The 72,089-nt window shown below is 41.4% G+C and overlaps 1 protein-coding gene, 1 long non-coding RNA gene and 4 pseudogenes across 6 annotated transcripts; 4 read left to right on the top strand and 2 right to left on the bottom strand.

Annotated features, from left to right (window-relative positions):
- The first annotated feature begins 14,564 nt into the window (after positions 1–14,564).
- On the top strand, positions 14,565–69,211 carry LOC144370419 (short coiled-coil protein-like). 5 transcript variants are annotated; one of them, XR_013430388.1, is made up of 5 exons: positions 14,571–14,920; positions 55,318–55,422; positions 61,037–61,143; positions 66,166–66,249; positions 68,539–69,211. XR_013430388.1 is itself a non-coding variant. In XM_078031150.1 (4 exons), exon 4 carries the CDS (start codon positions 64,429–64,431, stop codon positions 64,663–64,665), a length of 237 nt encoding a protein of 78 aa, XP_077887276.1. In that variant the 5' UTR covers positions 14,565–14,920; positions 55,318–55,422; positions 61,037–61,143; positions 64,388–64,428; the 3' UTR covers positions 64,666–66,011. The 5 variants fall into 5 exon arrangements, 2 of the variants coding, with proteins under 2 accessions (XP_077887276.1, XP_077887275.1); XM_078031150.1 differs by lacking the exons at positions 66,166–66,249; positions 68,539–69,211 and adding an exon at positions 64,388–66,011 and having other exon boundaries at positions 14,565–14,920; XR_013430387.1 differs by having other exon boundaries at positions 66,166–69,211.
- Positions 30,758–34,403, bottom strand: LOC144370421 (uncharacterized). Its single transcript, XR_013430390.1, has 2 exons — positions 34,144–34,403; positions 30,758–31,316 (listed from the first exon to the last, which is right to left on the bottom strand). It is a non-coding gene; the product is annotated as an uncharacterized LOC144370421 (long non-coding RNA).
- On the bottom strand, positions 36,507–39,907 carry LOC144370420 (E3 ubiquitin-protein ligase SH3RF1-like; annotated as a pseudogene).
- Positions 40,397–44,460, top strand: LOC144370648 (melanoma inhibitory activity protein 2-like; annotated as a pseudogene).
- Positions 44,457–47,622, top strand: LOC144370647 (cTAGE family member 15-like; annotated as a pseudogene).
- On the top strand, positions 47,622–50,630 carry LOC144370418 (protein lin-54 homolog pseudogene; annotated as a pseudogene).
- Positions 69,212–72,089: the final 2,878 nt, after the last annotated feature.

Raw genomic sequence — 72,089 nt, 5'->3', positions numbered from 1 at the left:
ATATTTTGGTCACAACAACAAAGATTTGACTAAAACAGGAATGTTTCATGGGGTTGTCCAACAGCATTTATTTTATTAACTATCAGAACAAAAGAACTAGCAACAAGGTCATGATCAGGTTAACTAGAGAGGAGGCCTAAGGCTGAGAATGTAGGTGATGTGCCCTGGGAGGAAGCAGCACCACACACTGTGGGAAGAGGTGGATTCCCATGTGTGGGAAATACTGGCCTAAGTGACCTTCATGGAGCCTTCTGCTCTGTGGCTTTAAAGCACAAGGATCCTAGTCATCAGGCTGTGGACAAGTTATCTCAAGGGGGGCCTTTAGGAGTTCTCTGCACCCCTCACCCTCCCTGCTTTTGGAAGAGGAAGCAGATGTTACAAGGTCACCTCATGCTGTCCTCCAACTTCTGGAAGCCAAGAAGCATCCTGAGAGGTTGGGAACCATCCTGAAGGCCTTAGATTCTGCATAAGGTGTAATCTGAACCTTTGCCCTGATTGTTCCCTCCTGGGCCACTCTTCCCTGTGCTGTAATTTGGTCATCCTTGTCTTCAGCTCCCCACGCCTTTATCTTTGCTCTCTGCATGCTCTAATGGCACATACCCTTTCGAATTTTGAACTCAGTGTACAGGCTTGTCTCCCAGGCTGGAAGCATATTGTTTACTTGATAACATGCTGAGGGCCCAGTGAATGCCGTGAGAGGAGAGGCAGTGTGGGAAGTTCACTGCTGATTCATAGCAAGGCTCTGGGTTTTCCTGGATAAACAAACAAGTTCCCACAGCCTAGTCTCCTGCCTCTGCCTCACTAACATGCTATCTGATTCTTGCCCAAGCCACCCAGGACTATTTCCTTTCTTCAGGGCAAATATGGTGCCTTCATAGTAGAACCCTAGCTGGTGTTCGCCTATTTTAAAAACAGCAGCGGGAGCTGAGCCTCAGTCAGCCAAATCCTGTGCCTAATGTTCCCAGAGATTTCATCAAGGGCTCCAAAAGGGTGTTCTGGCCCATTAGGCTCCATGGGGCCAGGAGGGCAGCTTCTTTCCCTCAGGACACCTGCAGATTTACTTATAGTGTTTGCATTCAAGAAGTGACTTGTCAAAGACAAAATCTTAGCTGGTTGTTGTTGCATACACCTATAATTCCAGTGGCTCAGGAGGCTGAGGCAGGAGGATAGCAAGTGCAAATACACCCTAGGCAAAGGCAAGGTGCTGAGAAACTCAATGAGAAGCTGTCTCTAAATAAAATATGAAACAGGGCTAGGCATGTGGTTCAATGGTTGAGTTTCCCTGATTTCAGTCCCTACTACAAAAGGGGAAAAAAGGCTTTACTGCCCAGGTACCCAGGAGGTTGCCCTGCTCACAATTCTCCATGGAGACCACAGATGCAAATATGTTCCCTTGCATTTCCTAGGCAGAGCATCTGCTCTGAATCCACAATGCAGGACCTAGAGCCTGTGTAATGGTCGTGGGTTGTGGGGAGCACCTCCCATGGGATTCCCTCTACCTATGGGAGAGTGCTGGAGAAAGGGATTTCTGTTCTATCCAGCAAGGGAATCCCTGACAGCCTTGGAGATGAGGCCAAAGATGGGATGGGCAGACGGGACCCTTGGAAGACATAGGCCTGTGGTATCCAATGTACACAAAACTCTCAGTCCTGTGAGTCAGGGGTTGGGAACCCAGGAAAAAGGTCCATGAGTTCCTGGGAGATGGAAGCACCTTCTTGTCTTGGAGTATCGGTCCCAATAGCATAATTTCACCCAGCTCTCTGAAGCTCTTTAACTCTGTCCCATGCCAACCTCCATCTCTCTCCCCCTGCTCTTTGGTGTTCTCTTCCCTCCCACCCTCAGTCTCTTTTTCTGTCCCTTTCAGCCTGTCTTCCTTTGCGCACTTCTCTCTGTCTCTGTCACTCTCTTTTCATGTGTCTTGTTTCTGTACTTTTCTGGGCCTCACATACTGCCACAAACAGGGATCAGTTGTGTTAGGAGCTGGAGCAGAAGCTGCTTGGAATTGTTGAAGTTGGGTAAAGTTGGCTTCGACCTTCGTTGCTCTTGGTTGTCTTTGACCATGATCTTTCCCTGTGAGTCCCTTGCTCCTTTCCACTGGGCCCCTTTTGCAAAACCAAATAGTCTTCCACCTGGGCTCTGACTCTTGTCTCTCTGCACAGGTGGGAGGAGCCTGCAATTGCAGGAAACTTAAGTACATGCTTAGGACCCCTGCAGATGGAGAGTGACCTGTTTGACCTTGGGGATGTTTCTACCTCTCTAACCTCATAGCTCCCATCAGAAAACTATATCTACTCACTATGCCCAGATCAAAAGAGTAAAGGAAAATTAATTTGAAAAACATTCTTTGTACACCAAAATAGGAACATAAGCCCAGTCACCTTCAGGGCCAGACCAGGAACATGAATGAGCAGAGGGATGAGATGGCACACAGGGCAGCAGGCAGGTGGGGACTGTGGCAAACTGGAGAGCAGCTGATTGCCACCATGCACAGGTATGTGGACTAAACATGGTCAAACTTCAGAATTTCTAAAATTGGATCAAAGATCTGTGTTAAAATTTGTTCATGATGATAGATTCACTTTGTGGACTGGTATGGCCTGGTTTCCACCAGCCTTCCACTTCTGCCTGTGAAGATGTGGCACAATGGCTTCTCTGATCACCCACCTCTCCATGAAAAGGTCACAGGCTGAAGACTAACCTTCACAGAGGATCCCTTTGGGTTAGTAACCTCTTTCACATTGAAAAGATTAACTTCACATTGGGATAGATTTATGTGGTGAAGGACATAATCAGGAGTTGTGGTAGATGGTAACAGGGTGGCAGGTGAATGAGGGGTGCTTTCAGATGGGAAAGGTGATTGGCCTCCACTGGTGAAGTTACTGAGACCAGTCTGCATGTTGAGCTGAGTTAAGGAGGCCTCACTCTCCCGTCTAGGAACTGAAGAGTGAGAGCTTGGCATCCAAGTTGTGACTTTGAGGATGCAGGCAAGAGATGAAGACAAGAGCAGAATGCTGAAAGACCCTGAATCTACAGTGATATCACACTGATGCCACCCCATCCCTAGTAACTCAGGGCTTCAGGAGTCTTGTTCATATAGGACAAAATGATATCTTGTAAATCCTAACACCGTTTGTTGGATGTTCTATAACTGCAGCCAAGCACATCCCAATGTTACAATATTTTCTCTTCAGAATGAGCTTTGATGAAGTCTTTCTCAGGAAGAAATCAACAAAAATGCTATTTATCCACACTTACAGGCTGGTCATTTTCTATGCTCTTAGATTTTGAGATGAATTGAACTCAATCCCTGCTTTCACAAAAGCAGCAAACAGGGAGAAAACAACATGCAAAATGGTAAAGGCGTGCACATCTGCCATTGTTCATGGTGGCTCCACATGGGAGACATTGTGCTTGAGGATCTGCTGGATTCTGGGTGACCAACAATGATGACACATCCTATGCCTTGATGGGTGGGGTGGATCTGGCCATAACCAATCCCAGGTCCATGTTGGTTCTGACTGAAAAAAATTAAGAAAATTCTAGAAACCTCTGCATATGGACACTTGAGCCAATCAGGCCAAATTGGATTCCTATGTGTCCCATGCCTTGGTTCCCCTGGCTGGGAACATAATGGCCTCAATGGTGTGTGTGGCAGGAAGGTCACAAACAAATCTTTGCCCTCCCTGTAGCCCTTGCACTCTGAATACTCAGACTTGGGTATCTTCTCATTGTTGAAAGCTTTGCCCAGCCTGATGTGTGTCCCAGTTAAAATTATGCACAGTATGACTTTTGTAAAAACAATCTTTTATAACCAAACATCTTTGTTAAATTTTGGGAAAATACGTAGACACCAATGGATACACGAAGGAACTTAATTTCTGAAGTAGATAGTGGGTTCTTTTTAGAAAATATTCCAAGGCCTCTGTGGAAGTGAATGTACTTCAATCTATTTATTTATTGTTAGAATTTGGTAAGAATATTGAAGAGGGAAGCAGCCTCCTTCACTAACTTCCAGGTCACAACAGTGCGGCCTGGATATCTATAAGCCCAGCTCTCTAGATTTGCATCCTCTGCATCCCTGAAATTTTATCTCTGGTGATTAACATGTCCTTATGCCCCACCTTTGGCAACTTCCCTTCTACTCTCTGTGTATATGAGTTGGACCATCTTACAGACATCATGTGTGTGGAGTCCCGCAGTGTTTGTTGTGGAACTGGCCCACTTCTTTTGGTCATCTGTGACTCCCTTGTGTTGTCCTGGACTGAAGGTATTATTTCTTTATTTGAAGCTTCATGTGTGATCAGCCATAATCTGTAAACCTATACATCTTTTGATAGACATCTAGAATTGTTTCCACATCCCAACTCCTGTGACTAATGCTAGAATGAAGGTGGAAGTGCTAATACCTTTTTCAAAACTCAATTTCAGTTTTTTTTTAGTAAATACACAGAAATGGTGTGGCCAGTTCCTGAGAGTTCTAGTTCAATTTTTTTTGAGGAACTGCCATACTAGTTTCCATAGCAGCCACACCATGTTTCACTCCCACCAATAGAGGGGTTCCAATCCCCCTAGTCTCCACTAGCACTTGATGTCTTTTGTGGGTTTTTGATAAGAAAACACAGAGCTGTAGCATGTGGTGTGATGTCTAATTGAGGTTCTGATTTTCATTTCCCTGAGCACCTCATAACAGTCATCTGTCACACACCAAATCAACTGAAACAAGGATGAAGATCACATGGTTATCAAATTCAACACCTTCATAACAAATATACACAATAAACTAGAAAGAGCCAGAAGTTAACTCAACCCCATAAAGGCCATATATGAAAACCTCATAATATAATCCTCAGTGGCAGTGGGAGCTGTTTATGTATGATCAGGAACAAGGCAAGAATGCCCAAGCTCACCACTTCTGTTCAGCAGAGTACTAGAAGCCCTAACCAGAGTAGTTAGGAATGAAAAAGAAAGAAAATACACCCCAATCAGAAAAGAAGTAAAGAATGTCTCTATTTGCATATGGTGATCTTATGGATATAAAACCATAACAACTCCATAAAAAAATTTAGTGAGAAACAATATGCCCGCATGCCAAAAGATGAAACAAGATGCTTATCCTAGGCCACATGCAAATCACTTTAAAGTGAGTGGAAGACTTAAATGTGAGATCTATGGCTGTAAACTTCCTAGAAAAAAAAAAAAACAGGAGAAAACAACCCTTCATTGTCTAGTCATTCTCATTAGTCTCAGCAATGATTTCTTTCTTGTTTCTTTTTGTTTTGTTTTTTTGTTACAACATTTATAGCACAGACAACAAAACAAGAATAGATATTGGGCTGGGGATGTGGCTCAAGTGGTAGCGCGCTCGCCTGGCATGCGTGCGGCCCGGGTTCGATCCTCAGCACCACATACCAACAAAGATGTTGTGTTTTTTGGTTGAGAACCAAAAAATAAATATTAAAAATTCTCTCTCTCTCTCTCCTCTCTCACTCTCTCACTCTCTCTTTAAAAAAAAAAGAATAGATATTGGACAACATCTTCCCATACTGCAGAAGGGGACAATCAAAGTCAGGGCAGAAAACAAACTGCAGTAGGGAGGAAATGCTTTCACATTGTGGATTTCCAAAATATATAAGAATGTCCTAGGGTTTAATAGCCAAAAAAGTTACCAATCCAATGAAATCATGGCTAAGGACTGGAAGAGACATTTCTGCAAAGAGACCTGTCTTTATTAACCTAAGCAACCTTCCTGGGAAAGGTATGCGTGTGAGCAGAGAAATGGTGTCCAGTGACTTTCCCCAGGAACCCGAGGTCTGATTCCCAGCTGGTTCGGACCTTGGTTACAATGATCAATTTAAGAATTGCCACAATGACAATAAATAGGTTACTTAAATTGAAATTCTTGGCCAAAAGGTAAGCATGCACTTCAAATTTTGGTAAATGTTCTAAAACTTCTCTGACAATTTTGCATTGCAATTATCAGAGCATGAAAATTCCATTTTCCAACCCTGTCAATATTAGATTTTTCTCATTCTCTTTATTCTTTTATTAGATAGGAACATACACATTATATATTTTTTGGATAGCTATATTAACATGAAATGCCATCTCAAGTTTATAGTATGTCATATTTTATAAATGACCTACATTTGTCTTTTCCCATTTTTAATAGGCTGTTTGTTACTTTTTCTTGAATTATAGGAGCTCAGTGTATGACTAACCTCTGGTGAGTGAGCTGTGCAGGCACCCACATGAACATCACCAAAATTCTGTTTTCAAGCAACTGTCAACAGTTTTGCCTCATGTATAGAGCTCTTTGCCAGCTTGGAAATTCTGGTTCTTCTTATAAGTTTCCAGAGTGAAATCAAGTTTTTCAGATGAGATATTCTGGTGAATATGGTTGATATTGTTGACAAGTCAGAGAAGATAATTTCAATATTTCTCAATCATGATTTATTTTTACATGGACAACATTTGGCCCACCCAATTCAGGATTAGGTTCTATAAATCTCTTGAATTAATGAATAGAGTCAATCCATGAAGTCCTACTGAAAGGAAATGCAAAAAAAAAAATCAGGAATATGCATAATCTAGATTCATCTATCTATCTATCTATCTAGGCTATTTGTTTCTTGTTGAGCTCCTGGGGACTTTCCTGGCGGAGAGATTGACTTGCACTTTATCTGAGCCCTGGCAGTCATGCAGGTTGGCAAAGAAGATCTGGGCCAGTCCTGAGCTCCTGCAGGGGATCTCCTGGTGGCGGGATAGATCCAGGGCTATCCTATGCAATGGGCTCCCATGCATGTCAGCAAGGCAGATCTTGGAGGAGCAAGAGCTCCTGTGGGGTTCTGCAGGTGGTGGGATAACCCTGGGCCTACCCTGAACTCTTGCTGCTGCACAGGTCGTTGAGGAGGACCTGGGCTGTGTATGAGCTCCAGAACATGTCTTCCTGTTGGCAGAGGCAATCCTGGGTGCATGCTAAGCTCCAGGCAGTGTATCATGTTGGCAGGATGAACTTGGGCCTAACCTGTGCTGAGGCTCCCTTGCAAATCTGCATGGTCAATCTGGGCAGAGACTGAGCTCCTGCTGGGGTCTGCAAGTAGTGTGAAAGACCAGGGCTTACTCTGTGTTCCTGCTCCCATTCAGGTCATAGAAGCTGATGTGGGCCAGTACTGAGCCCCAGCTGCTATCTGTCTGTGGCCAGAGGAGATCCTGGGCCATGCCTGAGTTCTGGAGAGAGTTCCAGTGGGCAAAGGCATTCCTGAGCTCCAGCATGGTTGGCTGGTGGGTGCAGGTTGTCCAGACCAAACCTGAACTCTGGTGGAGGTCTCACAGAGGTTTTATGGACCCTGGCTACCCTGTCCCCTGGCTCTTGGGCATGTTGGTAATGTAGATCTAGGCAGAACCTTAGATCCAGCAGGGGTCAGTTGGTGGAGGAATGGACCCTGTGTTACCCTGGGCACCATCTCCTGTGCAGGTCGGCAAGGCAGACCTGTGTGAGACCTATGGCTACAAATTTCCTAGAAAAAAACAGGAGAAAAAAACCCTTCATTGTCCAGTCATTCTCATTAGTCTTGGCAATGATTTCTTTCTTTTTTCTTTTTTTCTTCCTTCCTTATTTCCATCCTTTCTCTCTCTCTCTCTCTCTCTCTCTCTCTCTCTCTCTCTCTCTCTCTCTCTTTCTTTTTTTTTTCTATCTTTCTTGATACAACATCTATAGCACAGACAACAAAAGCAAGAATAGATAATGGACAACATCTGCCCATACTACAGAAGGGGACAAAAATCAGCACAGGAGACAACCTGTAGATGTGAGGAAACACTTGAATCTGAATTTCCAAAATATATAAGAATGTCCTAGTGTTTAATGGGAAAAATGTTACCAATCCAGTGAAACTATGGCCCAAGAGCTGAGAGAGACATCTCTGGAAGGAGGGCTGTTTATGATTGTAAGCAACCCCCAGGAAAGGCATGGGTGTGAGCAATGCAATGGTACCCAATGATTTTCCCCAGGGACCTGAGGTCTGATCCCTAGCCAATGGGGACCTTGATTACAATGATCAATTTCATGGTAAAATTTAAAAATTTGCCATAATAACTATACATAAGTTATTTGAGTTGGAATTCTTGGGTTAAAGGAAAGTGTGCACTTCAAATTTTGGTATATATTTTAAACTTCTCTGCAGAAGGGTTATGACAATTTTTCATTGCAATTATCAGAGCATGACAATTCCATTTTCAAACACTGTCAACATTAGGTTTTCTCATTCTCTTTATTCTTTTTATGTGATATGCACACACACAAATGTACTTTATATATTCTTTGGATTACTATATTGACATGAAATGCCATCTCAAGTGTATGGTATGTGATATTTTATAAACAGCCTACATTTGTCTTTTCCCATTTTTATTAAGGTGTTTGTTTATTTTTCTTGAATTTTACGAGCTTCGTATATGATTAACCTCTAGTGAGTTGTTCGGAAACCCAAAGGAACATCATCAAAATACTGTTTTCTACCAACTGGGAACAATTTTGCCTCATGTAGAGAGCCCTTTGCCAGCTTGGGAATTCTGGTTCTATTTCCAAATTTCAGATGTGAAATCAAATTTTTCAGATGGGGTATTCTGGTGAATATGATTGATATTTGTGAAAGTCAGGGAAGAAATCTTCAATATTTTACAATTATGTTTAATTTTTGCATGGATAACATTTGGGTCACCCAAATCAGGCTTAGGTAATATAAGTAAGTCTCTTGCATTGAAGAATAGAGTCAATCCATGATGTCCTACTGAAAGTAAATGTGAATAAAATCAAAAATATGAATGAACTAGTTTTCTTTCTTTTTCCTTCCTTCCTTTATTTATTTATTGTTTTGGCTATTTATTTATTCATCAGCTCCTGGGGGCTTTCCCCTGGTGGGATTGATCCATACCTAATTAGGGTTCTGGCAGCCATGCAGATCCATGAGGAGGATCTGGCCTTCCTGAGCTCCATTGGGAGTCTGCTGATGGGTGCATACAGTCCTGGGCCCTGCCTTAGTTCTGGAAGTGTCTGCCAGTGGACTGAGATAGTCCTGGGATGAGCCTCAAATCTGGTGAGGGTCTTCTGGCCTCAGGCCTACCCTAGGTAAGGACACCCATGCGGTTGCAATAGGCTGATCTGGACAGAGCCTGAGCTCCAGAAGAGGTCATCCAGTGGCGGGATGTTCCTAGGCTTACCCTGAGCATGAGCTCAGGAGAGTTTGGCCAGGCAGATCAGATCTAGGCATAAGCTCCTGCAGTGGTTGGCTGGTGGGGGAATGGACCTGTGGCCATTCTGTGCCCAGGCTTCCACTGCAGGTCATCCTCACAGATCTGGGGTGATCCTGAGCTCCCAAAGATGTCTGGCAATGAGTGGAGGAAGTCCTGGGCTGAGCCTAAGAACCACCGATGTCAGGTGGTGGCAGGTAGAACCAGGGCTTTCCCTGGGGCCTGGCTCCTGGGCAGAGCTTGAGGTCCAGGTGAGGTGTGCAGGTGGTGGGATGGAACCACTCCTACACTTGCCAAGGTTCCCGTGCAGGTTGGAGAGGCCATCCTGAGCCAAGCCTAAGCTCCACCTGCTATCTGGCAGTGGAGAAATGAACTCAGGCCTACTACTGGACTCCCACAGGTGTACTAGGATAATGTGGGCTGAGCTCAAGCTCCAGCAGGAGTCAGCAAATGAGCAGAGGCAGTCCTGGCCCGGGCCTGAGTCTGGTGTGCATCTGACCATAGATAGAGGTGGTATTGGGCTGAGTCTAAGCTCCAGCAGGGATCACACACTGGTGGGATGGCACTGTGTCTATCCATGTGTAGGCTCCCAAGTAGGTGGACTAGGCTGATCAGAGAAGAACCAGAGTCCAGAATGTGTCTGCCTGTGGGGTGAGGCTGTAGAACTTGTGGACTGAGCTCTACCAGGGGCCTACTTGTGGCAGTTGATCCCAGGCCTAGCTTGGACCAGGCTCCCACACCTGTCAGCACTGCTGATCTGGGTGGGGTTGAACTTGGGTGACTGATTGTCAGTGGGTAGAGTCATTCATGAGCAGAGCCTGAGCTTTGGTGCCAGTCTCATGATGACTGAATCGACTTGGGCTACCCTGGGCTCTGGCTTTGTCTCCTGCCAGGACACTGAGTTAGATCTGGTTAGAGCTGGAGCTCTGGTGGGATTCTGCAGGTTGCAGGGTGGAACTGGGCCTCCCCTTGCACAGGATCCTGCGCAGGTCAACAAGGCCAATCTTGGGCATGTTTGAGCTCTGCCTGTGGGCAGAGACGGTCCTGTGTCTGGCCTTAGGGCTGCTTGGGCCCTGCTTGTGGCATTGGTCCAAGGCCTAACTTGGGGCAGGCTTGCTTGCCTGTCAGAGGGAGATCTGTACTGGGGCTGAACTTTGGTGACTGTCTGACAGTGGACAGTCATTTCTGGGAGGAGCCTGAGCTCAGGTACCAGTCTGAAGGTGACTTGATAGACTTGGGCTACCCTACGCTCTGCCTCTGTCTCCTACCATGTTGTCGAGTTGGATCTGGGCAGAGCTGGAGCTCTGGTGGTGGTCTGCAGCTGTCAGGATGGAGCTCAGCCTCCCCTTGCCTGGGCCCTTGTGCAGGTCAGCAAGGAAAATATGGGCTATTTATGAGCAGCAGGGGACTGCATGAGGGTGGTGGTGGTCCTGGGCCAAGCCTGAGCTCCAGCAGGGCTCAGACAGTAGAGGAATGGAACATTCCTAACCTTTCCCTGGCTCTGCTGCAGATGCTCCAGCTAGACCTGGGCTGGGAATGAGCTCTGGAGAGTGTCTTGCCTGTGGGCAGAGTCGGTCCTGGGCCAAGCCTGAGCAGAGGTGGAGGTCTGGTGGTGGCCATATGTTCCCAGTGTTACCCTGTGCCAGGGCTCCTGTGCACATCTGCAAGGGTTAACTGGTTGGATGCTGAGATACAGCAGGGTGTCAGCTGTTGGCAGGAGGGAACAGGATCTACCCTGTCAGGACTTCTCAGTGGATCAGCAAGGTGGATTGGGGCACAGATGAGCTCTGGCAGAGGTGGGTCTTTGGGCAGAGACTGTCTTGTTTCTGGCCTGAGCTCTGCTCACAGCCTGCTTGTGGCAGTTGGGTCCAGGCCTACCTTGGGCCAGGTTCCTGCACCTGTCAGCAAGGCTGATCTGGGTGGCTGCCAAAATGACTTTTGGTAAGGTAGGCCTTTGGGCAGAGACTGCTAGTCTCATGGTTACTGGATTGCCTTGGTCTACCCTGGGCTAGGACTTCATCTCCTGCCATATCATGGAGTTGTATTTGGGTAGAGCTGGATGTCTGGTGGGGTTTTGCATGTGGCGAGAAGACATTGGGCCTATCTTTGCCTCTGCCTTCAAGTAGGTCAGCGGGGCCAATCTTGGCCGAATTTGAGCTCCACTTGTTGATCGGAAGTGGTCCTGTGTCTGGCCTGAGCTCTTCTTGGGGCCTGCGTATTTCAGCTGGTACCAGGTCTACCTTGGACTAGGCTCCCGTGCCTGTCAGTGAGGCTGATCTTGGTTGGGGCTGAAGTTCTGCAGCTGTCTGTCAGTGGGCAGAGTAGGTCCTGGGCAGAGCCTGAATTCCAATGCAAGCCTCTTGATGACTGGAAGGACAGGCCAACCCTGGACTCGGCTTTTGTTCTGACAGGTCTTTGAGTTGGATCTGGGCAGAGCTGGAGCTCTGGTGGGGTTCTGCAGGTGGTGGGTTGCAACAGGGCCTCCCCTTGCCTGGGCTCCTGTGCAGGGTAGTGAGGCTGATCTGGGACTTGTATATGCTCTGGCAGGATTCTGCCTGTGGCAGAGTCAGTCCCGTGCCGAGTCTGAGCTCTGGTGGTGGTGTGGCGTTGGACATATGCTCCCAGGGCTACCCTATTCCTGGGCTCCTGTGCCCATCTACAAGGCCAATCTGGTGGGTGCCTGAGATACAGCAGGGGTCTGCTGGTGGTGGGATGGACCAGGGCCTATTCTGGGCTTCAGCTACCACTCAGGTCGTCAAGGCTGAAATGGGCCAGGCTTGGTCACCAGCGAGTGTTTGTTGGTGGGCAGTCTGTCCTGGTCCAAACCTGAGCTCTGGAGGTAGCTGCTGGAGGGTGGAGGCAGTCCTGAGCAGAACCTGAACTTTGGTGCCAGTCTCAAGATGAGTGGATGGACTAGGGCTACCCTGGGCCCTGTCTCCTGCACAGGTCCTCATGGTGACTCTGGACTGGATCTGAGCTCCTGCAGTGGTCTGCTGGTGGGTGGAGGCAGTCATGGCCCGAGGCTCAGCTCTGGGGAGGGTCAGCCAGTGTTAGGATGGACCTGGACCTACCCTTTCCTGGGCTCCATGCAGGTTTGTGAGGCTGATCTGGGCAGAGCCTGAGTTCCAACAGGTGTCTGCCAGTGTGGGGACGTGGTCCTGGGCCAGACTTAAGCTCGGTGCAGGTCTCCCAGTTGAGGGATGGACACTGGCTTACCCTGTGTCTGGCCTCCTGCCCAGGTCAGCGGGGGCAGATCTTGACTGTACATGAGCTCTGGTTGGTGTCTGCAGGTGAGTAGAAGCATTCTGGGCTGGGCCTGAGCATCCCACTGCAGCTCCAGTGCATCTGGGAAGGGCCTGAGCTCCGGTGAGTATCTCTGGACCTTTATTTTATTCATTTGTTCATAGAAGGTACTGAGAGTCAAACCCAGTGCCTCACACGTGGGAGACAAAGGTTCTATCACTGAGTCACAACCTCAGCCCTATTTGCTTCTTGTTGACCTTTAATCATACCATCTTTTTGTTCTATATCACTTTTTTCATGCATGAATTTGAATTTTAATAAATAACTATTATTTGATATCACCAGTAATGCTTCCCAAGCTGGCCCCAAATCAGACCTTGATCCTCAGCAGGATTACATCCCACACATCCACATCGCCTCTGGCATAGGTGCGAAAGAGACATAACTAAGACATGGTCCATGACTCTCAAGTTTTGGGAAAAATTGCTTTGAAGAGGTAAAGGGTAAGGCTACACTTGACAGAGATCTGCAGAATTCAGAGCAGGTATGTTTTTGAATAAGATTTATGTATTGATAGTTTGTTTATTTCCTTTTTGCTGATGTAAATTTATCTGTAATTTTTTTCATTTTTCTTTTTGGAACAGGGATCAAACCCATGGCTTTGGGAATGAGAGGCAAGCTCTTTGCGGTTTTGCCATTGATCGCTTCCCAGGCCATTCATTCATTGTCAGCGTGGGAATTTGGGGCTGATTCTATGAATGAATGTACTATGAATATTAAAAAGAGACTGACCAATGGCATTAGTATGTGTCCAACCCAATTAGCATAACTTTGGACCAATAGCATTGGTACTTTTTTCAAGTCCTAATTAGCATAAGTTTGGACCAATAGCATTGGTACTTCCTTCAAGTCCTAATTAGCATAAGTTTGGACCAATAGCATTGGACCAAGTGCTATATAAACCTCTTGGAGGTTGCTCTGGGAAGAGAAGCTGTGAGGCCGTCCAGACTGCTGCCCTTTCGCCTCGCCGGAGCCTCGCCTCGCCTCGCCTCGTCTCGTCTCGTCTCGCCGGAGCCGGAGCCGGAGCCTCGCCGGAGCCGGAGCCTCGTCTCGCCTCGCCTCACCGGAGCCTCGCCTCACCGGAGCCTCGCCTCGCCGGAGCCTCGCCTCGCCGGAGCCGGAGCCTCGTTTCGCCTTGCCGGGGCCTCGCCGGAGCCTCGCTTCGCCTCGCCGGTGCCTCGCCGGTGCCTCGCCGGAGCCTCGCCGGAGCCTCGCCTCGTCTCGCCGGAGCCTCGCCTCGCCGGAGCCGGAGCCGGAGCCTCGCCTCGCCTCGCCGGGGCCTCGTCGGAGCCTCGCCTCGCCGGAGCCGGAGCCGGAGCCTCGCCTCGCCTCGCCTCGCCGGAGCCGGAGCCGGAGCCTCGCCTCGCCTCGCCGGGGCCTCGCCGGAGCCGGAGCCTTGCCGGGGCCTCGCCGGAGCCGGAGCCTCGCCGGGGCCTCGTCGGAGCCTCGCTTCGCCTCGCCGGGGCCTCGCCGGAGCCTCGCTTCGCCTCGCCGGGGCCTCGTCGGAGCCTCGCCTCGCCTCGCCTCGCCGGGGCCTCGTCGGAGCCTCGCCTCGCCGGAGCCGGAGCCGGAGCCTCGCCTCGCCTCGCCGGAGCCGGAGCCTCGCCTCGCCGGAGCCGGAGCCTCGTCTCGCCGGAGCCGGAGCCTCGTCTCGCCGGAGCCGGGGCCTCGCCTCGCCGGGGCCTCGCCTCGCCTCGCCGGGGCCTCGCCGGAGCCGGAGCCTTGCCGGGGCCTCGCCGGAGCCGGAGCCTCGCCGGGGCCTCGTCGGAGCCTCGCTTCGCCTTGCCGGGGCCTCGCCGGAGCCTCGCCTCGCCTCGCCGGGGCCTCGTCGGAGCCTCGCCTCGCCTCGCCGGGGCCTCGTCGGAGCCTCGCCTCGCCTCGCCTCGCCGGGGCCTCGTCGGAGCCTCGCCTCGCCTCGCCGGAGCCGGAGCCGGAGCCTCGCCTCGCCGGAGCCGGAGCCGGAGCCTCGCCTCGCCTCGCCTCGCCGGAGCCGGAGCCTCGCCGGAGCCGGAGCCGGAGCCTCGTCTCGCCGGAGCCGGAGCCTCGCCTCGCCGGGGCCTCGCCTCGCCTCGCCGGGGCCTCGCCTCGCCGGAGCCTCCCCAGAGCCTCCCCGGAGCCTCGCCTCACCGGAGTCCCGAGGAAGTTCCAGCCTGTTTTGTTTCCCGGAGATGGTTCTTCGACTTCGTAGAGGCTGCCGAAAGAAGAAATGGTTGAGGATCTGCTGGGGTCTGCTGCAGCCCTGGATGGAATGGCCCGCCATCAAGAGCTAGGACTCCTCTCTGCTGCAGAGGCCTCCCTGCCCCTCGCGGGCAGCACCTACCTGCCAGCAGAAGCCATGGAGCTTCGTCTTCGAACTCCGGTTTCAAAGGTATTGTTATATTTTAGATAATTAGTCTAATATTGAAATTTGTTAATTTTAATTTCTAATAGTGAAAATTATGAGATTTATAAAGAATAGAAAATTACTTCCCACAGTTCTGGAGGTAAGAAGCTAGAAAAAGTCTGTCCCAATAGTTGAGTCATTATTTGGCAGAAAAGTGGGAGAGAGTGTATACCCACTCTTTAAAGCCCTTTTTTCTTTCCATTCATTTGATGTTGATTTGAGTGTTATTAAAATGTTTAAAGGAACCGAGGAAATGTTTCATTTTATTAATTTTCACTTATTGGTTGTTTTAGTTATAAAATCCGTTTTAAAATTTTTTTTTTTTAGTTGTTAATGGACTGTTTATTTTGTTTATATGCGGTACTGAGAATTAAACCCGGTTCCTCACACATACTAGGCAAGTGCTCTACCACTGAGCCACAAAAAACTCATTTTGATATAGTCCCTATTTATATAATTATACTTTACCTTTTTAGAGTTGCATTCTTAGGATGTACATGGTGGTGGGATTCACTGTGTTGTTTCCATGTATATACATGGGAAAGCTGTGTCAGAGTCTTTCCACTGTCTTTCCTTTGCTTATGTCCTTTCCTTTCCCTCCATTCCCCATCGTCTAATGTACTGTACTTCTGTTCCTATCACTGCTCCTGTTGTGAGTTAGCTTCCACATATCAGAAAAAAACCTTTGTCCATTGTTTTTTGTAAACTGGTTTATCTTCATTAGCATGATTGTCTCCAGGTGAATCAATTTATGGGCAGATACTATAGTCATGTATTTTTCTGCAAAGTGGTATGTTTAATCAACTTTTTAAAAAATGTGTTCCACTTTGACATATCATACATAAATATAGTATGATTTCTCATGTTTCTGGTTGTGCGGGATGTAGCATCATACTAGTCATGTATTTGTGTATGTACTTTGGATGATGATTCATTCTACTATCCATTCTACCCACCCAATATACTCCTTCCCCTCTCTTTACTCCTCTATGCAATCTAAAGCAACTGTATACTTTCCTACTCCCCCACCTTCTCATACACTGATTAGCATAAGCATATCAGGGAAAACTGTCAACCTTTTGTTTTTTGGGATGGGCTTATCATTTAGCATGATAAGCTGCATGCATTTACCAGCAAATGTCATAATTTCATTCTTTAAGGCTGAGTTGTATTCCATCATATATATGTGTGTAAAATTGTTTTTTTGTGTGTGTATATATATACACACACACACAGAAACACACACACATGTATATCTATACTCATACACACCACATTTTCTTTATTCATTTATCTGTTGAAAGGCACCTAAGTTAGTTCCATAGTTTAGCTGTTATGAGTTGAGCTGCTGTAAACATAAGGTGGCTGTGTCATTGTAATATGTTGATTTTAAGTCGTTTGTGTATAAAATGAGGAAAGGGATAGCTGTGTCAGATATTGGTTCCATTCCATGTTTTCTGAGGTACCTCCATGCTACTTTCCATAATAGTTGCACCAATTTGCAGTCCCAGAAGCAATGTGTGCATGCACCCTTTTCCCCACATTGTCGCCAACATTTATTGTTACTTGATGATTGCATTCTGGATAATCATGTTTGTGACTGGGGTGAGATGAAATCTTTGAGTAGTTTTGATTTGCTTTCCTCTGATGGCTAAACGTTGAACATTTTTTTCATGTATTTGTTGCTTCTTCTGTGAAGTGTCTGTTCAGTTCCTTAGCCCATTTATTGATTTGGTTATTTGTTTTTTTGGTGTTAAGTTTTGTGAGTTCTGCATATATCCTAGGGATTAATGCTCTGAGGTGCATGTGGGGAAGATTTTCTCCCATTCTGTAGGCTCTCTTTTCACATTATTGATTGTGTCCTTTGCTGAGAATATACTTTTTAGTTTGAATCTATCCTGTTTATTAATTCTTGAATTTACTTCTTGGAATGTAGGAGTCTCCTTAAGGAGGTCTTAGGCTGTCATAATCAAGATGTGAGCCTACTTTTTCTTCTATTAGGCACAGGTTCTCTGTTCTAGTGCCTAAGTTTTGATCCATTTTCAATTGACTTTTGTAAAGAGTGAGAGAGGGCTTTACTTTCTTTTTGTTTTATGTGGCTTTACAATTTTCCCTGCACCACTTGTTGAATAGACTTTTTAAATTTAATGTATGTTTTTGGTTCCTTTGTCTAGTATGATATAATGGTATTTTTTGTGTTTGTCTCTGTGTCTTCTATTCTGTACCGTTCATTGTTCTCTGTTGTTTTGGTGCCAATGCAATGCTGTTTTTGTTACCGTGGCTCTGTAGTACAGTTTAAGCTATACTATTATGATGTGTCTTACTTCACTCTTCTTGCTAAGTATTGCTTTGGCTATTCTGAATCTCTTATTTTTCCACATGAATTTCATGGTTGCTTTTTCTAGTTCTGTGAAGAATTGTCTTTGGGATTTTAATATGAATTCCATTAAAATTTATGCCCAAGCACAAATTAGTTAAAACTGTGAAAAAGAATCCCTGCTCACCATGGACATGACAGCTGTCTGGTCACTGGTATCTGTTGAGCCAGGTACTATCTCCTGCACACTGGGTGGTGGCTAAGCTGAGGTTACTTGTTGCATTTCGGTGTTAATGGTATCTTACAGTTGAGTCTACTCTGCATGTTGGTGCTGAGGTCTAGATTCAGGCACACTTTTGCCACCACACAACCTGGGATACTTTTCTGGGTTTTTTAAACTTTTAATTGTGTCTGAAAATTTCTTTGGGTCCTTTAACCACTTTGCTTGATAATTTTGTTCCTTCCACTCATTCATTTAACAAAAATTCACTGGGAACGTAGCACATTTTATCACCCAGTTCAGGGGTCTCACATTCCTAGGAGGGAGGCAGACCACAGAAGGACACACTAGGTTCTTTGCAAGGCCCTTTGGTGGTGAGAGCATGTTGGGATACCTGTTTATCAAAGCCATGGTCCAAGAGGGGAATTGATCTTTCAGGAGAAAAACACAAAATGTGGCTGGCAGCAAAAAGAAATTGAGGTACTGAATCCAGGTAAACTGCACACGTGGATTGAAAGCTTGGCCAGCAGACAGGATCAGAGCTGTGTGCTCTCTGACCACAGTATTGAGGGCCACACGGAGGAGGGCCAGGCCTTGTGACCACTAGGTTGAGGGCCTGGCTGGAGGCTGCCCGGCTCACCCTCCACTCTCCTGCAGTGGCAGGGCCTCCCTTTCCCAGTGGGGATACTCAGATGGTCTCCACAGGTGAAAAGGGCAGTAGTCAGAGGTAGAGCCACTGTATTCTGCAGCTCCACCATTAGGGGATGGGCTCTGTAGAAGTAGCAAGGTTTTTTGAAGAGACGGATTAACCTGAGCCTGTAAGCTGAGGAAAGTTTCGGGTGCTGTCAGTCTCCCTGACTGGTCAAGCCATTGATGGTAGAAACCTGTTGTAGAGTGTCCACTGGCCTCCTCCATCTGCTAAACAGCGTCCTTTTGGAAAAGAGGACACAGCTGCAAGGGAATGCTGCTTGTTCTGGTATACATGAGGTTGTCGGAGGGCTGGGGCAAATGTAGCTCCCTTATTCTTGCTGTCTCCTGGAGGATCCAGAGGGGAGTTTCACTTTAAGAAATGGAAACCTTTTTTTTCTTTAATTGATTTTATTTTTTAAATACATGATAGCAGAATGCATTATAATTCATATTACACATAGCACAATTCTTCATATCTTTTTATATAGAGTATGTTCACGCCATTTCATGTCTTTTATAAATGTACTTTCTTCATTAAAACTCTTATTACACATATATACCTCAGTTTTTCATAACTCTGGTTGTATATAAAGTAGTCTGACACCCAGTTCGTGTCTTCATACTTGTGCTTTGGATAATCATGTCCATCACATTCCACCATTCTTGCTAATTCCCTGCCTCCGCCCTTTTACTCCAAACCTTCTTCACTATATAGAATTTATCTATTTTTTCCCATGCTCCCCCTCCCTATCCCAGCCAGTATGAGTCAGCCTCCTTATATCAGAGAAAACATTCGGCATTTGTTTTTTGGGGGGATTGGCTAACTTCACTTAGCATTATCTTCTCTAATGCTATCCATTTACCTGCAAATGCTGTAATTTTTTCTCTGAGTAAAATTCCTTTTTGTATGTATGCCACAATTTTTTATCCATTCATCTCCTGAAGGGCATCTAGGTTGGCTCCACAGTTTAGCTATTGTGAATTGTGCTAGTATCAACATTAATGTGACTGTGGTCTATAGTATGCTGTTTATAAGTCCTTTGGGTATAGTATGAGGAGAGGGATAGCTGGGTCAAATGGTGGTTCTATTCCCAGATTTCCAAGGAATCTCCATACTGCTTTCCATATTGGCTGCACCAATTTGCAGTCCCACCAGCAAGTATGTGTGCCTTTTCCCCCACATTCTCGCCAACACTTTTTATTGTTTGTCTTCATAATAGCTGCCATTGTGACTAGAGTGAGATGATATTTAGAGTAGTTTTGCTTTGCATTTCTCTGATTGCTAGAGATGATGAGCAATGAGCATGTTTTCATATATTTGTTGATTGATTATATATCCTCTTCTGAGAAGTGTCTGTTCAGGTCCTTGGCCCAATTGTTGATTGGGTTATTTGTTTTTTTGTGCTTAGCTTTTTGAGTTCTTTGTATGCCCTAGATATTTGTGCTCTATCTGATGTGTGAGGGGTAAAAATTTTCTCCCAGGATGTAGAAAACTTTTTAGTTTGATTCCACCCTATTTATTGATTCTTGATTTAATTCTTGTGTTATAGAAGTCTTATCAAGGAAGTTGGGGCCTAATCCCATATGATGAAGATTAGGGCCTAGTTTTTCTTCTATTAGATGCAGAGTCTTTGATCTAACTCTTAGGTCCTTGATCCATTAAGAGACCCAGAATAGCTAAAGGAATAGTTAGTAAGAAGAGCGAAGCAAGTGGCATCACTATACCAGACCTAAACTATAGAGAAATAGTAACAAAAACAGGACAGTATTTGCACCACAACAGACTTGTAGACCAATGGTACAGAACAGAGGACACAGAGATTAATCAAAAAAAAATTATAATTATCTTATTAGACAAAGATGCCAAAAACATAGACTGGAGATAGGATAGCATCTTCAACAAATGGTTCTGGGAAAACTGGAAATCCATATGTAACAAAATAAAATTATACCCCTATCTCTCACAAGAAATGGAAATCTGCAGGGAGGAACACAGACACGCAAGAGACTCTACAGAGCAGAGGCCACTGGTAAAGACAGGAAGTGGAATACTTCTTGAAGCTGCAAGAAGTGACATGAACAGGAGTGTGTCTTCCTGCAGCTATGTGTGCCAAGATGTGAAAGGGCCATTCCCTCCAGGTCACCTTCATTCCTGGGAAGTGGGAAGATGTATGCCCAGAGAGGTGTGCAGGCTGGAGTTGGGATGTGGAAGCACAGAGAGGAAGTGTCTGGAAATCAGTGCAGACAGTGCGTCGTCGGGAGCTAAAGACCCAATTGGACCTGTGACAACTCAGGCGTTAGACTTCAATTGTAATAACGGAGGCATCTACTTTATAATAAATTCTTTTTGAAAATTGGCTTATAAATGACATTTTGACAAATTCTTTCTCTTTATCCAGGAAGACAAATAAGAAAGTCATGTGCTCATTATGCCTGGAGCTGGAATATAACAACAAATAAGGCAGAGGATCCAGCCTCATGAAAGAGCTCTGTAGGGAAAACAGGCCATGCACAGGCACAGGCCTGCTGCAAGGAGGCACTGTGGAGGCTAAGCTATAAGAGCAAAGAGGAGGGCGTGCATGACTGCTTCAGAGTCTCTAGAAAGTTGATAATTGTGTTAGTCCACTTTCATTCACTGTAACAAATATGTGAGCTAATCAGCTTATGAAGAGAAAGGGTTTTTTTGGGTCCACAGTTCTAGAGATGCCAGTCTACAATGGTTTGGTGCTGTGGCTTTGGGCCTGTGGCGGAGTGGCCCATCATGGTGGGAGGGTGTGTCAGAGCAGAACTACTCCTGTCATCAGCCAGGAAGTCAAAGGGGAGGAGGGAACAGCTAGGGTCCCACACTCCTCCTCAAGGACACACCTCAGGGGCCTCAGGCCTACCACTAGGCCCACCTCTCAAAGGTTCCTCTTCATCCCAATTATACCACCCTGTGGACAAAGCCTCAGTAAATGGGCTTTGGAAGATCTGTCAATACCCAAACTATAGCAAGGAAAGACGCTTAAAGGATCCATGAAATGGAGAAGCATGGCTGTTCCTCACTCCCCAGTTAAGAATCCAGTGACTCTGGTCTCTCCACCCATGCTGACCCAAGGATTCATGCTGATTCAAGCTGGCAATGAAGCCACCTGTGGTTCATGGCTATCTGTTCTGCACAGTATAGAGAAACTGGAGGAATTTGCTCGAGGCCTGAAAATGAGGTAGATATCCATCCAGTCTACTATGAGGGCTCAGTCACATGCACCCAGCTCAACTTCAAAGGGAGCTGCCAGGAAGAGATGGCAGGCCTTGAAAGCACCCAACCAGCTGTCCACTTTGATCCTGTCCAGCATCCCTCAATATCTATCTATCCACTCTCCCATCTCCACATGTACACACTCACAGACATACACATGACTTCAAAGAGAATAGTACACCTACAGCATATTTTATAATTATACCTACAAATATTATACTAGTGTCTTGTCCATTATATAACAAAGTTTCTGTTTGCCAATTGGATGATGAATGAGATCATTTTCTGTTGAACTTGGTTTTGGTGAAGACTCAGTTTCTGTTACAAGTGAATATACCTGGAACAGTGAAAAAGCATGAAGGTGTTCAGTACTTATATTGGTGAGTACATCTTTAGATTTACGGGTGGTTGATATGCAGATCACATCAGAATTGATTCGGTTGTTTTGGAAAAGTTAAACAGCTTGTGGGGGGGCAGTGTTGCTTTAGAGTTCTATCAAGTGAGCCTAGGTTTAACCCATGTACTTCTTCATTTGAAGCAAGAATTATATTTGGAGCATGTGCCTTTAGTAATTCATTTTGCTTGGTCTTTATAGTGTGTTGGATGATGTACTCCCCAATTCATGTTCACCTTGAACTTTAGAATGTGAGGTTCATGGTCTTTGCAGATGTAGTTTATTTAGGATTATTAAGGGTGTACCCAAATTCAAAGATTAGTAACTTTCTAAATAAAGAAGAGGACCAGGTCAAGACAGAGGAGGCCCTGGGTTTAACAGCACCAGCTGAGGACAACTAGCCAAAGAAGAGACAGGAGAGATGAAGAGTACACCTATGATCATAGTCTCTAAGGATCAGAAGGTTGGCAGCCACCAGGCATCCATGTGTGAATAACCGGGAGAGATAGAACCATGTGGTAGCCAGTCTTTCCCAGGAGAAAAGAAAAATTATCTGTCTTTTTTGATCTATTGCTAATTTTAAAAATAATTTTATGCTATACATGAAAGTATACAGCCACATAACAGAATAGATGAAAAATGAAGGGGAAGAAAAAGCCCCCATTGTCCCACATCCTAACACATGGTGCAGTTCCTCCTCCTTCCAGACTTTCTCCTCATCTCTAAGTTCTGCATGGTGATTTTCTCTTCACTTGATCTGTTTGAATATTCTAATTTGTTGAGATGCAGAGGGAGGTGTATCTAATATCAAGAGGAATGGAACCACAGGGCCTCCTCTTCCAGGCTTGCTTGCCCACGTTGGTTTCACACTGCACCAGAAACTTAGCCACGTTTGTTGATAGGATTTCTGGTAATTGCTTCCATAACTCTAAATGACATGTTCATGACAATTTATTTTTTTTATTGTTTTTTTATTAGTTGTTCAAGACAATGCAATGATCTTAACATATCATACATTTGATTCAAATGGGGTATGAATTCTCATTTTTCCACGTGTACAGATTCCAGGATCACATTGGTTATACAGCCACGTATATACATATAGCAATACTAGTGCCTGTTGTATTCTGCTGCCCTCCCTATCCCCCGACAATTTATTTTTATTATGAATTATTTAAAAAAACATTAGAAGTATGGTATAACAACCACCCAGCTCCACAGAATGCCAAAATTCTGTACCTGGATTTAGTTTTAAAGAAAAAAGTTTGCAGAATCCATGTGAGCCCTGCCCTCCACTCACAGACCCTGACCCCAGTGACCTTACTGTGTTTATCTTTCCCACGAACACTCCTGTTTCAGCTGTTCCCAGTCCTGCAGAATCCCTTCACATTCTTAAAGATTATAAGGACCCACAAACTATTTCCTGGAGTGGATAATAATTATCAATATTTGCAGTGAAACAAAGATGGGAAATTTTAGAAATATTTATTAATTTGTTTTAAGTTACTTTAAACTCATTGCACATTAGAATAGATATTTTATGAAAAATCGATGTATTTTCCAGAGTAAATGAAGAAGGATTTCTTTTTTTAGTTTTTTTAATGTCTGGCTTTCTGCAAGACAGCTGGCCTCATAGGTCAGCAATGATACCCAAGTGCTGTGACGTTCAGCTCCATGGCATTTGGAAAACAGTCCCACGCTCATAGTAGAAGGAGAGTGGAAGAAAGATGCCTTAGTCTCATGATGTTTTCATCATTGTTGTCTTTAGAGTAAAATTTCTATATCATAATGCCTGACTGGCATTATGATATAGCTATGATATAGCTATGGAATGGCTGCCCACAGGGCCTGGAGTTTGGGTGGCAAGCTGCAGCCAGATGGAGCCCATCACATTGACGTGGGCCTGAGACACCAAGACCAGGCTTAGACCAGGGTGGATGCTAACTGCACACAGCACTGCCTCCATAACTCCAGCCTCTACAATCCCAAGACCTCAACTTCCTGCTGGCCAACCAATAGTGAGAAAATACCACTGGGGTGAACTAGAATGGAAATTCAGGCTTCAGTGTGGTGACAATCACGTTAGTACTTTTCCAAACTCTGATTATCATGAGTCTGAACCAATATCATTGATCCAAGTGCTAGATAATCCCCTAGACTAGCTCACTTGGACTAAAAACCTGCTGTTGGATTCCTTCTTGCCATTGCAAGAGTTCTGTTTCTATTTTTCATACTTAAATAAATTCTACTGCTTTCACACATATCTTCTGGGACATTCTTTGGATTTGTGTGAGAACAACCTGGAAATAAGTTGGTAGTGAATTGCTAGAGTCTGTTGCAATACTGGAGACCTCCCCAGGCAGGGAGCTCTAGCACAAAACTGAAACACACTGCTCAGTGGCAGTGGAGAAAATGGCCTGGCCTGTTCTGACCCTCAGAGCTGACAAGGGCAGGCATCCCCTGCTGTGATTCACAGTAAACACTGAAATAGGCTTTCTTGGCTAAAGAGGCCTGCAGTGTACACAGACTCATCCTACCAACAGAAGTGGTAGAGTTTCATCTCAAACTGATCTTATGACTGTGCTAGAAAGGAGGCCATGTCCCCCTGTGATGCAAATGCAGTGACTGTAGTCCTGTTCTGGAGGTGATTCTGAATTCCAGCTTGATTCCTCCCAACACAGCCTTCACAGAGCAAGATGCTTTTCTATATGATGAATTCATTCCTGTAGATCAATGGACTTCAGCATAATAAAATACAGTGAAATAACAATAAAACGATGAAGTAAATGACTACACATGCTGTCCATAAATTGCAGTTACACCACCAGGTTGGTGGTTCAGGTGATGTTCAGCTTACTGGCACTAAGCACTATTCTGCTCTGATTTGGGTATCAGTGGGGAGGATCTAGGGCTTCACAAAGTGTTTTCTGTAGTAATCCCAAGGGGCTGGAGCCACCATGGTCATTTTTGCAAGGGTTTTAAGTACCCAGTGTAGAAAAGTCAACACAGCAAAAGCTAGCAGAGATCTTTAGGTCCCTGCATTCTGGTGCAGAGCTCCCTCTTGAAACTTGTCTTAAATCTCAACATCACATGCAGATAAGGTAGCCACTCATTAGAGTTGTTATCTGTACCCAAGCAACAATGATAGAAGTACACAGCTAGAGTTTAAGAAGCTGAGTTCACCAGTTCTGCTGGTGAGCAGTCTGTGAAGATGCAGATAACTGCAGTCAAGCTGGCTCATTTTAAGTGTTAGCAGCTAATCAAAGAGGGGATGCCTAGGAAACCACAGTTTTGAGGTGAAACTTAATTTACTTCTGCTGCTGCCAGGTGGGGTCTGCACAAGCTGCAAGCATCTGAACTCAGGAAGTACTTACAGCTCCTAATGGCAGGCCCTGACCACCAGTGTTGCAGTATAACCCAGCAGCTCACCTTCCATTTTTATTTTGTTTATTATGAATTCAAAGAATGAAATTCTCAAACCAGGATGAGTGAGTGTAATAGTAGGATTCATTGAGTTACAGGAACACAACTCATGCCACACAAGAGAGGAATAGACAGCTGGGTTTCTCTGCCAAGTGTGCTAGTTTAGGAATTTATAGAGTCCTTGGTTCACTGCTATTGGTCCAAACTTACGCTAACCAGGGCTTGGAAAATTAATTATGAAATTGGTTAGTCCTGAATTTCATCCACATTTAGCTTTACTTTGCTCCCTGCTTTGGGAAGCAGAAGACTGAAGTCATTGATTGCACATGCTCAGTGGGTATCTGAAGCCATGGTACTGCTATAGAGTGTGCTTTTGTGGTAGGTGTGCCACTATGCATAATCCAGGCTTCAGCAGAGTGACAGAACAGCTTGCCCTAATCTACCTCAGCACTGGCCTGCCCTGCCTCAGGACATCCTTGGCTACATAGCAGTCTCCTCAGGGCCACAGGCCACATGAGCTCTATATCGGCATCTTGACAAGAACCAGTAGGATGGCTGATTTGGCTCAGCAGCCAGGAATCCACATCATCTACAAGTGTCAGCTTTGAAGGTTGCAACCAGGAAAGTCTGAATCTTTTCAACTACCATTAAGTGGCATATCATAGCTCTCAGTGTTATAGCTCTGAATGTCTGCTATGCTCTCCAGTGCTGCAATAAGGTCTAGCAGTTTACCTCTAATGTCTTTCCAGGTTTGCCTCACACATCCAAAGAATTAAATTAATGAGATAGGGAAGGCAAGAGTAAATGGAATAGAATTTAATTGGAGTGAAAATAAAAGCAGAACTCCTATAGAGACAAAAACAGACCCAATATCATGTTATCATCTAAGTGTCCTAGGTGAGGGGTTTATATAGCATGTGAGTCAACGCTGTTGGTTCAAACTTATGCTAATCAAGGTTTGGAAAAGTACTGATGCTATTGTAACAATGCTTGAGCCTCAATTTCCATTCATGTTCACCCCACTCCCATTTTCTCACTTTTGTCAAGCAGGAGGTTGAAGTCCTGGGATCATGGAGCCTGGAGGTTCTGGCTGCAGTGCTGTATAGAGCAGGTATCCACACTGGGCCCAGCAGGGCTGCCTCAGTTCAGTGGATCTATGTTCCCTAGTTTTCCTTGGTGCTGGCTCTGCTCACCTCGGGCCCATTGCAGCATGGTGGACTCCGGGTTGTAGCTCATGCTCACTGCCCATGCTGCAGCCCTGGGGGCAGCTATTCTGCAGATCTAGGATAAGGATTGACTTTAACAGTGGCTCTCCCCTGAGAGGCAGGACAGGGAGGAGGTTGGATGGGAGCAGGAGCAAAGCACTGTGAAAACACAGAAGTCCCAGTAGGCTGCTTCCCCATGAGGGTTCACAAAGGCCCTCAGTGTCCTTGGGTCCTCAGAATGGGCCTGAAGCCTCTAAGGTCTCACACTTGGCTCCCCCTGGCACTCAAACAACCTTGCCTCTACCAGCAATTGATGCCTGTGGTCTTCCACAGCTGGGACTTTCCTGGTCCCTGACAGGATCATGCTATTTGTTGATAAGCCTCAGACAGCCAGGTGGGGCCATGTATGGCTACCGTGTTCTGTGCTGTTGCAGGAAGGCTTCGTTCTCCCTACAGCTGGCCTTGGTCACACAGGCCTCAAGGTAGCTCTACCTTGGGCTCTTTACTCCACTGCCTCCCACAGACATTGGCCCCAGTGGCCAAGGCAAAATGAGGAGCCAGAGCGGAGTCTGTGTAGCACATTGCCTTGCAGGACTCAAGCCGACTCCTTTGTCCTGCCAACATTGACCTTACCTGCTTGGAACTGTGCATGAAGGTCAGCTTCCTCTTGTATGGAATGAATCCTGGTGTGCCTCCAGAAGGCTCTTCATCATGGGGGCCTCTGGAGGGCCCACCTTCACCTGCCACCCAGGCAGCTGCCCATTACCCTGCCAACAGGAAAGCACAGCACACCAGGGAACCTACAAGGCCTTTGTTTTCCAGTGGCCTTTGACTGTGCACTGAGGAGAGTATCCAGGTGTATGCCCACCATGCAGGCCAGATTGTAAAAAGTCCAGTCTTATTTCTTGTTTTAGGGTCTCATTGGCTGGTTCTTGAACATTCAGTATGAGGCCAAACCCATGTGGTCTGGACTCATTTTAGTCCTCTCTGCCATGGACAAATATAACAGAATGTTGGGTGTGTCCACAATTTTTTAAAAAATTAATTTTTAGATAGGTTTCCATGTGTGTTTTTATACCTGGCCTACAACGTGTAATAATCCTAGAACCTGAGGAACCATCCATATAATTGTTGTGAAGATCTTCATTTGTTAGCACCTTTTTCCATTATTTATATATAAAGAAAGTGTCTATTTTCTGCATTTTTCTCAGAATGTCATAGCTGACATCTTTCTCATGTTACTCCTTGACAAGTCAGTCTATCTTGTTAATTTCGTGGCTAATAATAACCATTAATGCTCCTCTTCACTGTCTGGATTTGCATGGTTCCTATTGGAGGTGATTGGAGCTAGAAGGACCTGATGCTTCCCACTCCACTTTCCAATTGAGATCTGAGGAAGTAGGTTCAGAGTGGCTACCTGTATTCAGGTGACTTCTAGAGAGTGTCTTTTGCTGAATACACAGGGCATGGATTGGACACCAACAGCATCCTTTCAAAGGTGTAGACACTCCCTTTCCTGTTGTGAAGGGATCAGAGAGCAGGCACAGAAGGCTCCAGGCACCTGGATAACCACTCTTCATTAATGTATCAGCAGCAGGCAAGCCTCTGCCAGGTGCTGGCACTTGAGGAATACTTCCTGAGAAGCTGTCAGCCAGGCATAATGTGCCTGGGACTCTGGAGAACAGAACAGTCAAAAGTCTCCAGTACACAGTGCACATGGATCTTAGAATATTTTCAGAAGGCATGTTCCCTTCATGGATCCAGGAAGGTCATGGCCCCTTCTTCTCACCCTGCTATGTCCTCCACAGCTGGCCTGGAACCTGTAAGGATTATAGGACCCAAGGAACTCTCTTCAGACTGCCAAATTCACATGGTTTCCATCTTTATATTCTGCCTACCTCAAGTGGGACCTTCATGGGACAGATGGTAATGTCCAGTTTAACAGACTCTTCTTGTTAGAGTCACAATATATAACATGTTTAGTGATAATTGTAACATTCCTGGTTACACAGTTTTGTGAGAGTGCAGAGTTTCATTGAGTAGGCGAGACCTTGAGAGGGGAAAAGAAGATGCTTTAAAACATTAACATCTGCAACAGTTCCTCCCAACTCTGTACCTCCTCACTGGCATGTAATTAATGGCTTTGGACCACATCCAGAATCATTGGCTATGGTCTAATTTATGGGAATTGAAATACTCTATCTCCAATCAACAAAATTACATTATATTCCACAGGGCAGTATTTATGTCCCACACAGAAAAGGGAATCAGAGCCTGGTGAGAGCGCAGCTGCTTGACGTGTACATGGAGTTTCTTACCACAGTAGGTCTGAGTGGAAGAAACTGTCCTTAGAGTCAGGTTCAGGCCTGTGGGGACTGATGCTAACTCAGCCACAGGGGACATATGACAGCCTGAAGCTCTCATTACCCCAGGATGTCTAGACTACCAAGGCAGTCTTAATGGTGGCTATTTATTTTGTACTTTCTCCTGTCTTATCAAACTGTGTTGTGAGTTTGCATTTCTTTATTAATTGTGACCTTAAGAGATAATAAGGAACTTGCTGTGGCCTTTATGCTTCCTGTGTTTTTGATTCTTTCTTTTCTCTTTTTCACATTCAGAGTGACAATGTCTATATCAGTCATAGAGGGACTTAAATCATCAACAAGTATTTTCTGAACATCTACCAGACACTGATGGACATATGCAGTAACAAACGAAGTCCTTGCTCTCATTTCTGGGGAGAGAGGCCTAAGCAAGCATGCAGGTAACAGGGTAGTGTCTTCTGCATTGCTTAGTACTGTGAAGCCAGGTTAAATGTGTCTTAGTCTATTTTGTGCTGCTGTAACAACATGTAAACAGATTGAAAAATTTATAATGAAAATTAGTTGGCTCACAGTTTGGGCCTGGGAAGGCCAAGGCTAAGGGAGAGAAAGAAGGGTGGAGCCTGCACAGACCAGTCAGCTCTTAACGATTTCTCCTCCTAGAACTGTTGCCCAGAATGAGGTTTCCAGCACATGAACTTGGAAGGAAATAGTCAGACCTAGGAAGGGGTCAGAGAGGGCATTGAGAGAGGAACTCAACACTTTCTAGGGATCCCTGATATGATGATAGATGGTAACAGCAGAAACCTGAAGAAAGGTGTAGGAGGACTGTGGGTCCTGCGGATTCAGTGCTGAAGGCAGGGAGTCTGTGGAGCACAATGCAAGAGACAGGTGTCCTGGGGGACACAGTGCTAGTGGCAGAGTGTTCTGTGGGACACAGTTGTAAAGGCAGGGGTTCTGGGGATCACAGGGCTAATCAAGGGACCCTCGGACCCTGTGCAGCTCCTGAGTGAGGTTGGCCATGAAGTACTAGAGGAGCAAGGAGAGCCAGGGTGAGAGGCAGGTGAGTCAGAGACAGTCCAGTATGAGTGTGAGGCAGAGAGGGCCAGATCATGCTGTGCTCCAGAGGTCTTGTGAGGACTGTGGCGTGGTGTGGAGACAGTTCCTGGGAGGCTCTGACTAGAGAGTGACATAACAGGTTTTAAAGGAATCACTTTGTTTGTTAAATGGAGCAGATAGTGGGAGGACCAGAGTGGGTGCTGGGACAGCTGGGGCCTTTGCAGCAGTCCTAAGAGAGGCACTGTGATGGTGGGAGCAGAGGCAGAGTGATTGTAGTGACAGTGGTCTCTGGTGTGCCTTGGCCTTTCCCACCATGGGGCATTCTTTCCCTTTACAATGGAGTGTCAAGGCACAGTGCTTGTTTGGCTGCTTACTCAGTACACCCTGTTGGCCTTACCTGACTATGGGATCATGAGGAGCCTTTGGAGGACCAGGCTAGGTTCCAGGGTGGCCAGCATGTAATCGGAGGGTGGAACTTTGAGCTAACCCCTGGATTTTCAGGAAGAGAGGGAGCCAGGGATTGACATTCACTTCTCTCAGTGAGTCCCCATCCACACCACACAATGGAACCTCCAGTTGTCCCTAAAAGCTACAGTTCTGAGAGCCTCCAGAGTGGTAGACACAAGGGGCTGTAGGACACCAAGGGAAACAGTGATGCCCCACCTCCATAAGTCCTGTTTTTATTATGTCATATCAGAGGAGACTATTCAAGGAGTGGAACTTGGGAGTTGCCATGTAACCCAACAAGTCCACACAATGAGATAATAATGTGTGTGTGAAGTCTACAACTACATTACCAAACCTTGGCTTTGAGACAAAACCAAGCTCACTATGGTTGCTGGCAGGTGGAGCCAAGACGTGCAGCAGCAGACCCCAGCAGCTCACCAACACTTTTTTTCTATTTGGGCTTATCATCTTGTGCATTTGATGAATGGAATCCACAAACCAGGATGAATCAATGTAACCATAGCATTTATTGAAGAACAGAAACCAGAAACTTGTCATAAAACAGAAGATGCTGGTGACAGAAACAGCAGATTTGACCTGTCAGGGAAGGATGTTTCAGGTTGTATATAGCTCTTGGGTTACTGTTATTGGTCCAAACTTATGCTAATGAGAGCTTGGAAAGGCAATAATGCTATTGGTCAGCTCTGGAGTCCTGACTTCCATTCAGATCTGCCAACTTCCATTTCTTCAGGGCAGGTCATAAGGGGAAGGTTTAGGTGCTGGAATGGGAATGCAGCACTGCAGGAAGCGGGCTGCTGCCACAGGCCTCAGTACTGGGGCCAGGTCTGGCTGACCAAGGGTGACAGGTGGACATGGCTTGACTGACCTGGGCTATGGTTAACAGTGCCTGAATGGCGGGTTCACATGGCTGTAGGTCCTGCTCACCACCTGGACCCCACTGGGGCCACCACTCCTTGCTCCACTGCTCTGTTGCCACTTTGCTTCATTACAGGGACCAGTAGGCTGGCTATGCAGCTGCAGGGAGCCACGTCAGTTGTCCACAAAGCCTAAAACCAGAAACAACCCAAATAAAAATGGAGAGAACAATGGAGAGGATGAGGGAGGTGGAATATTTAATATTCCAGTTGAAGAGGAAGACAGTTGTGATATGTGTCCCACAGGGTTCCTCCACAACTTGAGCTAAATAAAGACACCTGCATCAAAGAATAGGTGTGATCCCACTATTGGAAATGTCAATAACTGGTAAAATCATGCAGAGAGAAAGTAGGAAAGCTATTGGGATATGAGGGTGGGGGTTCTTGGAGTGACTGCAGAAGCTGTACGTCTTCTTTCGAAGGTGATGGAAGTATTTCAAATATGATATGGTGATGGGTATCCAGAGGCCAGGAGTATACTACAAACTGCTTTCTCATTTGTGTACTTTAGGATGATGAACTTTATCCCAGTAAAAAATTTCAAAAAAGGAAAACACCTTCAGAGTCATACCTCTCTGGTCTTCTCTCCCCAACAATTATTCAATCTTGCAGTTCCTGTCTTACTTGGGAACCTCCTGAGAATTCCATTTCCTTCCAATTTCTGTGCCACATATTCAGTAATTGCCTTCTTGCTGCATGGCCTCCCTCCATCTCTTGTTTTCCACCAAATAATCCAGCACCTTGCCACCAAATTTCCCCCCAAAGCTCTTAAACCCAGCAGGAACTCATGCCTCCAACCAAATAATACAGTGTGTAAGCAGTTTGCAAATGGCATGACATGGGCTAGATATCCGTTTATACAACATGGCTGGTTGGGATGCCACGCCTCCATTGCCATAAATGTGATACCCTGTTGCAATTGGTTTTTAAGTGAATTAGGCAGATACATCTGTGGAAGCCAAATGTTTGGTAGATACCTTGGTAGGAAACCTAATGATTTTACATAGCCTCTCCAGTGCCAGCAGGCCAGATACTGCTTTGAGGTTGACTTAGAGTCTTTTCTCTGCCTAAGGTTGCATGTTTGTCAAGATGAAGAGAAGCGTAACCAGTTTCTGTTTTGAAAAGAAGAGGCATATAAACATGCTGCTAGGTGAAAGTTTTTGCTTTTGCCAAAGTCCACATATCTGGATGAAACTGATGTCTCCATAAAGCAAGCATGAACCACTTGTCTACTTACTTGGGGCACTCTTCTGGGAAGCTGGGCCAGACATGTACACAGCCAGAATCACTGTGACTGAGAGTGAATGCTTTGCACTCTCTGATAGGCAAGTGGCTATCTGTACTCAGCCACAGTGACAAGCTGGATGTTCTGCTGTGATCTGCACATTCAGAAGAGCCCATTGTGAGGATTAAGATTTTTTTCATGACTTGGGAGCACCGTCACAGGGAGGGCAAGCAAAGTTCTTCCAAAGTGAAGTTCTAGAGATGAACTTTCTAAGTAATGAGACTGGAGGAAAAATTTAAAACTAAAGTTCATATTGTGCATATGCTTGTGGGTTGTAGCTTCCATTATGGATGTCCACAAATGTTAGGCCTTCTGTGCTGTGCAGGTGCTGGGAGTTATTTGGGTTTGAGTCATTTAGTTGGTTTTGGTTAATGAACAGGATGCTTTATTTTCCAGTGACCATTCTGATTTTTAGGAAGCAGAAAAAGGCTCAGCATCAGTGCTATAGTGAATATTACTGTAAACATGTCAAGGTTATTTGGAGGAGTATAGATTTGATCTGAGGAATACATTCCATAGTTGACTTTAAATGGAATGAAGTTGTGGAAATAATTCTGATGTTCTTGAGAGAAAGTAGACAGTGTCACAAAGCTCTGACTTGTATGGCTTCAAATTTTCCTGGACAGAGTAAATCTTTTACTGACAGCTCTTCTATTACATTTGTGTGAGAAGAAGGTTGTGGCCCAGAGAGAGGAGTCAGAAGCCAAGTTTCAGAGCATTGCTTTTGAGGGTCACTGGCAGGTTGTTTCCCACTGACTCACATGTTCTGAGAGTCCCTGTAGTAGGCCTGTGGAAACATGAAGTTGGCTTGACAGGATGAAGTGTTCCAAACCTGTGTGGGGTTTGAGGATCTTTAAGAGATCATAAGCTGTTCAGGCAGTCCATGCTTGAACATTTTGATTCGAGTTAAAGTCATGAAAGAGTTCACAAATCCCCAGTGTATGAATGTTTATCTAGAAATTGACATGAAAATGCTAGAACATTCTAGATGATATGAGCAGGTGTATAATCATAGATTTGTCTTCTTTTATGAGTTGTCAAAAGGGAATACAGATAAGAACAATTGCTAAGAAATGAGTCGTGCTTCACGTGCCTCAACTGGAGAGAATTCATCATATATGAGACCAATGATGCTCCCTTGCTTATTTTAAATTCTCTCTGTGTTCTTGAAATCATTATAAGCTCTTCATGTATGCTGTCTACTTATTTTTAAAAACAGCCTTATGAAGGTGGTATAATTATTATGGTGTCTTTTTAAGGGAAGGAAATAAAAAAATAGAAAGGTAAGAACTGGTAAGTAGTTAGGCCAGGATTATTTTTTAGAGGGTTCGTTTATAAAACATGCACTTAGCTGTCTTACTATCCTGACTTTAAAGAAATAAATGAATGTCAGTCTGAAATCATTCCAAGGACATGTTAGAAACAGCTTATCCAGAGTCTTGGAGTTGGTTGATTGGTATCTAAATCGGTTTATCAGATTTACCCTTAGAATATCCCTTTTGTGGAGAAGACAGTCTTGGTTTTATTTTGTGTTTAATGTATTTATAATGTCCTTTTGTTATGAAAATATCTTTTGAGCACCAGCCCATATCCAGTTGGACTATGTGCATCCTGCATCCGGGTTATATCAAGCAGAAGCTTGAATGATTACTAAGGCTCAATTCTCTAACTCACCCATCAGTTCTTATCCTGGTTCCTTCTTCTCTTTGGCAGTCACATTTGAGACTTCCAGAATGTATGGTTTTGATTAGATTTGAAGGCTAACAAAAAAAAGAAGGGAAAATGATTAATGAGAAGATAAAGCAGCACACGTGTGCAGAATGGGGAGCCCAATTACTATGCCCCAGATTAAAGGCAAAATGTGACACCCAGTGAAAGTGTTTATCTTTGTGCCTAAGCAGAAGCAGTGTGTAAATAAATATTGCATACCAGGGCAATTTTATATTTTCTTAACTGCATTATCATTTTGAGGCAAGTATTTTTTCCCTGTCCCTTAAAATGTTATTTATTTTTTAATGTGGAATATCAAATTTTAATTTTGAAACATTTCATTTAGTTCTCAAATTATTAAATAAAAGGAATGATGAATTATGATTTTAGTAACGAGCCCTTCTTACAAAATTCATCTCCTGTCTCAAAAAAACAATAGAAAATCCATATATGATATTAGCTAATGATCTATTTACAGATGAAATTTTATACAAATTTATAGTAGTAAACTATTAAAAGAAATACTTCAATCATATAGCTTAAAATATGAAGACAGGTGAAAATTAACTCAACGTGTAGTAGTCTTTATACATTTTAAAATTTGTATAAAATACAATAATTTCTTAAAATAAAGAATATTATGACATATTGGTGTCAACTTACACAGATGTAAGCTGGCATCAGCTTTTTTGCCTAACTTGTTAATTTCACCAAACTTCATATATTACATGGATATGCCAGTATTTTTTTTTTACTTGAACACACAGGAACATAATGTACAGTGTTTTATAAAACCAGTGGTTAACTTAGGAATGATTTCATTTTCAACCACATCCTATATTTTTTTTAGTTGTTGATATATTTTTGTTTTATTTTTCATATATGGTGCTGAGAAACAAACCCAAGGAAGGGCCTCATACATGCCAGTCAAGTTTGCTACCACTGAGCTGCAGCCCCAGCCCCACATTCTACATCTTTTTAAGATGATGAACCCTCTTGCTATTGGATGAAGTCTTTTCAGTCCATGTTTCTATTTCTAAGCATTAATTCTTATTTTTTTTTTAAACTTGTTGTTTCAGTACTTAGTTCCCATGGGAAAACTGTGGTAACTACCTCACTACCAGGCTTCTTTCCCTACTTTTGTTCTCAGGACTCTGAAAACCCATAACTATATGACACCATAATGAAATTGGTAGAAGAGGCCAATGACAAAGAATGGATATAAATATTAAAAGGTAGGCTAAGCTGGATCCTGCCACAATTGTAAGGTGTGGGCACACTGGCTCCCTCCAAGCCTTCCAGAGATTCCACAGAACAGCTCCTGGTTAAACTTTTCCTTTCCTTCTGTCTGCTGAGAACACAAAGAGCATTTTTATTCATGACTCCTCTGATGGCTGATGGACACCTTAGCCAGGGAGGGAGCGAGTGTGCTCAGCAGACCTTGGTCAGGAGTGGCTTTGGGGTAGAGAATGCTGGTTATTTTACATCTCTTGTATTGCTCAGTTCTGAATGCAAACTAACCTCAGCAGAAAACTGCAAATGAAATGTATACATCAAGCATGTTCATGTTACTGTGGGACATCCAGGTTGGTTGAGAAAGAGCCACAATGGATGAATGTAAATTTTTCACATTGTTTCTTTAGCATTTGACTTGAACACAAGTGCATCACTTAACCACCACATCTCACAAATGTTCTGGACATGCAGTTCGTGGGGTAAAATGGAAATTACATTTCATAGCCATTGTCTCCCTGACAGCAAGTATAAGATTAATGTTGCCTACTTTCCAACCAATGAATTGAGCTGCTTCTGTTATAAAATTAAATATTATTTCTGAATACATTTCTAGTCAATTCTTTTGCTTTTTTCTCATTACTTTATTGGTTTCATTATAGGAAAATTAAAAACCTATAAAGTTGAGGATCAAGTCTTTAGGTTAACTCATGATCAAACTAGAAAGAATGAATCATTAACATTTTTTTTCTTGAGTTTTTCCTCCCTACCATAGGCCCTTACTGATACTGAGTTGTATGTTTAGTTTCCCAAAGAGGAAAACCCAAGTTAGAGTACCAACATTTCTATCTTAAGGAAGCAAAATGTAATGATGGGGAACAGGGGTGAGGGAAGGAAGATGCATTCTACAGCACAATGAATCTCTTGGCTTAAGTAGGAGATAATACAGCTTCTCCTTGGCTCTTATTTCATAAATTAATTTCTTAAAATCATAATCCAAAGAGTTTATCTATTACAAGAAAATTTCAGTTTTAAAGAAGCAAATACATTAGCTGAGCCTTGTAAACAAGTGTCCATTTTAGTTATACATTGTAAAGACAAAACAAAATAAACAAATACAAAAATGGTTACTTAGCAAAGGTACACCTTACAATCCCAACTGAGTGGTGAAACCCAGACACCTGCTTCACTCTGATGGCTGGTTTGGTTGTGCTAAGACTCAGGAGCCACACAACAACTCTCTGCACAGCTCCTGACCTTCTGGAAGTCCACACATGTGCTCTTTCCATCAGACTGCTTTGTGATCTTCATTTTTGTGATGTGATTTCAAGTCTTCCCAGTGTTTATTTCCTCTGATATTTTCCACAAAGCCTCCTGGGAAAAGCCCAGTTCTCCCATAGTGTTGTAATGTGCCTTTGGACCAACCATCCTCTCACATTTTATGAACAAACATAATATCTCCTTTAAGTCCCCAAATTCTGCCTCACTCAGTGGAGGATAGGAAACCTCCACCTAGTGCCTTTCACAAACAATAGGTTAGATTCATTCATGACAGGACCCAGTGAGGAACATGCCAGACCAGGAGGTAGAGCAATAGGACTGCAAAGTCCAGGGAGCTTGTCTTCAGATGGAAAGCTTCTTGGTTCAAGGCTGTTCCTGCTGGTGCCACAGTGACTGGGCCATTCCCATCCATGGGGCAGTAGTCGGCCCTGCCATGGCCTCCCTCCAAATGGTAACTCAGGACCCATGGCTCCCTGTAGGGATGACTCATCACCATTTATCCCTGATTCCAGCTCCACTTCAACTTCAGCAATGCTGGAGGTGCTACTCAGGGCTTCAATTTTGTGGCAGAACCAGAAGGCAACTTCAGTAACCCCTTTTTTCTATTTTACTGTCCTTGTCAAGTTTCCTTGCTGAACTGCTTCCACGAGATGATGAAGAATCGTGGAGTTGTGGGAGGCCCAGGGAGAATGGTCACTGTCTGGCCACTGGGCTTGGTTTCATGAGAGGCAGCGATGATACTTGGGGAGGTCTATGAAGTGACTGAAACACAGGCCAGTGAGGTACCGGCTTAACTGAAACTGACAGCAGCAGCATGGGCAGCAGAACCTGCCACTGGTGGCAGAGGCTGTGGGGAGGCCAGCAAATGACGGGGCAGGCCCATAAATGCAGGTAGCATTCTACACCTGGATGGGCATCAGTGCTGCTGTGGGGTATTCTTGATTATGTGCTGCAACTGCCCTCACTTCATTGGAGGCATGGTTGACTGTAATCTGCCCAGGCATATGCAACAGAACCTTAGTTTGACCACTTATTTGGTTGTGAGCTGCTGACACTACAGCTGGAGAGACAACCATGGGTGTCCCAGCCACACCATTTCTATGGAGCTTCTGGGAAGGCCCTCCTGCAGTGGAGGGCCTGACCTTTGTCATCCCCTAACTTTTCTGACCCACAGTAGACACAGGAACTTTAGCTTGGGTAGCATTTATCACTTCCCTTCTGACAGATGCCACATAATTGCCCCAATCTCAGTGGTATGCATTGACATCCCTTTGAACCAGCCATCTGGCAATGCTCAAACACTAAAATCATCTCCCCTATTCCCAGTTCTAGCTCATCGTCTTTCTGGGAGTCTATGGGTGGATAGCCACATACACACTGGGGTGAGTCTGAGTCTGAAAATGTGCAATCTGTACAGTGGATCCTTCCATGGGTCTGGGTCCCATTTCAGCAGCAGGAACACCAACAGTAGTGTGGAGGTGAGGACAATGACAGCCAGGAGATGTGGTGGTAGAGGGGAGGATTCATAGTTCCAAGGGCAGCTGGAGTGGGGACATCTAACAGGAAAACGAATGAGGAGCCAGTTATCACTAAGCTGCTTAGGAATGAGGTCACAGTTAACTCAGTGGTATTCATATGAATTTGAGAAGGGACACTGCAGGAATTCCAGACAGTTTGCTGATTCTCAGCAGCTGTGGGGTTGCTGGAGCTGATGAGGACAGGAGGGCTAATCTCCATGGAGTGGCAGTTCTGGGATGTATGGGAAGACTTCTTTGCCATGGTGAGGGAAGTGAAAAAGTGCTACTTTTTGGTGTTGTTCTTGGTGTCAGAGAGCTTTGGGGCAGTGCTGCTCTGGACTATTGCTGAGGGACATTCTCCAGCATCAACTTCTGGCAGGGGATGCTTATCTCATTCCATCAGCTGTTTAGCAGCTGAGTTAAACTCAAATGTGGGAAATCATAAATATGCCTACTTTCTCTGCCAACATTCCTTCAGCCCAGTTTTCATCCACTCTGGGTATCACAGTCAGAAAAATATCCTTCGCAAACAGAAGGCAGCCTTTGTCCGCTTCTTTGTCTTGTACTTCAAAGTCATGAAGTTCTTTGCCCTGAGGTGGGGGTTTAGGTAATGGTTGAATAATCTGCTAAAAGTTGGTGGGGCCAGGCTAGGGATGTGGCTCAAGTGGTTGCGCGCTCACCTGGCATGCGTGCGGCCCGGGTTCGATCCTCAGCACCACATACAAAACAAAGATGTTGTGTCCGCCAATAACTAAAAAATAAATATTAAAATTCTCTCTCTCTCTCTCTCTCTCTCTCTCTCTCTCTCTCTCTCTCCCCCCACTCTTCCTCTCCCTCTCTCTTTAAAAAAAAAGTTGGTGAGGGAAGAGCCATGGGTCTCACTGACTTGCCCAAGTTACCAGTTTTCATCAACTTGTCCCAAAACGATGATGTCATTTTGGTGAATTTAAAGTCACCAGGTTCCTTTCCCTCATAGTTATATAATGCTTTGGTAACTGAGGTGTACCTCTCACTGGGGGACTCCAGGCTTACACCCAAGGCTGCTGTCCATACTGGGAACTCTGTAGATCATTTGTGCTACAATTAGCTATAGTGCTGCCCTGAGCCGTGAATGCATTTGTGCAGTTGGTCCCACTGCCCCCACTAGGGCTCAGTTTCCAAGGCCTCTGTCCAAGGCCTCTGCTCAATGCTCTCCAGAAGCCTATCCATCAGAATGTCACTGGGAATCTCCTCAACACCAGAGCCAACAAGGGTCCTCCACTCAGAACAACTGAGGGAACCTAGAATCCCCAGCAAACATCACTTGCAAAACCTGTGCTGGCAAGACAAGACTTTTGCAGAAGCATCTAGGTATTCTAGACACACAGGACGCTCCAGGAAGGCAGATTCATCCATCTTGATCTACTGTGCTGAGAAAGAGTCTTCAGAAATGTCCATAGTTGTGTGTAGCTCATAAAATGATTGGTGTAACATGCATTTCAGACTTTGCTCTTGTGCCTTGAGTGCTGCTCTTTGTTTTTAGTCCCTTGTGAAGCCCAGTCTTACCCACTGTTAGCTGTGTCTCTGATGCCATGATGCCCCCAAGACTTTTCCATGCTGCCACACTTCATGCACACACACAGTATGCCACTGCCTCCCACTTGCCCAGCCTTAAATATTATTTTTTAAATCAACAGAATGGGGCTGGGGATGTGGCTCAAGCGGTAGTGCGCTCGCCTGGCATGCATTCGGCCTGAGTTCGATCCTCAGCACCACATACAAACAAAGATGTTGTGTCCACTGAAAACTAAAAAATAAATATTAAAAATTTCTCTCTCTCTCTCTCTCAAAAAAAAAATCAACAGAATGCTTGGTAGGTTTGAAACCAATTTGTAAGTTTGGAAAATCCAACTTTCAAGCCTGGCTTGATTATTTTGTGACTTTAGAAAAGTGACCTAACTTTTTTGTTTTCTTATTCTCTGGTGGCAGAAAGAGTCCCTGTTGTAGAGAACAACAGGGACTACAGACAAAGGTCCAGTACAGTGTGGCATGTCAGGATATACACTCCAGACATGGCATGCTCTTAAACAAGAGCAGTAATGACAGTGTCTTGTGGTGATGGGCAGCTGACAGTGCAGAAATAGCAAGCACCCCCATCACTCTTTCTGTGACAGCAGCTGGAAGACACCAAGGTAGATGGGGCCTGGATGCTTGACACTGGTGACATATTTATGGCTCTCCCACTTTCCTTGCAGAATGTCTCCCAGGACTTGCCCATCTGTACCTTTTTGCTAGAGCAGTTCCTCCTGGTGCAGAACCTGCAGGAGATGCTGGCTAACATGGTGGAGAAGCTGGAAGGGGCAAGTACACTTTAGACTTGAGTATTTTAGTGTTCTCAGCTGCTATGGGATGGTGGCTCTTACAGGTATTGGAAATAATGTTTGTGGAGATAAGTCAATGACTTTCACTGACTCCCTTGGGGTTGACCTTCTGCTTTATGTAGCACCCCATTATATCTTGAACTTGAAAATATAAATCCAAGTGCAATGTTATCTGTGTGGCTGCTTGTTGTGCTCATGTTTAACAGCCTTTTTTGGGCATCTGTGTATCTCCCTGCATCTTCAGAGCTCTGACTGTTCCTGTTTGGACTAGTTGTTTTGTGCATGGCTCTTTGTTGTATACCATTATTTATTGTCAAATACTGTTAACTGTGTAGCTATGTTCTAAGCTGTTGTTTGAGGAAAAAAATTTCATGGCATTGTTACATACTTTAGGTATTGAAATCACAGTGATATGCTTTTAGTGAATTGTAATTTGCAAATAGCTAATCATTTTCTTTTGAAAATTAAGACTCTTATTTCTGTCTTCAAATGCAGATATTTTCCTTCAAAAATCTATCTGGTTATTTTAATTACTTTCCATGTGACAAACTCTTACTGACTGGGTAGTACCCATTGGTAACAAATTCATAGTTCAGAGTTAAGGAGAAGTGTAAATGGTCACATTTTTGGGTCTTCTCTGTAATTTTTAAGGGCATTCTAAGTGCTGCACTGTTGTGTAGTTTAATAAACTAGAGTATTTCCAGGAGTAGAACCAAAATTTTTCTTTTGTCATTAGTGATCTCTGTATTGCTATCATTGTTGTATTATTATTATAGTTGAGATCAGAATAGAAATTAATAATACATGGTTCCAAAAAAATGAATGATTAATTGGGATGTAACATATAGTTTTACACATGTACAAATCTTATAGCTCTGCATTTTAAAATATATTAGCATCACAGCTTAGGACTTTTAATTAGGCTGTGAATGAATTCTAAATTAAATTTTAACATGCATAATTTGATGAAAACTTAATATAGGAAAGAGATGCATTTTATGGAGCTGGATCTTTCTTTCAGATGCTAGAATTTCTTAGGAAGAAAACACTGTCAGATAGCTCAAGGGAAAAATGTATGAGTTTTTAGGGGTAAGAAAGATTCTTATTTAAACAGTTTTGATGGTACCCAGTAGATATTCAAAATATTTTACAATTGCTTTGGCATAAATACCAGTGAATCAGAGTGGCTGGCAGCCAGAGTGCTGGAGGTTGGGTGGTCTGAGTGATTTGTGTGGGGTTCTTGGAGGACCCTTGGGGAGGTCCAGAGATGTACACCAAGAAGGATAGTTATTTTACACTGTAACAATCATGAGAGCTTTTACCGGTTATATTTGATTGATGGATGCTGCTGGAACTTACAAGAATCATCTTTCAGATTCCCTAGATGCCAATATAATCTCTCCTTAAGTCTTCTTATGTCTCCTTCAAACTCCTTATGGTACTTTGATGGTGGGAATCCTTTTATCAAGCAAATTGACATTTCTCAGTTAACAAATTATTCACAGTACCTTCTCTGGATTGAAGATCCCCCGTTTCCTAGGGTAACGTGTCAAAAAGGAAACACTAATCTTTTTTTGGGAAGCAGAATACCAGGGATTGAACTCAAGGGCACTCAACCACTGAGCCACATCCCCAGCCCTAGTTTGTATTTTATTTAGAGACACGGTCTCACTGAGTTGCTTAGCATCTCGCTTTTTGGTGAAGCTGGCTTTGAATCACAATATTTCTGTCTTAGCTCCTGAGCTGCTGGGATTAGATGCATGCACCACCACACTCAGCTTACCATTTTCTAAATATAGGGTGCTACTGATTTCCTACAAGACAATGTTTGCATTTTATAAAGCAAAATTTTAAGTATTAGAATTTTGGTAGGAAATGAAATTACAAGTTGTAGAAAAGTGCACAAACAGTTGTTTCTGAACTCTGGAAATGTTCAAGAATTGCATGGGGTACTGCATCTGTCATCATCATCTCTGGTGATCTGGAGAATGATTATATGAATAATGTAAAACTTTCTTAAATTTAAATAAGTGGAAAGACCAGGTGCCCATGTCACAGAGTGGAAAATCTCAAATGTAATTGCCCCAGACTTCAATTTTTAGCTGGGTGTGGTTCAGTATCTTATTACTATTTGTTATGCTATCAAAGTTTCTTTTCCATTTCAAAATTCTATAATCCTTCAAAGGGAAATGATTTTTAAGAATTCTCACTTTTTTGCCTCTAGTTAATAACGGGTAAAGGAGAGTGGGAATAAGTGGAACAACATTTGATGTCTGTTCTGTCTGTCCATTTAATGATGAGAATAACTCTATTAGTGAATATTATTATTAGCATTACTAAAGTGTGAATGAGCTGCATGTTCAGATGAGGAAAAGGCTCAAGAATTTGATTTGAAAGTAGGTAGATTGATACAGGTGCAGTAGATGCAAAGAAGCTACTCTCATTTAGTGGCTTTTACATCCAAACAGAAACAGCTCTGGAAAGTAAAGAGGAATCTGCAGCCTGATTTTTGTGTATTTTACTTGATGGCTAACTGCTTCCATTGGGGTATGGAACTAAAGACAATTGTCTGAGTCCCAGAACTGTTGCTTTTTAGTGGTATGCCTTGACCAGTAATCTCTCTGAAACTTAGTATGATTTGTGTTGCTATAATTGAATATCACCCTTAGTAAGTTATAGAAAAAAGACATTTATTTAGCTCTTGGTTCTGGAAGTTCAAGAGCACGCTTCTGGCATCTGCTGAGTCCTACTGGGTCATAAGGTGGTAGAAGATAGCACATGTTGTGGTTTCAGAGGGAATAGCCAAAGTAGCCTTAGTGTGCTGGTGGGGCAACTGCTTCCCCTCACCCCTACATGGGGGTGGTCCTGGAAGAAGTAAGCAGGGTTGTGGTGTGCATTGTTGGAAGACATGGAAATACACCCTAGTCCTTATGGCTGTCTGTAGGAGTTGGTGATATTTACAGCTATTGGGTTTTTTGTTGATGTTTTGTTTTTGTGGAGAAGTTATCAGTCTGTGAGGAGCAAGTGTTGCATGAGAAGAGAAAAAAAGCTTGCTCTAAAACTTTCTGGATTAAATGAAGAAAAATGTGAACTACTTGAAAAAGTTATCCTTGTTCAAAAAGAGTATGAAGGCTTAGTCACCTTTAAAGGATGACATTTTGGTGAAGGAGTCAATAGAAGCAGAAAATTTGGAGGCAATTTATGAAAACTTGGATAGGTTGGTATTTAAACTTGAGGATGAAATAGTCTTTATAGAAAAAGAGCTAAGAGAAAACTAAACATTCTAAACTGGATGAATTGATGGTGGTTATATCAAAAAGGATTAAGTTCCTAGAAGATAAATCAAAATCACTCAGATCACAAATACCTGATAATAAAACAACCTTGAGACTATTCCAAATGAATGAAGGAGGATTTAAGGAAGCAATAAAAGGGGTTTTGAATGAAAATTCCCAACTTCAAGAAAGTCAGAAACAGCTTTTACAAGAAGTTGAAGTATGGAAAGAAAAAGTAAATGTCCTTAATAACAGAAAATGACATTTGAACACTCTAAAGTACATGCAGAATAAGTTCTAAGAGATAAAGAAAATCACATTAAGTCTCTGAACACTTGCTGCTGCTGAAAGATTGGGCTTCTGTGGTTGGGGAAGACCTAACAGATGATGGTAACTTAGATTTGGAAATGAAGAGTGTTGGATGATCACTTAGAGGATCAGCCAAAAGGAGATTTGAAGGGATGGTTTTATGCGCCTAAGTTAAAGACCTCTTTTAAAACCTTAGAAGGAGAAGAAAATCAGGGCTGGGGATATGGCTCGAGTGGTAACACACTTGCCTGGCATGCGTGGAGCACTGGGTTCGATCCTCAGCACCACATAAAATAAAATAAAGACGTTGTGTCCACCGAAAACTGAAAAATAATTATTTAAAGACTCTCTCTCTAAAAAATGAAATTTTTACTTTATTTTCTTATTTAATTGAAACAAAGGAAGACCTTATAGAGAATATTAAAAATTTTAAGCCAAAACAAGTATCTTTGCAGTCAAAAAATACACCATTTAAAAGTGAGAATCAGAATCTGCAGCAGCAACTTAAAGTAATGACTGAACTATATCAAGAAAATGTAATGAAACTCCAAAGGTAATAAATAGTAGAGGGAAATTACCAGGTAGAGAGAGAGGAGCAGCTTTCAAAAATGGAGGAAAACATCAGCCATGCAACTGAACAGCTGGAGAACTACAGAAAGCAAGTCCAAGATCCTGAAGAAGAATTGGAGAGAACCATTCATTCTAACCGGGGGCTGATTATGTACTATGAGAAAAAAGCATATGATAATGAGTTGGCAGCTCAGAGTGCTGAAAGAAACCTCAATGATTTAAGGAAACAAAATGCCCAAAACAGACAAAACTTAACTTAAAATGAATATAAATTTAAGCTTGTAGAAAAACATCCTTCTGCACTTGATGATTCAAATACAGCTTTTGGCAGAGAGAATTCCCCAAATGGTGCCTCACCATTGGGTTGATCTTCATCTGAAGTGAGAGATCCTCTTTTGGAAAAGAAATGTCCACTCAGACTCTTACCTTTGCTTACAAGGGCAGGAGGAAGAGCCTGAAGAGGCCCAGAGGATTCTCTGGGCCCTCAGATTATCAATGAAAGAAGAGAATCAGGCTATGATGGGATAAGTGATTCTCAGAGAGCAAATTATAACATTGGGCCCCTGTCAACTCCATGGGAACAGAAACCTAAGATGATGATGTCTCCACCAGGCCAACCATATTCTGAACCACATCTTCCTGTACTAAGGCAAGATGAATGTTATTCTAATTATGGTTGACCACCTTGGAGCAGCAGAACGCAGAAGTTCTACTATGTCTCCATTGGATAAAATGGATGGTCCTATGTCTTCAGAAATGGGATCCAGTAGAAATGATACCAAAGTTGATCTTGGTGATTCCAATGTGCCTGATTCATCTGTCCCTGCTGAAAATGAAGCAACTGGCTCTGGCTTTTCTTTCTAACCTTTCCCTCCAATCAGAGGTCCATTGTTTCCAGTGGATCCAAGGAGTCAGTTGATGAGAAGAGGACCTTTTTTTCCTCCACCTCCTCGAAGAAACATGTATGGAGCCCACCACCTGCTCCATTCCCAATGGGATTGTTGTGTTTTGCTCATTATCTCCTCCCAAGAGCTGAATTTCCCCCCTCCCTCCCCCGCATTCTGAAAGTAGAAATGAGTTTCCTTCAGGGTTGTTTCCATCTTCAAATGAGCCTGCTACTGAACATCCAGAAGCACAACAAAATCCTGACAATATTTTGTATCTGCCTTCAAATGTAATCTATCTCTCATTTTTAGTTTAACTAACTGCTTTTACTCAAGTGATTATACTTCTGCTCCAATTGAAACTTAATGGAATTATAATTCTTAGAATAACATTTTGTAAATAAATATGGTTTAAATATGAATCCAATGAGTCAATTATTTCCATTTTATTTTATTCTAGATAGTGTAACTTAAGTTGATTAATTTACTATTACATAAGCAACAATGGGAATATTATATACATAATCTTGCAATCAGTGATATTTTAAAATCTAAACAAAGCTTGTGCCTTGATACAATTAAGTGTACTTATTATGACTGTAGCAAATATGAACATAACTTTATGCTTAGTGAAAGATTTTAATTGATTTAAAGTCTTATTTGCCATTGATGATAATAATTAAAATCATGTAGTTTTTCCATAAAATAAAAATAACTAGAGCATATTAAGAGTAAACAATAAAACATGACTATGTCATGTAAGTAGGAAATTTAAAATATAAAAAAATTTCAGTTCTCAGAAAACTTTATAAAATTGTAATCTACAATTTAAGTTCATTCAGCCCCCTTTGTCGCTTATATCCTTTATTTTATGCCCATTTTCATAAAATTATGAATTGTATTCTGCTCTGAGCTAGGTACCCCTTTTTTTGTATTGACAAGCATGTCTTCAGGGTATGATGTGCTCCTTTAATGAAGACTTGTGTGGTAGAATGGGGCATTCCATGGTTTAAAATTATATTCCAATGAGTGTAAAATTATGCAAAATCACAGGTTGTATATGCAGGAAGTTATGTGTCTTTAAATAAGTAGGCTTGCCCCTAGTGGCAAAGCAGAGTAATAAATGAGAAATCTAAGAAGATACATTTTTTGATCAATAGGCAATAGCCAGATAAACCCAGAATGAGTATCAGTGGAAATATGAAGAAAGAAATAAGGATGAAAAGGAGGAAAATGTGTAATATGCATTTGCCAAAGTGCATTAAATGGATTTTCAGATTCCCACATAGGGGCCTGGAAGGGTGTACAGTGAGAACAGTTATTGACAATGGCATGAGCTTGTTGAGAAGAAATGGAAAACATCATCACTAGTAATTGAGCATTTTGATGAAAAAAATCCATGAAATTTTACAGCATCTGAAAATAAAAGATAAAGTGATCTCACAGCTCTGTGTGGGTGTTATTCTCTATCAAAAATCCAGGAATCTTAGTGTGGCTGTACATATGAGCAAGGAAGTTGGGGGGCATATGATGCTCTGAAAGAGTTTGAAGAGTTAAAAAGAAGAGACAGTAAATTGGATTCCAAATGAGGAGATAACACAGCTACAGAAATATGAGGAACAGGTTTACCTGTATATTAAGAATCTACAACAATGTTTACAGCAGTAGAAAATAATCTCAATGCCAGGATAATGGCAATTAATTCAGCTTCCTCTGAAGAGATTTGATGCAGGATCCTGTTGTTTCTTTAACAATTGGAAAGAAAAAGTAGAAAGTAGTTGGGCTTCAGTTGTAATTTCTAATTTCTTTGAGAAACCATATTGCTGAAACTTAATTCCAATTATTCTATATTTAATTTACTTATTTTAATAATAAAATAAGAATATCAGAACAATGTGATTAGCAGTATTAGTTATCTCTTCTCTGTTGAAAAATTTTAGAAACAATGGATTTTTATTACATTTTAGACATTTTTTTAGAAATAAAGATTTTATTGTCTGGCCATCTAAAAAATCTTGTGAGTTAGAATTTTAAAGACTTCTATATTTTTATTTAATTAATTGATTTGAATTGAATTGTTTGGCTCCATCTACTGACTTAAATTTTAATTGATGAGTGCCAATTTGTTTAAATGCCAGTTTGATACCAAGCACACTATATATAGACAGGAAAGGCCTATATAATTGGAAATGCTAGGTATAAAATCTAGTAGCCATGACGGATACTGAAGTCAAAGGTGATCCTAGAGGTGGTGCCAGATGAGATGCTAACATCAACCTGTGGTCCAGTATTCATGAAGCTGATCTTTGCAAAAGCAATTAATAGTAAAGCAGCTACATATCAGACAATATGATTCATTGCAGGTAGAGTTCTTTCACAGTCTACCCCTAGAACTCTATCAAAGACTATAACAATATCTGAAAGTGGTGTTATTGCATCAACTTTCAGTTTTACAATGCAGATGCCAAATAAAATAGCCATCTTACCTTTGAAGTCACCAAATAGAGCAATGAAATCAGCTGTGCAGGGCATCACTGTTGGAGGAGTGAGCATATCACGATTTAAGACAGATATTCCTCTGGAAACTGCTCCCAATTCCTCTAGAAATGCTGGCAACTGTTCAGCAGATTCAAGTGCCTGGAAGGAAGTTTCATTATGTCTGATTTGTTACTGCCACAACAGCCAGTATCTTAACTCAATCAGTTAGTCAGAATCCAAGTACAAGCATTAAGCCTCTTTAGGAAGCAAAGCCAGTGGTTGTTAATACAACCCCAGTGCACATGTCAGTTCTGTTTGTCCAAGCTCAGGCTTTCCAACAAGTTGTCCCAAAATCAATCAATCCAGCTTCATAAATAGTAACTAACAGCCAACCACAGCATTGATGCCTTTCACCCCACTGACACAGATCCAGCCCAATTTCTCTAACCTGCCTCCAGGTACTATCCTGGCACCAGCTCCAGGAACAGGGATTGTGGGTTATGCAGTGCTTCCAGCTCAGTACATTACTCAGCTATAGCAGTCTTCATATGTGTGTATAGCAGTCAGCTCTAATTTTACTGGAACACCTGGTATCCAGACTCAGGAAAGTCTTCCATTCAATGGTATAATCCCATCAGTATCTGCCAGTCAGACAAGAATGCCCTGTAATTGTAGAAAATCACTGTTTGAAATTATACTGTGATTGCTTCGTAAATGGCAAATTTTATAACAGTTGCAGTTCTACTAATTGTTATAACAATTTGGAACATGAAAATAAAAGGCAAAAAGTATAAAGGAATGCCTTGACAGAAATACAGATTTTAAGCCTAGGATAGGGAAAGGAAAGGGGGAGAAGCATATCGATGTCATAGCAAGGGATGTAATTGTAAATGTCAGGATGTCTTAAAAACTCCTGAGTGCTATGAGGAAAAAAATAATGTGTTCCTCAATATGTAAATGTGTTGACTGTAAGAATTTTGAAGAAAGCCCAGAAAGAAAGACATGGATGCATTTGTCAAATAAAGCTGAAATAAGAGTGCAGCAACAAACTTCATGAAGACTAAATTATCTTCTCAGATTTGCTTACTAGGCCAACACTGGCTTTTGAATAGTGGAGGAGGAAAATTGCCACTTAGTAGGTTTATAACTAAGAAAGTAGTAGTTGGATTCACACCCAGGCAGAGCAGGCAGACAAGAAGAGAAAATCAAAGGCAGCAGCAGAGTGGATGATTCTTGAGGAATTGGGACGCTGTTTGATGTGCATCATCAACTCTGCAGGAAAAGCAAAAAGTTACCCTGCATCCATGAATTACTAACTCTTTCACAAGACTGATGAATGGACCTGTACAGAAATGTTAAACTATCTTTCAGAAAGTCAAGCATCCTTAACAATTACTGTATTTTAATTTATTTCTTTTTTAAAAAATATGAAATTATAATATTGAAAGAGAAGAAATGAGAACATTTTATATCTTAATTCTATGCCTCATCTAAATTGGATTTTCTTTTTAAATTTTTTTCTTTATTATATGGATTCTTAATTTCCTCAAGTGGTTAAGAATCAGATGTCCTATTCTTCTGATTCTATTGGCAAAGAACATTTATATATTACTATAATATAATTTATAAAGTATGGTATTGTGTGACTTCGTTCAGTTGAAACAGCCAAAGAAGCATTGGTATTGCCCAATCATTCTTTGGTTCTAGATTTAGAATAAACACAGATAGAATGTCTAGATAAACAAATTATGGAACATATTTGAATCAAATGACATCTTGTGTTTAGAAAACCAATATCTTTTTAGGAAAAATTAGCTTTATTTAGGGTGAATTATGGAATATGCTATTTTTACTTTGGAAAATAACCAGGGGAAGAAATCCCCAGGCAAATTTTTTAAATTAAGAAGTTATATTTTCAAAAACACCCAAAATATTAAGGTACAGTAAGTGATTTTCAGAGGAGGGGAAGTTTTTCTTTAATGAGGAATGGCTAAAATGCTTAGAGGTCTCTTCATTGTCCTTCAGAGGTGGTATGTGTTTGAAACAATAAATTGTTGAAGTGATTACTGGGTATTGTTAAAATGAGGTGTGTGTGAATTTAATTAAACATTATGTAGGGGGTAACAGAGATCTTCACATAAGTATCAAGTATAAAATTTGGCTTGGATGGAGAAATAAGGAATATAGAAGCTGTAACAGATGAGTTTAGGGAAAGATTTTTCATCAATACATTTCTCTTTGTAGGCTTGGACTAAAAAGCTTCAAACCAATACATGATTCTTACTTTTTAACTCAAATGGACTGCCTAACAAAGCACTCAAAATTGTAGTGGGATTTGTTTTTATGAGGGATATTTAATATGCTATTATTTTTAGCTAGTGATTTGGTAAGGTGAAAGTATCTGTGTTTTTATATAATTGCTAAAATAACCTAAATCCTTTTCAGTAATTTAAAAACTGAATTTAAGAGCCTTTTTAAAATTAGGACTCCAGATTTTATGACAAGAAAAAACGATGTTGGTATTCAGGCATTCTGTTAGGTACTTTAATCCTCAATAATTATTATTAGTCTATGATCATTACTTTCCTACAAGGACTCCATAGTTGTATGTATTAAGATATATATATATATATATATATATATATATATATATATATATATGCTAATATGAAAATGCAAGATATAGGTAATAGAAATTAAGTAATCCAGAAGAGGATTCCATTAATCATTAAAGTATCCTTCTTTTGAAATTTGGATTTATAAAATTATAGCATAGTAACTTTAAATGTAGATACTGCAGACATTCTTAGCACCTGAATCTATTATGTTTAAGTAAAATTTGTATCAATATAAATTAGCATAAGAGACAAAATAATATCTAGTCAAATTATTTTTCAAGAGATTGCAATTAAATTGCTGGTATAAATCTACATTTTGTTCATTTTTATATATTCCATATTAATTCTAATTGTATCATTGTGATGTGTATTTATATAAAGTGTGCAAAAAATGTCTGTAAAATTTTGATCATAATTGTAGAGTATGTATGATGGCGTTGATTAAGAATGTCTTGTTTGTAATCAAATGCTATTTATTTGAAATTTTCAGGAAGATAACTAAAGTCTTAAACTTTTTTCTTCCCATGTAGTACTCACTAAAAAAAAAAAAAACCTTTTTGTATTTAGGTATTTGCATCAAATTGCTGAACAAGAATAATAGCCACATTAAATCAACAATTTTAAATGATTATTTGGGGGGGTTTTGGGCATATAATTTTTTAGCTCTGTTTATGTCCCAAAGTAGAAATATTATATTTACTAGAGCTCTTCAGATATACTTTTGTATATTGTAAAAACAGGAGAGCAAATTCAATTTCACAGAAAATAAACATTTATACTATTCTGTATTACACACACACACACACACACACACACACACACAGAGACTGGTTGTAGGTTAGCATAGAGTGCTGTCCTAATGTGTGGAAGACCTGAGTTTGAGCCATTCCCAGCACAGAGGGAGAAGTCAAACTCATGCATCTGTAGACTTGTGTAAACACCATTAACAATTGTGTGCTGTTTTCCAGAAGCATACCTTGAGATTGTCCCAGAAAGGGCAAAAGTAATAGGTTGGCAAAGTTGTACATATGACCAAGTGGCATGGAAAGGACACTGGGTACATTTTTATTACTACCTTAAAAAGAAATCATGGTGAGAATTATTGCTAGAAATGAAAACAGACATTTAATTATGATGAAATTAGGGAGTTCAAAAGAAAAATAAAATAATTATGAATTTATATGAATCTAATGACATGGCTTTTAAATTTGTAAAGACCCAAATGGAAAATAAGTATAAGGAAAAATAAACCAATTTACAATGTAACCATACATATCTCAACTATTACAATAAGCAGTCATATCAGTCAATGAAGATGTAGAATCTGAACAGTATGATTGATAAACTTACAGAATACTGCACTAGCTATTGACAAAGTACACAACTGTTTGAAGTGCAGGTGGATCATTTGCCAAATTTGGACATGGTCCATGTATAAATTTCAAAGGTTTGAAATAATTTAGTAGTATATTCTGACCATTATGGAATTAAACTAGAAACCAATAATAAAAAGATAAACAAAACCCATGACTCTATGAAAAGAATGAGTTAATTACAATGAAAATTTAGAGAATTTTTAAAATGAATAATAATGGAAAAATGAAACATATCTAAAATTACAGATGCATTAAATATTGTTTATAGTGGTTTTGGCCCAAAATACAGAAGAATGACTAAAATAATTGACTATTTCAAGAAGATAACAGAAAGTAAATATTAAACACTGAAAAGTGTAGAAAGAAGAAATAATAAAGAAAACAATTTAATAAACTGAAAAGAGACATAAGTTATCAAAGTCATTCCACTGATTCTGAAATTTCCTGGAAAAGTAGTTTACCATCTCTCACATAAGAAGTGGGAAATATGAACTCTCTATTTATTAAATAAAGTTAAATGATAATTAAAAGCATTACTGTCACAAAGAAATCCAGGCCTAGGTAACCCTCCTGGAGAGTTCTACTAAATAGTTAAGGAAACACTAATACCAATCTTAAACTCTGAGGACAGAAGTTTCAGCTGATTTTATGAGGTCCAATTAGTAACCTGATCCTAAAATATGCAAAGACTTTACAAGAAAATAAAAGGTTGTAACATCCATTATGGATGTAGATGTACAAACACTTTGGAAAATAAGAACAAATCAAATTCATCAATATATCCCATATTACAATGAGGTTGGGATTCAAATATCAATTATATATTCACAAAACCAATTATTACGTGTCACCATGTTCAGAGAGGAATAAAAAAATGGCACCATAAAATGTTTTTAAAAATTTAACACCCATTTTTTGTAATACTAGTATGTCAGTAAATTAAGAAAACTTCATTAAACTGGAAGATATATCAGCAAAATGGAAAACCAATGAAATATTGAATTCTCTCAGTACAATGTTGAATACAAGTATTAAAAGTGGACACTTTTAGGGCTGGGGTTGTGGTTCAGTGGTATAACACTTGTCTAGCATGCTTGAGGCACTGGGTTCAATCCCCAGCACTACATAAAAACTAAATTAAACAAAATAAAGGTATTGTATCCATCTACAACTAAAAATACTTTTTTTTAAAAAGTAGACACTTTTAGAATTAAAAAGTGATGGAGCTGGGGTAGTAGCTCAGTGGTAAAGCACCTGCCTGATATGTGAGGCTCTGGGTTTGATCCTGAGCACCACATATAAATAAATAAATTTAAAATATTATGTCCATCTACAACTACAAAACTATTTTTAAAAAGTGAGTGAAGCAAAAACATTTCTCAACATAATTTACTGTTACCCTTTTATATGTCAGCAAAAGGTAATTGTAAAATAAAAATTTTAAGTGAATCCACCTAAGTCATATAATAAAACATCATATATCTGGAAATAATTCCAATGAAAGATGTGCAAATCTTTACACAGAAAATTGAAAGCATTTTAAGAGAAATAGTGATAATTTTTAAAAGGAGAGATGCCATCTATGTTCATGTACCAAGAGGCTTGGCATTACAAAAATGGCACTTCTTTCCAAATTAACGTATAGATCACTGAAGTTTCAATCTAAATTTCAGTGGGCTTTCTTTTGTATGTGAAAATTGACAGCTGATTGTGGGCATCACAGGAAATGAGGAGATGTACTATTAAAAATATAATATTGAAAAACAAATTTGGAGTCTTTGTCTACCACAAGTTGAGACTTATTCTATCTCAGAGATAGAAAAATAATCCCCACTAGAAAAGAATTTTGAAGTAGATCTTTGAGTTACTTTCTTGACACATCATTACCTGGCCTTCAGGGCAGTGGTTCCTCAGTTTGGAATTAGTGCAGGGTCAGCTGGACAGCTACCCAGGATGGAGAGACAACCCTTGGATCCTCCCTACCATCCCACAAAGAGACAAATGACCAGGTGAGTTCTGGCTCTCAGGTGAAATGTAAAACACTGACCTTTCTAAAAACAAAAATGCAGGAGAAACTTCCTGATGGAACACTGCCACAATAATCAAAGAAAGGATTGGTAAATTGTACCCTGCTTAAGATGGTCCATTTATCCAAGGTGCTGGTAGGAGAGTAAGAAGGTGAGTCTCAGGCTGGAGTAGACATTAGCAGTGCACATATAGGGCAGGGCACCCAAAACCAAAAACTTGAGTCATCAGACAAATTGGGGTAAATGGAATGAATGGTGACCAGGGTGGCTCAGAATGCCTGTGGCAAGCAGAACCTGTAAAATGTGGAGCTTGCCATGCAGATTGGGTGTCCTTAGGTGTTGTGAGTCAAGTTACCCTGATCTGTCACCCTTCTGTGGCCAGGCTAGGGCATGGTACTGACTCCTATGGCTGAAGCCCACTCCATGCAGCTCTGCAGCCCCATCCCAGGACCTCAGCCTCCAATTTCCTGGACAAGCAGGAGAAAATGGAAGTGGGATAGAATTGAATGGAAGTGGGGACTGAGTTGACCAATAGCATCCTATAGTATATCCAAGCCCTCATTAGCTTGAGTTTCAAATCAGTAACATTGATACTTCTTCCAAGTCCTAGTTAGCATAAATATGGACCAATGGCAGTGAATCAAGTGCTATATCAGCCCTGAGACTAGCAAACTTAGATTTTTATAGTGCTCACAGCAAGACTTCCAGACTTGCTTTTGCTCTTGCCCCTGCTTCTGCGTGTAGTGAGAATAGGTAAATCGTTTTTTTCCTTGAAAAGACCAGAGTACAGGTAAGGGAAAAACACAAATTACTGCAATCAGATATCCATAGGCTCAAAGAGCCCATGAAATATAACTGAGGCACTACCTTGCCATCTCCCAGCCAGTGAACACCAGCCAGGTTTGTTAAGAACATTGGAATGATTTCTCTTTCAATAATGCACCCCTTTGTGGTTGTCACATGTCCATTAAAATCCTGCAGCAGTTCCCATCAATACTTCATTTACTTTATTTTGTTCATTAATTCTCCCAGAAACCTAAGTATTCACCATGAAAAAAAAAATCCCAGATTTGCCTAAAGAGGGCTGTGGAAATAGGTGTTTTAGGATAAGTTCTGTTGTTGTATCTTAATTGCTTATGAGGAAGTGTTATGACCCTGCATTTTTGCTACTTGTTTTCATGTTTCTGATATATATATTTTTAAATTTTAGATCTTGTTGCCTCGTCATCCAGAGAGGGTAAGAGTAAAACTAGCCGAGAATATCCAGGAACTGTGGGTTATGAATAAAATTGAAGTTGACTGGCAGTATGTTCAGGTACATGATGTTAAAATATATTTTCAGATTCTTTTAATTCATCTTAATATAAACCCTTTTTTTCCTTTGTCCTGCTGTGAGATGTCATGAGTCAATTGGTTTGATTTTTTCCAGCATATTAATTTTGCATAGGTTTTACTTTCACTTTCTAGATGGACTGAGATTATTTGTAGACTCATTTAAGGATGGATCAGTTGCCAAGTCATTGAAAGTTATCTGTCTTTGGGGTGAAAGTTATACTTTAAAATGGGATTAACAGACAATGGGCAGCAGAGATTTCTGAGCCATTTAAATAACACCTCAAGCCTGAAGTAAAAGAAATAAGTCAATCTTATTTCCTGTGTCAAATCTTCATCTCCTCTTATTTTCAGCTGTACATAGTAGTCCAATATCTGTGATTAAATGCTTCCAAATGCTGATTTTCTAAAGATTTTAGTTCAGAATATTTCAGTACATTGAAAGACCTGTTTTTAGTAGGACCTTGTTAATATTCTCATTTTTATAATATTGTTATTCTAAATATCCTAAAGTTTGTAGTATTTTGTTGTACTTGATTGAACATACAAATTGTACTTCCAAGTAATAGTCTATTGCTATGATGTATGAATGAAGAGCATTTATTACTAATGTTAGTATCAGCTACTCCACACCACTCTGTAGTATGCCTCTGTAGATGGCTTTGTACTCTCACAGAATATCAGGTTGAGTTGTCATTACAGAGCATGGTTATGAGATGTTATTTGTTTATCTGAAGACGTAGCTGAGGCTCTTTGCAGACTTGTTAAATGCTAGTCCTATAGCTAGTGAGTAGCATCTATCGTGCTGCAACCCAGGTTTTCTAACTTACAGTTGAGAACTGGTTTTCACTACAAAACTTGTCAAAGCATGTCCAGAAAATGAGATCCTTGCATTAACCAAACAACAGTTAGATGTTTATTACATCAGAAAACACTTAATTGTTATCTAGTTTGGTGTTGTGTGCATTGACTCTTAAAAATTGAGAAAGTGGATAAATGCTTAATAAAAAGAGCCAGCAGTTAAAATCAGTAGGAGAGATTGTAAATGTGTAAATTATTGATTGCCAGAGGAATTAGATAATATTCACCAAAAGTTTCAAGATTAAGGAAAGATGATTATAGGATAAGAAGATTGAAAAAGAGCTCATAGAGAAAAATAAAAGAGCAACTCCCATGCCCCTGTGGTAAGTGCAGCCATTCTCCGAAGCTGTGCTCAGTGAAGACACTGTCCTTTGCAAGCTCAAAAATTACCTCAATAGTTATGCTTTGCAGTGAATTATTTGTTATGTATCTTCTTCAAAAACTGAGGGAAAGTTCCCATGACTGTTACTCTGGTTAACTTTGGTTCAGTTCCATTCAGTGTCATAAGGGCTCTTCCTGCTGTACTCAAAGCACTCTGAGTTTCCAGATTCTGAACTGCAACAGTTGCCCAGAGACACACACATATAACACATAGCCTATTGCCTCAAGTTACTATTTCTTGATCCAAGATGCTTTGAAGGAACTTGAGCTTCATGTGGCTCCAGGAAGTGATTGAGCCCTGGGTCCCTGAAGTCCTGCTGCAATCTGCCCATTTCATGGGCTGTGCTCCATAAATACTTCCTTGTGTTTTCTCAGGACCCCTTCTGGGCAAGTAAAGTATTCAAGGGTATGTGTGTCTTTAGGAATTTTGCTTAGCTGTCTGGTGTGTTAAATTGGTAGTTTTCTGCATAGATTTTGTAGTTGATATGGGATATATTTCACAGGAGCATCATGTAAGGGCTCTGTGTTATAGAATAACACCAGGCAGGTCCCCTCTGTTATTTATCTGTCCCTTTAACATTTATTGCTTTCCTTCTGCTAGCCTGGCTGTGCTTGGTACTGGGGACACAAATTCAGAAAGACCTTGGCCCAAAGGTGCTCTGTTTACCTTTTAGGACCTTTCTGGTTAGCTCAGCAAAGACACTCAAATAGTCCCAGAGAGAAAAAGAATACATAGGACTTTTCTGAGAAACTAGGAAGCTTCAAGGAGATAAATGTTAGCCCTGAGTATAGTACCTGTTGGCAGCAGTCAGCACAGGACCAGATGGTTCACTTTACAGATGCTGGTTCCTGGGCTGAGGAACCAGCATCTGTAAAGTGAGAAGGGGAAGGAATTGGGCATTTGCACTGGCTTTTAAGTAGCATAGAAGAGAGGACCGTGCTTTGTACAAAGTAGTGGGAAGTCTAGCCACTCAGGTAGAAGTTATATCACAAAGGACTTTGGGCAGTGTGCTTTTATTCTGTAAGGGGTAAGAGCTTAAAGAATGCTGAGGAGGGAGATAATATTCTCAGGTCCCTGCACTGGGGAAGCTGTACTATTTTGCCCAGGGGATAGGCAGTAAGTGTCGCCACTCTGCCTGGCCTGGGAACAGAGGGCATGATTGCAAGAGTTGGTTCAGAATTCAAGAATGCCACATGAAAGGGTAGGTTGCTGTTTCATTCCAGACACCTGAGAGGACAGTGACATTCCTTCTTCCCTGAAGCAAAGGTGAAGGTGGAGTTCCATGCAGGGATTACCTTGGGACTGACACACATTCACTTTTTATTTAATATTTAGATCTAGGATTAGAGCTGTTTTAAAACACAGTTTCATGTATAAGTCCTATACCTTTATAATGATTGAAGAAAGAAAAGAATGAAGCTTTTATTTCTAACTTGGTAATATATTAAGACTTTTAAAAAGTCCTCATTTGTGTTTGCAAAATTTTTCTTCAGCACTTAGAGAAACTGGTCATTATTTCCATGGAGGAATGTGTTTCCTAACAGCATATGGCTGTCATCCAGTGCCACTATGGCACTAATGCTATAATTTTGGTCTCTAAGAAGATAGAAAATATAGTTACCAATGCAAGGATAGGGGATGTCTTCTTCACTCCTAATGCCATGGCTGATAAGTTGGTCCTCTGTAATCTTTGTTTTTGACATCTATGTACTCAACGAACTGCAGATCCAAAATATTAAAGAAAAATGATTTCATCTTCACTGACCATATGTGGACTCCTTTTTTGTCATGATTTCTAAACAATATAGTGTAACATCTATTTGCCTGTTAACTACTTTCCATCAGACTAATACAATAATTTAGAGGTAATTTAATGTATCCAGCTGGGTTCTATCAGATTATATGCAAACACTGCCATTTTAAAGAAGGAGCTGGAGCATCCATGGGCTTAAATATCCATGAAGAGTTCTGGAATAAACTCTCTGTGTATTCTGAGGGACAGCTATGTACACTTTCAAGGATTACAATGAAAACTGGCTTTGTTAAGCTAACCGGTTTTGTTAAGGCAGTAGAGTGATTTGTGAGAGTATAGATGACTTTCAAGGGATGAAACGAACATAAGTATAGAATAAGTCAATCATGTTGTTTATTGATGTCTCTAATCAAATTAGAGCTAAAAAGAAAAAAAAATATTCCTGTAATTAAAATTATGTAATTACCACACCCTCTTACACAGGATTTGTTTTAGTTTATAAAACTTGTTAAGTGTCTGCCATGCATCAGGCACATTCTCGGTGTTTGGAGAAAATCAAAGAACAAAAGACTGGGGTTGGGGTTGGGGCTTATTGGTAGAGCACAGTGCTTGCTTTGCATGTGTGAGGCACTAGGTTCCATTCTAAGCACCACTTAAAAATAAAATAAAGATATTGTGTCCATCTACAAATATTTTTTTAAAAAGAACAAAAATGCAAATCCTTGTTCCTTTGTTCTTCTCTTACAAGTGCAGGGAGACAGACAATAAACTAACAAATAGATTGGGATCTAATCTGTTAAAAGTGTTGAGTATTTTGGAAGAAAAAATAAAGGAGTAAAATGGGTGGGCATACTGCCCTGTGAGCAAGACTAGTGAACCTCATGGAGAAAATGAGATCTGAGCAAATGCTGGAAGGAGTGGAGTGAGCAGTAGTGTGGGCATCAGGGGAAGAGTATGCATGGCAGAGGCCCACGTGAGCTTGAGGCATAGATGGGTGTAGAGAGCAGGGAACACAGAGGATGGTAGCCCACTACTAACACTTAATCTGATGAGGGCCTGGGATCCTGAGACAGCTTCCTTTGGCACAGTCCTGAGTGCTACTTCTTGCTCTAGGTCTCTACTCACCACCTGTTGAAGCACCATTGCTTGTCTGATGCCTTAGAGTATTTTATTTCCTGTCAGGTCCCAGGTTAGAGATGACGATAAGAGACAGCACCCTTGTCTGGTAGAGTTAGTTTTCCAAGCTGCCTGAACAGGCACACAATGACAACTTCAATCTGTCTCATTTTTCAATCTGTCTCACCTAAAAAAAAATACAAAAAGGAATGTTTTACTTTAACTTAGCTATGAAGTTAGTTGAATTCCAGCTAGAACTTTCCATTAATGTGTAGGTGGATTGGATGGATATTTGCTGGGAATTTTGCTCTAACCCTGTTATGTTCTGCCTTTTTGCTTCATGTCAGCATTCCCCAAAGGTATCCTCCAGGTATTGATGATGTTACAGAACATGGAAATTTTGTGATCCAATGGATTTCCACTCTGAGTGTGGGTCAGAGATCAGGAACCAGGCCAGTCAAAACTGGTTACTGGTCTGTGACTAAATGAGTAGGGATATTAAGAGTAAAGGATTAAACATTTTATACATGTTGAAGGGAGAAATTTAATCCTATTAAGCTAATAACTTGAAATGGTGAGTATGTATCCTTTATGTCTTCATTTTGAAATGTTAATTCTTCTAGAAGTTTTATTGTATTTTATTAGAGATGAAGACCATGATGGAACTGGAAATTTAAAACTACTACCTTGTCATGGGTGGTTTGAGAAGTACTGATCTGACCTGTTTAAAGGATGCTGAGTTCAAAGGGTTAAATAAGTGTCATTTTTACTTCACACTTTTCACATCTGTGTACTGTCAGTAGCTAGAAAGGGTAGAGTTAGCCTTTCCTGTGTCTAGGCATACTGAGTCACAGCACCCTATTTAGAGAGTCTTCTGAGACTGTCTGTCTAAACAATAGTCTTTTCTTTTGGGAAGAGCTCTGATGGGAAGAGCTTTTTTTAAAATCATCTCACAAAGGTGACTTTGCTCTTCACTGGCTTTCTACCCGTGGATCTCTTGAATTTGCTCTCCCTTTGCAAAGGTAAAACTGGGGCTGGGTAGAATAAATGAATACACATTCAAATTTATGTAAAAAGTTTAGAAAATTATTTTGAAAAGTCTGTGACTTTTGTCCCTTTCATTTTTGATGTCTTGTAGAACTAGTTTTGTTCAAATAGGTTACTCACCATGTACATTTTGGTTTGTTATTTTGGTTTCTGTTTTGCTAATGATAAAGAGTTATTTTCACTAAAGCCATTTTACCAAGGACCCAAAACATAAAACTTAAACAAACAGTGTTTCAGATTCTAGAATTTGAGAAATAAACAAATTGGGCACAGACTTTGTCTGTTCAAGTAGTTTGTTTGTTTTGTTTTGTTTTGGGTTCTGGGGCTTTTACCAGGAGACACTCTTCCATTTAGCTACTCCCTCAACCCTTTTAATTTTTGAGAAAAATTCTCTTTAAAGTTGGTCTTGAACTTGTGATCTTCTTGCTTCATCCTCAGGGTACCTGGGGTTAGAGGTGTTCCCAGTTTCTACTAGTAACTTAAAAGAAGGAGGAATACATACCAATCAAGTAACTTATTATTCTACGAAAGATGACACATGACAGGTATGCCTGTATGAAGAGTGCACTTTGTCTCAACACTGGGCTTTTGTATGTAGTATGTCCTATATTTCTCTGTGTCACAGAAGTTTGTCCATTATGCTTAGTAATTCTTTGAAGCTCATAATCTCTCCATCTTTTACAACATAATTTGGTTAAATCTGAGCTACATTCCTGTAGTTTTAGTGGTCAGAAGCTAGGATCCAAAGAGTAAGCCCTGGAATGTACACACCATATTTGCATGTAGTATGCTGAGCCCTGCCCACTGCAAATAATCCACTCTCATTGATGACAGCTACTGGTGGATGGTTTGATTAATGACTAGCTATGTAAACTGTAGTGTATTTCCCTATACTGAATACTAACACACCTTTTCATGTGATAATTCTTAGCATTTCTTTGCAGATATTTCATAGAGATACATAGTGTTTATTTATATGGTTTTGTGATGAAAATAATTCTACTAGTATTTAAAAAAATCAAATTAGAGGGGTAAAGCCCCTCCTTCTCCCAAATTTACACCGTGTTCATTTCCACTATGCAAAGGATGTAGGGTGATTTCTGTTTTCTTTTTGTTTGTTTGTTTGTTGTTGTTGTTATTCTTGTACTGATTTGGCAAGGGCCCCAGCAGAGTAGATGAGAGAACAGTCTCTGGCACTGGGCAGCCTGGTGTCAAGGACTAGCCTCCACCAAGGTGATCTTCCTCAAGTAACACAGCTTCACTGATCCTACACTTTGTTCTCCTTGTTCAGTGGCAATATTAGTGTATCTATTTCTTGTCATGATGTGGGGGCTCAATGACAGCATTATGTTGAAGCCTTTGGCATCACCTATGTACAGCAGAGCAAGCACCATCAAGGGTTTCTGCTTGCTGGCTTTACAGTATATCTCAGAGGGATTAACAACTTTTTTCATCGAATCCTGAGAATTAACAAACCCTCATTTTAGATGAAGGGGTGATTTAATCTAAATATAACATGGTACTCTTTCTGTGGCTTCCTCCCATGTAAATTGTAAGCATATGACTTACTTTATACCCAAACTATCATTTGCATATTGTAGAACAACATGAAGTTCTGACATCTCCTTCGGAACAGCTCAGATCACTAGAGTATGCAACCAGGTGTCCCTGAGTGGACCACCTAGCTCAAGATCTAGTATCTGGTCTCCTGTTCAATTGATACAATATTGTTCAAATTCCAGGTCTTAATTTCTGAATCAATAAGTCATGGTTCAAAAATTAGTATTATAATGGTGTTTAGCAACACACAACATACTTTTGTAGAACACATTCTTTAGAAGTTAACACATAGTCAGTGATGTTCTCCTAGCTGAGTATTTTTCCTTGAGTGCTAGTTGTAGGATTGGTACATACGTGGGGGTAGGAGAGGGAGGAATGAGGGAGATAGGACGGTGGAGAAGAGTGATACAGAGGGGGAGAGACAGTATGTAAGGGCAAGTTGTTATTGCTATCTATAGGAGCAGGAGGTCCTCCCTCTGCTCCCTCTTCTGTACCTTTTTCTTTTTTGGGGGGGGGTCTCTTTCTGGCAGCAATCTTCCCAGTCCTGAATATTGTGAATCTTTATGTTTAAACTGGGGCCTTTGTTCTTCTTGAGCTAACTCTCTGCAGCTGTTCTCATCATGCCATGATTTAATTACCACAGAGTTGCTCAAAAGTGCCCCAGTGTTTATCCTTAACACAGACACCTGCTTTGAGGGCAGGAGGTATGCATCCCAGTGTTCCTCAGTGTATGATGAAGCAGTGTCACCTGAAGGCTCTTCATTAGCTGAGCTCATGGGCCACTTATCTGGCTGCCCAGCCAGGAACCCTGAGTCATTCTGGATACCTAATTTTGTCTTAACCCTGTGTCCAGCCCATCATTAGTCCCTCCAAGTATAGCTCCAATCTGTCCCTCCCCACTACCCCCATGTAGACTGTCACCAACTGTCATCCAGACTACCCACAGTCTCCTAACTGGTTCTCCCACCCTCTCTCTACATTCTGCACTTGGAATAGCACATTTACACATGCAAATATGTGCCCCCACACACAGGTTGCTTAAAACCCTTCAGTGGCTTCTCATTGCTCTTGAACCCCAAATTGTCACAGGAGCTGCAGGCTGTTCTACATCTGTGTCTTACTCTCCCTTCTTCCCTGTCTTCCAGCCCCCATGACCTCCTCCCGTGAGTTCACTCTTTGCTGCCTTGTCTGTTCTCTTTCCCTTCACTAGAAAGTTCTCTGCCTAAGGTTCATACGGCCTCTTTCCTTCTTACACTGTTTCTACTTATGCCACTTCTTTGGTAGGGATTTTCCCACCACTTCTTGTCCTTTTTTACAGCACCATACAGAATTTTTATAGTTCTAATTTCAATACATAATCTTTCTTGTCAAAGTTATTCAATATTTGCCTTTTCTGTGAGACTCAAAACTTCATGGAGGCAGATATCGTGATTATTTTTATGACTTAAATTTTTTTAGAGCAGCTTTAGTTTTCCAGAAGAAGTTGAGGAGGAATGTAGAGGTTACCCCATGCCATGCAAGGCCCCATCATCCACAGAGGTGTCTTTGTTACCCTGATGAACCTGCATTGATGTATCATTAGCACCAGGTGTTCAAAGCAGGGGTTCAAAAGCACAGTTCTGATGTGAATTCTAGCATGGTGTTCTCCACACATTTGTCCAGATGACTTCTTGCTCACATACTGCAAATATTCCCTGAACATTGATTTTATTTTTTTATCCTTTTCCATGTCCTGCTTCTTTGAATTTCCCTCCATTCTGATTTCTGATGCTGCAGAGCAAACCTGGTGTCTAGGACTTGGTTCTCTCTTCCCTCACTCATGGCTTCTAATCACCTTTTAACCCCTACTTCTTTTCTATTTTCAGTCCCCTTTTAAATGATACATTTTTTTATTTAGAAAATACATTTGGGGGCTAGGACTGTAGCTCAGTGGTAAAGCACCAGCCTTGCACGTGAAAGGCGATGAGTTAAATCATTAGACAACAAAACAATAAGTAAAAAGATATTGTGTCCATCTGCAACTAAAAAAAATAACTAAAAACAACAACAACAAACACGTGGGTATCTATTCCTCTATCAAAATCTCAATTGATATTGATCCATCCAGGCAGATATATGTCCAGATATCTCCATATACATGATATTTAGATAGGTAGGTAGCTACACAGGTAGCAGGATGTGGTGTATGTATTCAGTGTAAAAAGTCATTCATTACACTGTTTGAAATAGCTGAAAACTGAAGATCTCCTTGAAGATAATGAAAAGAAAACATGGATGCAGTTGACGCTGAAAATCAAGTGGAACTGGAAGAAAAAAAACATGACTTTATTAATCAAGTGTTGGAACTCCAACACAAACTTGAAGATCTGTCTGCAAGAGTAGTTGCAGTTAAAGAAGAAAATATGAAGCTAAAATCAGAAAACCAAGTTCTTGGACAATATATAGAAAACCTCATGTTTGCTTCTAGTGTTTTTCAAACAACTAACACAAAAAGCAAAATAAAGTAAGAGATTGGTTTCCCTTCTGTTTCATGGGATTTCTGCTGATCATTTTTTTTCTTTAAAATTTGGATAGATTCCAAAAGTTACAGTACCTTTGTTTGTGGCTTCATTGAATATTTATGAAGATAAAGGCATATCTAGGCAAAATTAACTGGATAGCAAGATACTTCCATGAGTTTGTGTATTATGTTAGTCTATGAAAATGGGCAAATATATTGTAGAGACTTTATAATTAGAACTGCGTATATTTATGAGAATTGAAGAGGAATGTTTTATCAAATTTGCTTTCACATATAGGTTTAGCACTGTCTTTTATTATATAGGCTTAGTAAAATATATAAGAAAATAACCACCATGTTGTGGAAAAGTGACCAAAATCATGTACTGAATGCACAGCTTTATGTTCTCTGTCCACCATCTTGTGCCTACCATTTCCCTTCCCCTAAGGGAAAGAATATTTCAAATTTGTAAAAGAAATTTTAATAGTTAATTATTTATGAGAGTAACCTGACTCTAATTGTTGAAACTCAACCAAAATAAAATACTCTCTTAGCTATGGCTTTTCCTGTGTGATATTTAATAATAAGAGAAGATTGCTGGTTTCTCTTTAAGCAATTGAAGATGAACTGAAACTATAAAAATGGTCTCATACTGGGAAGATTTGTTTAAAACTACCTTTTGCACAAAATAACCCACTTGTTACCTAAAAAAGATAGGAGTTCTTATCATGTGTGTGTTCAAGATAGAGAATCTTGAGAAAAAATAGAAATGGGACAGGAAAGAACTTGGTAAGTACTAGTAAGCAACTCCAAATGCTTTCACTCCAAATTTGTGTTCTTTCTGGAAGAATAGACTTTTGGCAGACAAAAGATAAAGTTATTCTAACTTAATGTACTTTCATATTTATGTAAGCCACCTATTAGGGAGATCAATTGCCATTTGGTCTCAAGGACATTTACCCAGTAGATCAACTCTTGCAAATTTCCTTGAGAGAGGTTTTTTTTCTTTTTCTTTTTTTTTAAGTAACAGTATCATGAACACATGGTAGAATATACATGTACAATAATGGTAATTTTAATTTTAGTATTTTAGCTCTTTATTCTACCAGAATTTTCTGTAAATTCAACCATTTAGTTTGCAGAGGTGTAGTCATTCTTTAACAATTTTTTTTAAATTTATATTTCAGATTCCTTTTGGCAAGGGAATCCATATTGGAAATAATATTAAGATAAGAGGAAAAGAGATCTACTAGCATAGCTTATGGTTATTAGAGTTGAGCTAATTTCAATCATGGAATAATCTTCTGTATTAGTGTAAGATTTGATATGTGCCATTTTCATATTTACTTTATTTAAAAGTAAAAAAAAAATGAAAATAAAATGTTTTGTTTAGCTTTAAAACAACTGACTTATACTGTGCTTTGATTTGTCCCCTTCACAACTATTAGGTTTGGTTGTTTGGACACAAGGAAGGCACTGGTAGCTCATGTTAGCTTCTGTTTTGCAGGAATTTGTTGGCACTAGGATGTCATGTGAGTAGTTTGGATGAATACACTGAAGAAAAGGTGAAAAAAATGAAGCCCCCCAAGAAGTAAGTTGAGAGACAGGCTGTATCCACCTGCAGGGTGCAGTTGGTGCAGCCTTTGCAGATTGAGGGAGACCTGGGTGCCTTGCTTGTACTTGGCCATCCACTTCAGATTCAAAAATTCACATGAGCTGAATCACATGTGCTTTTTCATGTCTATGGTGGACAGTAGACTCTCAGGTTGCCGAGAGGAAGAGCAAAGCTCAGTGTGTGTTTGAGAGTGTTTTTAAAAAAGAGTCTTATTCCTAACCTAGTGTTTGTGTGTGTGTGAGCACTTATATCCAAATTTATGACTTTATGTGACTTTTAATTTCTTATCAATTGTTTACAATTTTATTTACTTTTATAAAGAAAACATGTTTGAAAAATAATTATAAAGTATGTTTGTTATCCCTGTTTGAAGATGAGAAAGCTAAGCAAACCCATGCTGAATGGCTCTGCCTGCAGTGGTGTGAACTGTACCTGTGGCAATGCTTAGCCTTGTAAACCTCTGCATCCTCACTACTAACAGTCCTTGAAATTACCTGCTTTATAGGAAAGTGTTAGTGCTAAATGAGCAGGTATATGATGAATGGTAGCTATTTTGTGATGTTATTATTTTCTCATTTATTCTTACTTAAATATTTAAGCCACTATTTGCAGGCCACACATTATTTTTCCCCACATTTTTTATTGGTACGTTATATTTTTATATAATGATGGAATTTGTTGTTATGTCTTTGCAATACACACAATATAACAATATCATTTGGCTAATATCACTCCCCAGCACTTCCCCCCTACCTCCACACTTCCCACCCCTTGGTCTCTTTCCTTTATAGACCTCACTTTGATGTTCATGAGATCCACTCCCACCCTTGTTTTCTTTTTTCCTTTCTAACTTCTGTGTATCAGAGAAAACACATGAACTTTGACCTTCTGAGTTAAACTTAATTCACTTAAAATGATGGTCTCTGGTTTCATCCATTTTAATGCAAATGATATTATTTTTTTCTTTATGGCTAAATAAAGAAAAATGTATATTAAAATTATGTAGATAGCCAAGCAAGGTGGTGCAAACCTATAGTACCAGCAACTTGGGAGGCTGAGGCAGGAGAATCACACATTCAAACCCAGTCTCAGCAACTTAGCCAGGCTCTAAGCAACTCTGAAAGACCCTGCCTTTATTAAAATATTAAAATAAAGTGTTGGGATTGTGCTCATCATTAAGTGCCACTGAGTTCAATTCCTGGTACAAAAAAAGAAATAATATCCTGCATAAATACCACATTTTTATCCATTTATCCATTGATGGACACCTAAGCTGGTTCCATAGCTTTGTTATTCTGTACTGTGCTGCTATAAATACGGGTATACATGAATGGCTATAGTAAGATGATTTTAATACTGCCATTCATTCTGAAGAGTTGTATAACAGGGTCATATGGTAGTTCCGTGCCTAGTCTTTTGAGAAGTACCTCCATACAGACTTCTGTACTTGCAATAATTTGCAATTACACCAACGGTATAAATGTGTTTATTTTTCTCTATATTCTCTCTACCATTTATTATTATTTGCTATCTTGATGACTACCATTCTGATTGGTGTGTGATGAAATCTTGGTGAAAGTTTTTGGTTTTCCTTTTTTAATTAGAACTTTATGGTTTTCATAGTAGCTGGATTTATCTTGATGAACTTACACATACATGAAATTTAATTTCAGATCATGAACCCTCTTTTATCTCCCATCATCCCACCCCTCCCATTCTCCATCCTCAATGTAGTTATTTGCATTTCCCTAGTTGCTGATAATGTTGAACATTTTTTCAAATGTTTATTGGTCATTTTTGTTTCTTCTTTTGAGAAATGTATCTTTGATTCATTTGCTCATTTATTAATTGTGTTATTTGATTTTTTTGGTGTTAAGTTTTTTGAGTTCTTTATATATTTTAGATATTAATCCTCCATCAGAAATCTGCTGGGGTAGTTAGCAGATTTTCTCCCATTTTTGAGGTTCCCCCTTCACTTTCTTAATTTTTTTCACTTGCTGTGCAGAAGCTTTTCAGTTTAATGTCATCCCATTTATTAACTCAATTTTTCCCTGAGCTTTAGAGGTCCTATTGAGAAAGTCACTTGTGCCTAAAAACTGGAGTATTTACCTTATGTTTTCTTTTAGGTGTTGCATAATTTCTGGTCTAATTTTTAGGGCTTTGATTGATTCTGAGTTGATTTTTGTGCAGGGAGAGGGATAAGGGTCTTGTTTTATTCTTCTACTTATGGATAACCATTTGTTTAAAAATTCTGTCTTTTCCCAGTGTATGTTTTGTTGCCTCTGTCAAGGATCAGATGGATGTCTGCAGATGTGTGGCTTTATCTCTATGTCTTTTATTCTGTACTGTTGGTGAAAACTACTCATTATCAGTAGCATGTGTGGGAATGTGGTAAATAATATCATGGAGATGAAAACAAAGTATCCCCCAACTATCTCTCTTGTGTCATAAGGCCTCTGGCTCCCCCAGATAAACATGAAACCAAAGTGGAAATGTTGTGCCTGCTGAAAATGCAGCCTTACCAGCCAGGGTCTACCCCAGCAGGCTGCACACACCAAGCTCATTGCTTCCAGAGAGAGCTGATTGAAGCTGAGTTAGGACCTTGCACACTCTTATGTTCCAGATGTGTTTTCAAAATGTGTGGACAGTCTCAAAGATGTAATTTTAAGGTATATTTTATACATTTATGTTTTGAAGCGATCCATTCTGCTCAGTTTTTAGTGTAACTAATGGTAACAGATGAGCTATCTGCCATTAGAATCTACTTAAAATCCATATGAAAACATTGATAACTGAGAATTTTACATTGTCCATTTTTATCTGAACTGTATTTCCAGTTTATTTTCCCCACTCTAGATTATATCTTTGGGTGATGTTCTTTTGTCCAGCAGTCTTTGCCTTTGAGTCAAATTGCCAGATCAGTTGCAGTGTTTATTCACATACAAAATTTTATTATTAAAAAGCTCATTCTTTTCAGTGAACCCAAAATTGCCGCTGTTTATCACAAAAAACTCCTGTGTTATTATCTCTCTGGTGACAATCAAGTCTTTGTTGAATTTTTTTAAGAAGAAAATAATTACAAACCACATAACGTACAAAAGAATTCATTATCCTCTCGTTAGAGCCATTTATATTCTTTAAGGTTTTTGGAATGTATATGAAAAAGGCATTATTAGTGCTAAAAAGATTTTTAAAAATTAAAAAAAACCCAAACACAGCAAATAATATTCACATTTTTTTCACCTGAATAAGGAAATGGAATTATTAATTTCATGTTATTTTGTAAGCATAATATTTAATTTTTATACTGTTCTGTCTGTGTGTATAGAGTGTGCTATGTGTTTCACTAAAACCTTGAGGTACAATTTACAACAGACAGGTGCATAGTACCTCGGTTGTCAGGTTGTGGGCTAGTGTGCAAAATGGTCCACAGTGCTGTGATACCCATAGGTCCTGGATGCATTGTGCTGCCACTCAGCTGTTACCTGTGAGAAAGCTTTTGCCCATAACAGGGGCTGGGCTTCCTGGGTTGCCCAAAAAGAAAGAGTTGTGCAGTCAGTCACTGCCACCATCAGCCCTAGTTGTAATCCATAGTATGTATAATGTATGTGTGTGTGTGGTGGGGGGCTGATGGGTGGTTTCAGCACTACTAGGATGCTGGAGAGCAGAGCTGGGTCCCTGCACCTGCTGTACATGTCAACTTGTGGATGAAGGGAGAGAGGCAATGCTGCCATTGGGTGGGAGGTTCCATAACCAGCGAGCAACCTGTTGTATGGGCTGGAATAGTGCTCGAAGACAAGAGGGGATTAGAAGATGGCAGCCTTGCATAGAGGGGTGGTATCCATAGCACCTTCGACAGCAGACTTAATGTTGATCATACAGAGACTCTGTCATCTAGGAACGCATCCACTGTATGATCCATAACTGGGAATAACATGAGGATGGGGTGTCGTAGAGAGGCTCTCCTTAGTTCTTCATGAGGGTTTTAAGATGTGGGCTGAAGAGTGGTGTGTGGAACAAAGGGATACTTATACTTTATACTCCCCATAGGAGTTGGGGCAGGAGACCCTAAAAGTAGGTGGTCTGGGAGAGACTGGTCCATTTTCCACCTGCCTATAATGGATAGAGTTATGGACCTGGGTGCCTGGCAGGAGCTGCTTATTTGAGCCTGGGACAATTATAACAATCTCTGCCATAGAAGAGGGTGTAGTGTCCATGCCAGGGACCTCAGATGGGCAGTTGGCTGCTGCGTCAGGTATGTGGATGCATTAGCTCTGGAGATGGCAGATTTCCTTGCCAGAGTTGGGGGCTGGCCAATGCTAACAGGTTTGCTGGTGGAAGGGATTAAAGGAGAGCTGAGAACGAAAAAAAGAGAAGAAGGAAAAATTCACACACTTGAGGGGTGGGGATTCCATTCTGCAGGAGGCAGGCTGAAGGGGAAAGGCCCCAGGATATGAGGTGTGGGGAGGAGAGAAATGGGGGTGCAGCATCTCTTGTCAAGTGAGTAGAGTGTTGATACTTACTAGCAAGTACACCCACATTGGGACTGGGCCTCAAGAGATCCAGAGAGCAGCAGGAGCAGACAGATGAAGACAACCTCCTCATCAATAATTGGTTTGATTTCTCATTGGTCATGCAGTCATGTATATACATACAGCAATAATAATGTCTATTACACCACATCTGATTCAAATGTATGATTGTCAAGATCATTTTACTGTCATGTGTAACTAATAAAAACAAATAAAAAAATTAAAAAGAAATCAGTCAACCTGGTGGTAATAATAATAATAATAATAATAATAATAATAATAATAATAATAATTGGTTTGAGGGAAGATAGGCTGACAGGATCAGGGGAAGAAGCCTGGTTTGCCCATTGGTGGTGGCAAGAATAGCTGGGATCTGGGAGGCATCAGTACGTGGATCCATGGATCTAAAGTCCCTGCAGGGGCCATAAGTGAAGAGAAAGTATTCAGAGTGATGGTGCAGGCCATTGCAGTCTGTCTTACCCACCAAGGCCTCCATGTCATCCTCCATGATACTGCTTTTTTTTGGAGACTGAAACTTTTTCTTCAGGGTCCTAAGTCTTCCTCCATAGGAATACTAGGACACTTAGGAGGTGTGGCAGCTCACCTCAATGCCACTGGCAGTGGTAGCTACAGGGGGGCTTGTTTCTAGTGGGGGGCTTCCAGCTAGCAGCTATGAGTGGAAGATATCTCACTAATGGGTTAGTTGAAGACTTTCCCCTCCAACCCATCTCCTGATTCCTGGGAGCCTAGAGAACTGGGCAGAAGGTCTTCATCCAACCCTTGCTTTACCCACTTCTCTGGAGGCATGGAGCAGTCTGAGGCTTCCCAGGGAGCCCTGGTGCCTCTCATCAGGCTGCACCAAAGTCAGCACACCTGCAACAGGGCTGTGCCACCTGGGGCAGCACGGCTATCAGAGAAGTTCACTGGAGGCCCCTGGACCCTCTCTTATATGGTGTTTCCTTTTCCAGTCCCAGGAGTAGGCTCCACACAGCAATGTCTTCCTGGGTCTCTAGAGGCTTGGAGAGTTCGATTCCCTCATTGCAAGGGACACCATTTCCAAATTGTGCAGTATTTCTATTTGCTGTTTTCTTCCTCTTCCTCCATTCTCCTCCTCCTCCTCCTCCTCTCTCTCCTCTCCCCCTCCCCCTCCATTCTCCTCCTCCTCTTCCAAGTTTCGTGCCTGTGCCACCACAGCCACTTCCACTGCTGCTGCCATCAGTTCCTCTGGCTGCACTTGGGCCCTCACCTTTTTGCTTTTCTATGGACCAGGTGTCCTGAGCTGCC

This window comes from Ictidomys tridecemlineatus, chromosome 14 (assembly GCF_052094955.1).
Source record: "Ictidomys tridecemlineatus isolate mIctTri1 chromosome 14, mIctTri1.hap1, whole genome shotgun sequence".
NCBI classification, from domain to species: domain Eukaryota; kingdom Metazoa; phylum Chordata; class Mammalia; order Rodentia; family Sciuridae; genus Ictidomys; species Ictidomys tridecemlineatus.
The sequence above is the reverse complement of the archived record's forward strand: the minus strand, read 5'-3'. Positions and strand labels throughout refer to the sequence as shown.

What these genes read in the sequence shown, in the direction of transcription:
- LOC144370419 (XM_078031149.1), top strand. Translation starts at nt 14,759, where the DNA reads ATGGTTGAGGATCTGCTGGGGTCTGCTGCAGCCCTGGATGGAATGGCC. An exon ending in TTCGAACTCCGGTTTCAAAG is followed by an intron (nt 14,921 to 55,317) that starts GTATTGTTATAT and finishes TTTAAATTTTAG; the next exon opens with ATCTTGTTGCCTCGTCATCC.